The 72,089-nt window shown below is 33.8% G+C and overlaps 4 protein-coding genes across 4 annotated transcripts; 1 reads left to right on the top strand and 3 right to left on the bottom strand.

Moving 5' to 3' along the window:
- Positions 1 to 4,583: 4,583 nt before the first annotated feature.
- On the bottom strand, positions 4,584 to 5,522 carry LOC124909695. Its single transcript, XM_047450348.1, has 2 exons — positions 5,003 to 5,522; positions 4,584 to 4,660 (listed from the first exon to the last, which is right to left on the bottom strand). The coding sequence occupies exons 1-2, from the start codon at positions 5,520 to 5,522 to the stop codon at positions 4,584 to 4,586; spliced, it is 597 nt and encodes a 198-aa protein (XP_047306304.1).
- Positions 5,523 to 5,844: 322 nt separating this feature from the next.
- On the top strand, positions 5,845 to 8,814 carry LOC124945662 (probable aminotransferase ACS12). The gene is made up of 4 exons (XM_047486132.1): positions 5,845 to 6,462; positions 6,557 to 6,694; positions 6,843 to 7,009; positions 7,875 to 8,814. The coding sequence occupies exons 1-4, from the start codon at positions 6,040 to 6,042 to the stop codon at positions 8,716 to 8,718; spliced, it is 1,572 nt and encodes a 523-aa protein (XP_047342088.1). The 5' UTR covers positions 5,845 to 6,039; the 3' UTR covers positions 8,719 to 8,814.
- A 2,209-nt stretch (positions 8,815 to 11,023) lies between these two features.
- On the bottom strand, positions 11,024 to 14,461 carry LOC124910751 (F-box protein At4g00755-like). Its single transcript, XM_047451429.1, has 6 exons — positions 14,325 to 14,461; positions 13,870 to 14,008; positions 13,354 to 13,767; positions 13,077 to 13,252; positions 12,753 to 12,871; positions 11,024 to 11,561 (listed from the first exon to the last, which is right to left on the bottom strand). Exons 2-6 carry the CDS (start codon positions 13,994 to 13,996, stop codon positions 11,231 to 11,233), a joined length of 1,167 nt encoding a protein of 388 aa, XP_047307385.1. The 5' UTR covers positions 13,997 to 14,008; positions 14,325 to 14,461; the 3' UTR covers positions 11,024 to 11,230.
- Positions 14,462 to 52,311: 37,850 nt separating this feature from the next.
- LOC124945941 (F-box protein At4g00755-like) lies at positions 52,312 to 55,364 on the bottom strand. The gene is made up of 6 exons (XM_047486478.1): positions 55,259 to 55,364; positions 54,803 to 54,941; positions 54,286 to 54,699; positions 54,009 to 54,184; positions 53,685 to 53,803; positions 52,312 to 52,490 (listed from the first exon to the last, which is right to left on the bottom strand). Exons 2-6 carry the CDS (start codon positions 54,927 to 54,929, stop codon positions 52,319 to 52,321), a joined length of 1,008 nt encoding a protein of 335 aa, XP_047342434.1. The 5' UTR covers positions 54,930 to 54,941; positions 55,259 to 55,364; the 3' UTR covers positions 52,312 to 52,318.
- Positions 55,365 to 72,089: the final 16,725 nt, after the last annotated feature.

Here is a 72,089-nt window from a genome sequence, read left to right on the forward strand (position 1 = left end):
TTCATTCTTCCTTCTAATCTTCTTCATCTAATCGCCTCTTCTTTCGTTCTTCCTTCATTTTCTCTTCCATCTTCACCATTTCTTTCTCTCACTCTTCACCGTTCTTTCACTCTTAATCTTTCTTCATCCATTTTTCACCATTTCTTTAGCTCTTAATCTCTTATTCTTTAGTCTTCACGTATTTTCACTCTTCATCTATTTATTTTCTCATTCAGAAGAGGGAAGAGGCTACAGATAATTAAATTTATTTTCACTTTTATGATAACTATTATTTTTGCTTTTTATTTAACTTTGATTTTTTTTTTTTATCTTAAGTAAATCTAGCAACAAAGAAGGGAAAATATTATTTTATTGGTGAACTCTAAGGTAAGTCTTATTCATCTTTTTTTTTTTCATGTATTAAAAGAAATTTATGTTATATATCCTGTTTTTCCATGTATATAGAATAACACTAATTTTTTATAAAAAAAATACTGGTTATAAAAAAAGATGGAAATAAAAAATTAATAAATTATATATAATAAAAGTATATTATATATAATATTGAAAAAGATAAAAAAAGAGTTAATATATTATATATAATAAAAATAATATTAAGATATAATAATTAGTTTAGTATAAAAAAAATAAAAATGGTTAATATTTTATTTATAATAAAAGTATATTATACTTTATATTTTATATTGAAAAGAGATTAAAAAAAGGGTTAATATATTATATATAATAAAAATAAATATTATGGATATAATAATTATTATACTATAATATATAATTATTTACGAATAAAAATAGTCCATATATATTTATGCTTATATATCCTTTTATCACTTATTTAATTAATTTTTCATTTTGTCAGAGAAGACATATCAAGAAATTTTGTTGTCGGTATCTACCTCTTAAACTAAGTTAAATTTTAGTTATTTGTTTTAACATTTATTTTTTATATTAATTAATTTTAAGATTAAACATTTCATATTATTGAATGCAGGTAGTTGTATGTGTGCTATGATTGAAGAACATGAGTTAAAAAAATTAATATATTGAATGTTCAAACAATTTTTATAATTTTGTACTTTAATTTTTGAATTTTATGTTTTAGAATTTTGATTAATAATGGTGATTTAATGTTTTGGATTATTATATTTTAGAATTTTCAATAATTATGATTGTTTCATATTTTAATTTTGAAATATCATGTTTTAAATTATTAATATGTATGAAAGTTTAGTATTTTAATTTTATAAATAAATTTGGTTCGAGCTCGAATCGAGTTCGAATCGAGTTCGAGCTCAAGTATGAGTTTGAAAATTAAATTTTTGTTCAAGCTTTTGAGTCGAGCCGAGCTTGTATGTAATATAGTCGAGTCGAACTCGAGCTCAAATTTATAAGCTCGTTCGAGCTCGAGTTCGAGTCGAGCTAATAAATACTTAATCGAGTCGAGCTCGAGCTTCAGCAAGCTTGAGCTCGACTCGGCTCATTTGCAGCCCTAGGAAGAACGTCAGCTCACCCATCATACTCATCTCAAACTTATCCTACATCAGTTTAGAAAACTTTTCATATAATTTGGGGTTAGTTAACCCAAATATGATATCATCAACATAAATATGTACACGTAACATTTTTGAATCTTAAACAAATCTGAAAAATGTTTTATCTACTGTGCTGATAATAAAATCATGTTCAAATAAGAATTTATTCAAAGTGTCATACCAATCTCTAGGAGTTTGCTTAAGACTATAAAAAACTTTATCTAACTTGAAAACATGATTAGGCAGAGAGTGATTTTGAAAACCAAGAGGTTGTTCAACAAAAACATTCTCATTAAGTATACCGTTTACAAAAGCACTTTTTACATCCATTTCATATACTTTAAAGTTTTTTGAAAACAGCATAAGCTAAGAAAATTCTAATAGCTTCAAGTCTAGCTATAGGGGCGGAAGACTCCTCAAAGTCAATTCATTCTTCATGTCGGTATCCTTGAGCTACTAGCCTAACTTTGTTTATCATAACTAAATAATCTTTATTAAGTTTGTTTCTAAAAATCCATCTAGTTCCAATAACAGATTGATCATCTGGTCTTGGAATTAGATGTCAAACTTTGTTTTCTTTCAAATTGATTTAGTTCTTCTTGCATTGCATTGATCCAGTCTGGATCAAGCAATGCTTTATCTACTTTCTTAGGTTCAATTTGAGAAATAAAAGTAGAGTTTTCAAAAGAGATATAACAGGGTTACCTATAATTAATTCAGGTGGATGGTTTATGTTCTAATTAAAATTCGGTCCCAGAGGATCAGTTGTCTCAGAAACATCCAAACTGTCTACCGTCTGCTGACTTTCAGTCTGACTGTCTAGTTGAGCATCAATCGGGTCAGCTGGATGATCAGATGAGTTGTTTCTATTGACCTAAACTTCAATATCACTATCATATTGGAGATTAACAACTTCTAATCTGTTAGAGACTTCAATAATTTCATTAGAATTATTTTCACCAGATTCATCAAATACAACATGAGTAGATTCTTCAACAGTTAAAGTTTGTTTATTAAAAACTCTACAAGCTTTGATAACTAAAGAATAACCTAACATTATGTCAACATCTTCCTTGACATCAAAAGCAGTCAAATGAGTTTATTAATCATTGATCTATTTTGAGTATAGCATGTTATATTAATGGCTTTTGTCCAAAGTTTTTGAGATACACCGGAATCAGCTATCATTGACCTAGCTACTTCTTTTAGTGTTTTGTTCCTCCTTTCAGCAACACCGTTCTGCTGTGGAGTTCTAACACTAGACAACTCGTGTCTAATCTCAGATTCCTCAATGAAAGAAGACATATTTCTGTTTGTAAATTAAGTTTCTCTATCACTTTTAATCTTTTTAACACTTAGGGATTTTTCATTTTGTACTCTTCTAAAGATTTTAATTAAATTTTTAACAGTTTGATCTTTAGATACCAAAAATATTACCCAAATAAATCTAGAATAATCATCAATTATAACTAGGGTATATCTCATTACCCCTAAATTAGTTACTGGAATTGAATCAAACAGATACATGTGTAATAATCCAGACACCCATCGGGTTGGATATTCCCTTTATTTTTAAAAGTTGATCTCACATGTTTGCCTTTTGACAAGTAGGACAAACCTTATCTTTAGAAAATTTCAGTTTATATATTCTAGTTATAAGATCTTTTGAACTGATGTTGTTAATGGTTTTAAATTTAGATGATTGAGTCTTTTATGCCATAGCTAGTTTTGATCATTTTTAACAATCATGCATACATGGTCAGACGTTTTATTCTTCAAGTTCATCTTATAAGAATTTCATACTCTACTTCATGTCGACAGGGTGTTTCCCTGCTGATCTTTTACAAGACATGCATATTTTTGAAAATTTAATGTGTATCCGTTATAACACATCTAACTTATACTAATCAAGTTATAGCATAAATTTTCTACAAACAACACGTTATTAATAGTAAGGTTACCATGGATAATCTTACATTTACCTACAATTTTATCTTTATTATTATCACCGAAGGTGATCTTTGATCCTGTGCATTTTGTTATTTCAGTCAGTAATTGGTTATTGCATATCATGTGTTTGGAGCACCCACTGTCCAGATACCAAACAGAGTCTTCCAAGCAATTGTCCTAATTTATCTTTCTCTCTCTCTCTCTATATATATATATATACAACTTTGGTATCCATATTCATTTGGGTCAATGGTTAATCAGTCCCTTGGGGATCCATATTTGAGTTATCTTTATGGATCTCCCATTTTGTGTTGTTGATAGAGCGTACGTTTTAGACTCGGCAGACGTCTTCCTGCCTGTTGATGATCCCTTAACTTTAGGTGATGAGTTTTGATGAAAACTTCTTGACTTTCTGTCAAGTTTTTGCTTACCAGACCAACTGGATACCCGCTTCTTGGGCTTAAGCTAGCTTGACTTTTGGTCAATTGGCTAAAATATTTAAGTTTATATTTTAAAGTCAAGTCATCACATCTTTGGTTAGTTTCACCGTCAGTTAAATTTCTCTTAACAAAGCTTATGGGTTTAAGCTCGCTTTTTACTAGGTTTAACGTTTTGTTGGACTTATTTGGGTTGCCATTAACAAATCCTAGACCGAATTTGTATTCCACAGGCCTTTGCTGCATAATCAGCTGTTTGACGGTGTCTCCAGATTTCATCAAAGAACTAACCACATATTTTAATCTTTGGTTTTTATCAGAAAGTGTTTGAATTGTTTCTTTGAACTTTTCATTCTCAAAAGAGATCTCAATTATTTTGTTTTTCAAACTTCTGGTTTAGTATTTTGATTTGAAAAACATCTACTATCAGATTTATTTTTCAAATTTATTTCATTAAAAGAGTATGACAGTTTCTTGTACTTAATGACAATGTCATTGAGTGCAGTAGTTATACATCTCTTGTGAACTCGTTAGAGGTGAAGTCAAATACCTCATTGTCGTCTGCTATGAAGCATTTAACATTTTCGTCCTCACTTTCGCTTGATGAGTTGTCATCAGAGTCACTATCAGCCCACTTGCTCTTGCTTTCCTCAGTCAGCAGAGATTTTTAATCCTTCTTGTTCTTTCTATCAAACGACTTCTTGTAATCCCTCTTGGACTTTCTGTAATCAGCCTTGAAGTGACCTGATTTGTCACAATTAAAACATTTTAAGTTAGCATTGTAATCATTATTATAATTGTTTCTGTTTTAATTAGAGTTACAATGATTCTTCCTCATGAATTTGTCAAACTTTTTGACAAAGAGTGACATTGCATCGTTGCTGATCTATTCAGCTATCTTCACAGCATTCGAAGTATGTGGCTCATTAGTAGTCACTAGTGCTTTCGTTGAGACGGATGTGGATGGCTCCTCTTCATTCTTTTAGTTTATTTCAAACTCATAGGTTTTCAGATCGACGAACAGATCGTGCAACTCCATCTTGTTGAGGTCTTTTAATTCACTCATGGCCATCGTCTATATGTCACATTCTCTGGACAAAGCTCTCATCAATTTGATTGCAACCTCTCTGTTGCTATATGTCTTTCCTAGAGTGGAGAGTTCAATGACAATGCTGCTGAATCTTTCATCGAATTTAATCAATGTCTCTCTATGACGCATCTTGATGCTGTCAAACTTCTGTGTGACAACCATCAACTTGTTTTCTTTGGTTTGGTCGTTGCCTTCACAGAGTTGAGTCAGCTTGTTCCAAATCTCTTTGGCAGTAGAACATGACTTGATCTTACTGAACATGTTTTTGTCAAGAGTTTTGTAGAGAATGTCTTTGGTCACATTGTCGAGGTTGGCCTTCCTCTTGTCTTCAACAGTCCACTCATATATGGGCTTCTCCTTCATCTCAAGAGCACCCTCAGTTGTAGTTGTGGTTGTGCTGACCTTCAAAATCTTTATTGGACCGTCAGTGATGACACACCACATATCATCATTATGAGCCGCCAAATGAGCTTGCATTCTGATCTTCCAGTCATCATAATCTTCATTTGAGAACATTGTGATTTTGTTTATGAGAGACGTGATTAAGATATATGTAGATGCATGAGAATAGAAAATCTCGCTCTGATACCACTTATTAGTATTAGTGACAACAATAGAATGAGGTTGAATATTGTTGTATTATTTTTTATTTTCAATGCGATTTTAATCCTGCTAAAGACTTAAAATTATTCTTCAATAAATCGTAAGAAACTCTTGAACGGATTCAAGTGCGAAAAATGCGTGCGGGATTTGAAGCGGTAGATATAAGACGGTAAGAAACCGTAAAAAAAATAACACCAAATTTTATGAAAGTTCTCAGTTTGTATGTTAAAGGGCATTTTGGGGAAGTAAAATTATGAGGGAGGGAATCGAAAACAGATGATGCCAAGCCAATCTGACAAAGCAATCGCCTCAATACTCACGACAATCCGATGATGCAATTCTCTCACTACCTCCTTCCATTACCACTTTCCACTCCCCCTGCACAAGAACCTCTCCCGCCATTCTCCGCCGGCATTCTCCGGCGCCTCCTATGACCCAGAATCGCTCGTCGCAATCTCGAACCCGGAATCCGAACACCAACGGAGGTGCAGACATGAGGCTTGTAGTGCCCTTACAAGGCGTAGTTCAGGGGCGTGGCGGCCTCATACTCGGTTCCCTAATACCCTGTGCCTTATTCTACTTCCTTCAGTTCTACCTTAAACGACATCGTTCACCTCCTTCTCCGCCATCCTCCGACGCCGCTCCCGAGGCGGGGATTCCAAGAACTACTTCTCGCTCTAATCTGTCGTCCCGCGGATCCATTGGTCGCCCTTACATCTCTTCTAGAGCTGACCCGGTTGCGAAGCCAACAGATTCACCTTATTATATTGGATTGGAAAGGACTTCTGAAGATGCTTACGATGATGTTGAGAACCCAGATGGAATCATTCAGCTGGGATTGTCTGAGAATAGAGTGAGCCTTCATTGTTTTCGTCTTCATTTAGGGTTTTCAGTTTCATTCTCTCGATTCCTTTAGAATATTTATTTCTCTGCTATGAATTTGGTAGTTGTCGTTAGATTTGATCGAGAATTGGGTTTCGATGAATTGGAATGATTATGTCTCTGGTGAAGTGAGTGACGATGGCTTTATCATTAATGGGATAGCGACCTATCATCCATTTGATGGGTTATGGGAGCTCAAAGTGGTACGATTCCAATCTAATACATTCCAGTTCAGTTTTTCAATAACTTTTTAAGTGAAGTGTGTACTAATAATAGTGTGCCAAATTGAATTCATTGTGTATTTCGCAATTTGCTGTTGGTTTGATTATTATGAAGAACAATTCTTTGCAGGCCATAGCAGGTTTTATGTCAAAGGTCATGGGAGTATCATCATCAGTCAATTTTGACCCATCAAGAATAGTATTAACTGCTGGTGCAACTCCTGCTCTTGAGATTCTTTGCTTTTGCTTGGCTGACCATGGAAATGCTTTTCTTGTTCCAACACCTTACTACCCTGGGTAATTTTTCTTCTTAAAATAAAAACAGAAACTAGTGCTTGATACACCTTGTTATATAGAATTGGATTATAATTGTCGATTGAGCATACATATTTGATAGAAAAGAGATCTTGATAGAATTATATTGATAGATGAGGTGGGAAGAATTGCACTTAAGTGATAGGAGAGCAAACTTTAGGAGGGAATAGAACTTCAACTAATTTCATCATATCGATTAAAAAATTCATTATATATTTACATTACTCTTCCGCCAACCGCCCTTCCTCATAACTACTCAACGCCAACCGCTACCTGACCCTTCCTCTCGTATCGATACATGGGTCGTAGTTGTTGATTTCATTTGAGCCTTGTTTAATGAAGTGTTATTTCGTGCTTGTTGGATCATCTTAGGTTATTTGGATAATCAATAGTTTATTTCAAAAGAACATTGTTCGGTGTAGGTTTTTGTAAATAGGGTGATTTGTGTAAAAATACTTAGGGTATTTTTGTTGATGATTTAAATTATGGGATTCATGATGGGATGTTTATGTGATATATTGGGTTATTTTGTTGATAATTTGAATTATGTGATCAATGTTTAGATATTGGGTTATTGAGAATAATCTCAAATAACCTAGATCCTTGGATTTAATCTCATTTCCCATCATATTCAAATTATCAACTATAATACCCATATTTTTATCTTTTATAACATTTTATAATATTTAAATACAAAAGATATGTTGTCATTTAACCTAAATAATAACTCCTATTAATCTATTTATTTATGAAACAATATTATTTTTTTCAAATAATTCATATATTATTTTCAAATAACTCTGCATCAAACTAGCTCTTGAACTTACCAACAAATCCATGACTTAAGGTTTGACCGGGATATGAAATGGCGAACTGGGGTGGATTTAATACCTGTTCACTGTCGAAGCTCAGAAAACTTTGCCTTAAGCATAACAGCCCTTGATCAAGCATTCCATCAAGCAAGGAAAAGAGGCCAAAGAGTTCGAGGAATCCTCATCTCAAACCCATCTAACCCTGTTGGCACTGTCCTTTCCCGGGAAATGCTTTGCTGTTTGCTTGACTTTGCCCGCGAGAAGAATATTCATATCATATCTGACGAGATTTTCGCAGGCTCAATGCACGGAAGTGAAGAAGAGTTCACGAGCATGGCTGAAATCCTCGAATCTGATGAATTCGATAAGGACCGCGTTCACATAATATATGGTTTGTCAAAAGACCTATGCCTTCCCGGGTTCAGAACAGGTGTGATCTATTCATGGAATGAGAATGTCACGATTGCTTCAAAACGTCTGGCTAGATTTTGTTCGATTTCAGTTCCGACTCAAAAACTTTTGGTTGCAATTCTCTCGGACGTGGATTTCATGCAAACTTATATTGCCACCAACAGAAAAAGGATTCGGTCCATGTATGAATTGTTTGTGGCTGGTTTGAAAAAATTGGGGATTCCATGTGTAAAGAGTTGCGGGGGTTTGTATTGCTGGGCTGATATGAGTAGTTTCATTCGTTCTCATAATGAGAAAGGTGAGCTTGAATTATGGGAGAAGCTTTTAAATATTGGGAAAGTTAATGTAACTCCTGGTTCGTCTTGTCACTGTATCGAACCGGGGTGGTTTAGGTGCTGTTTTACTACTTTATCCGAGAAGGATAATCACATAGTCTTGGAGCGAATAAGGAAAGTAATTGAACTTTGAAAATGTTGGTTTGTGATTCAAGTTTTATTAGGAAAGCTGTATTTTTGTGAAAAGAATTTCAGAGAAATAGAAAATTCAATAGCCCATTTGTGCAAATTGGTCATTCTTTAGTTGTTTCAGGTTGTAGTAAACCTAGTTTTCTAATTGAATAAGCCGAGATCTTTTCTTTTTAGATGAGGAAATCTGTCTATTAATTCAAAAAATTGAGTACAATTGCAAAGATCCCTAATACTACCAAATACATCTCACTCATAGTCATTATTACTTAGTAGAAATCAATAAATATGTTACAATGTCCTGTATGTTGTCACTCAAACCATGCATTTTCAATTAAAAAATTTTAAGGATATTTTGATTTTTTTTTCTTACTTTATCTTTAACTAATACTCTTTAGGGCAATATAAAATTATTGTCCTTGTTCATCGAATCTGAATTATAAATAAAAATACATCTAAAAAGGAAATCCATAACCATATTATTATCATCCATTTTCTCTAAATTATTTTTCAAAACAAAAGTTTCAACTAAAAAAAAATAAAATATAGGGATTTATTCTTAATTTTGAGTACAACTTTTTTAGACAAATATCATAGAAAATAAAAAACAAAAATTACTTGGTTTCGAAATGATCAACTATTAAGATTAACTTATTTAGAAAATATTTGGTTAACTTTATCACATAACCATCCCTTAGAAAGCTAATGAGGAATCAATATCCTGATGCGAACCGGTAAAATAATTATTGTGATTTACCATAGTTTACGAGTCGTAAATCTGCAATTTAGGAAATCACATCACTCTAAAGTCTTAGCTTAATTTGATTTTTGTTTTATATTGCATTTATAAGAGCTTGATGAATCTGGAACTTAGAAAAGAAGAAAATATTATCTATTGTGTTTTTACATCGAGAAATAATAGATGAGTGAAAAATATTTGCAGAAAAATGTAGGGAAATGATGTCATTTTTTGAATGTATTGAAAATCTGAAAATTCTCTCGTATTAAATTTTCAATCCACTCAAGGATGATACATTATTTTCTTACATATTTTTTCCTATCCATATTTCTCGTTGTAAAAAATGTAGAAAAAATGGTCAGTGACTTGATTAACCTCTTACATCGACTATTAAGATTAACTTCTATTTAGAAAAGATTTTGTACAACTTTATCACATAACCATATCTAAAAAAAACAACGATGAATATTCTCATGCGAAACTAGTACTAGTAGTATAATTGTTCTGCTTTACCTTTGCACGTTATAAATTTGTGACAGAAAATCACATCACTATAAAGTTTTGAGTCGAGATCCTCTCGAATCGGATAGATTTCATAGCACAAGTAGGGACTTTCGGATAGATTCCATAGCACAAGTATGGACGAATCTATGTTATGGTTGTGGTTGGCTAAAACATATCCTTAAAAAATTTAATAAATAAGGTCAAATTTCTTTTTAATTTCTTAATTTATATCAAAATTTTAAACTTACCTCAAATATTTTCAAACACAGAAGTTTTAAATTCTGAATTTAGGACTAGAAACATATACAAATATACTCGAACAAATATTTTGATTAGTTGTACACTAGTAGTATTGTTTGTAATGATTGCGTAACTAATCAAACTTCAAGACAAACTCAAAAAGTGTTAAAAACAACTCAAAATATATAAGAAAAAACAAATGACCAAATGCATATGTGATTTATAAAAAAAATACAAAACTAATTCAAGCACAATAATATATCATTCCGATCAAATAATGGGAGAACAGGATAATTGAGGGATATTTCATCGACTTTTTAAAAGACCATCTTTCTGATTCTTTCCCGGCATATTTTATGTCGTTCGGATTTTATTGTTTTCTTTATCTGCACATGTTTTTCTAGTCCTCTTTGCGTTTTTTTTACATTCAATTCAATTGGGAAGCCACATTGGAAAACAACATATTAAATTATGCTAGAGGTCGGACAAATTACAATATTGAGAAGAGCGGTTACATTATTCAAATGGAGTGTTTCTGAAAACTAAGTTCATAATTACCTTCAATTCAATTGGGAAGCCACATTGGAAAACAACATATTTATATTTTAAATGCTTTCAAGCAAATTGGTGTGCAAACTACATCATTAGAAGAATTTTGTTGTCATAAGAAAGAACAGTAAACATGTCAATGAGGATGAATCGCACAATGCCGATCTCTACCTCTAACCTTCCTTTTTGAATTATTTAAACTCTGGTACTCTGCCAGTATGCTCTTAAGGTTCATATGTCATAAAGTTTGCATAATGAAATCATGCAATTTAAAATAAGGAAAGGGGCCTTTAGTAACAGGCTCACAAAAATTCACTCGGTGAAACAACCATGCAATCATTCAATTCATTCATTGTCTATCTACACATGTTGGAAGCAACTCACCACGAAAGAAAAAAGAAGAAAAACAAGAAAAATAACGAAAAAATAAATAGATTGATCCTTTGCTGATTTGTGTTCTCCATTTCCTGCTGAAGAACTATAACTAGTTTCCTGAGTCTCCATCCTCCACCTCTCCATCTTGGTGCTCCTCTTCTTCTTCCTCTTCTTCTTCTTCTTCAACCACCACAGCTCCAGCCCCGAGTAGAGTATTCCGTATCATTTCCTCCCAACCCCTTATTCTTGTTCGCATTAGTCGCATAGAAAGTGCGCTGAAATTGCTTGGCTCACTTGAATCAGCATCTTTAAACTGGGATTCGGACGAATTCTGATCTAGTGGTGGACAGTACTCCAATGTACATCGCCCAGATAGATCCATTACATTAACCTCAAAAGAGGGGGAGAGCATCCTCCCAACAGCTTTAACATGAGAAATGCTGAAAGACAACACAAATTCACTAAATCAAAATTGTCTCCAAGCTTAGTTAAATAAATGTACATAAAATAAGTTTATAACAAGGAAATAGGTACAAACAAAGCTTAAGAAGGGGACATCTGTATCTGTTGTATTGGGTTAACAAAAGAAAGAAAATGAGGGCAAAAAGAAATCAAATTCTAAACTAAAAAATGTTTTACATAAACTCCTATGTTACAATGAGGATGCATTTGTTTTTGTGGAGGGCAATCATGAAAAGAAGACTTTGTTTTAGTTATGCGTTCATGTTCATGTTCATGTTCATGTTTTTAGTGATAATAAATCTCTATCTCTAAGGGTTATTTTGCACGATGTCCAAGCCTTTCCCGTTCTCCTTTTCCCCCTTCCTTTTTTCTTGAATTAGTGTTAATATTGCAAGATCGCTTTCATAGCTTTAACTTAAAAAAAACTAGGTGCTTACCTTTTCTTATAGACCATGGTATTTTCTCTCAAGCAGACTAGCACAACATCCAGTCACTTCACTTCAATGAAAGTGTTTTCAGTGGGAATCAAACCTCTTAGTTCAACACTCATTTCACTTGAACAACGTGAGTGGGTAAAAACTAGTAAATGCACTTCTTTTTTTCTATAGATAGAGGTATCGATGGGCCTTGTGTAATGTAGCTGTAGTTAAGTCTGCATTGAAGTAGCTCTTTTTCTATTTGAAGATCTACCTATACTATAGATAACCCATCTTAGCCCTATTAGAGTTGAATTTTGTCAATCAAGGCCCCCTCAAAAAAATTCTAACTTTAGAGCTATCCATAAATCTTAATATAGTCATAGAAGGTCATAATTAAGCCTATTAACATATTCATGTTCATATTTTTACTAATTTTCAGCAATCTAACTCTATTATTTTCAAGTTCTTTCCACATAACCATCACAAAACATTATGCCTACCATTCTATGGATCTATTTTTATAACTAATAATGATTAGAGTGCCACTATAGATTTTCAAAGTACAGTTATAAGATTTTGGAGTGCAACAATCGTGAAGCTTTTATCACACATGTTGCCAACTAACATTTGCAAATATTCTAAATATATTTTTCTAACAAATCTTGAAATGGCATGGACCAAAGAGATGCGTCCAAATAAATGAGAAGTGTATAAGAACTAAATAGGAAATTAAGGATAGCAAAAGCCTACCATATGTAGTATAAACCATCCATCTCCTGTCTCTGAACTCTACCCAAAAGCTCGATTTGCAAAACTCCACCAATACAGAGAACAGGCTCGGGTAGACTGAATTTTTGAAGACTATTCTCCTACAATTTCACCATAATGCAGAAAATGAGAGATCTACTTACCAATTATGGCACCCAAATAGGAAAAAAAATAGAAATAGATCAAAATTTTAGTATTAAAACCCAATTTACATGACAGACAGAAATCACCCTCAAATTTGTTCCACATTTCTATCTGAAACTCAAATCTGTTTTAAAATTAAGTCAGTAATATTACTCAAATGACCTGCATCATTGGAAATTCAGGCGAAGTGTAAGTCCACACAAAGTTATCGTTTGTATAGTTCCCAACCCTATATTCTCCTCTCATCAGAACATCCATTTCCATGGAGCTCTTTGGATGTCCCATCTTAAACCGAACTGATTTTGCCGAATATACAGGGAAGCCATACTGAAAATATGCTGAAACATGAACAGATTTCTTTAATCGAGAAGAAAAAAAGGTATTGCAATGAAATATCTAAACTAGAAAAAGAAAAAAACAAATAAATTCCAAAACTGACCTTGAAATGGTTGGACATAGATTTCAGAGATAATACACAAATTTGCAGCCAACTTATAAACCAATGCCTCAGGAACAGTAGGATCATCTTCACCTTCACTCGACCAATACGATGCTCTACGGTCAACCCTATCGCTCGGCTCCAAAGTATTCTCAATGGTTTCGTCTGGGTAATTATCAGTGCTGGAAGCAACAATTGCTTGTGAGATACAACTTTTATCTGAGGATCGTTCAAGACCATGAGCCATACAAGCATAGACTCTGTGATTTCGATTCAGATATTCCCAACCCAGAGTATTACACAGCATCTCTTCAACTGGTTCTATAATATTCTTAACTTGGATTGACTTGATAAAACTCGATAAGTCGGGAAATAGTGTAACACAAAGATTCTTTGCCAAACCATTTTCAACAACTGCAGAGAGGATCATGTCACATAAAAAAACAAAAAACAAAAAATTAGCATGTGTTCATATGTCAAATGATAGCAAAGTCAAATTTGAGGCTTTTAGGTTACCGAATCTTTGCCAGGATCTTGAAACTGCAGTAGCACGAACAAGATCAGATGGGTCATCCAAACACATGAGTATCTTGCTGGATATGTCAGGTCCAAGAAATTCGATGAAGTCTCCAATTTTCTCCATCAAAACTAAACTCTATGTGTCCAAGCGGCAAGGAATTCATCGAGAAAACAAAAAATATAAAGAGTATAATGAGTTGGTATTTCAAAAAAGAAGAAAATTCCTATCGTACAAAACCTAATTCACAAGATTACGTAAAGGGTATGCAAAAGGGTAAACCACTGTAACATTTGATTCTACAAAATAAACCAAATTTTGCGAATTTCCAACCATAAGTCTGATTTCTATTTTCGAAAAAGTCATATTTTTAATCTGGTAACTGAAGATTAAGAAAAGGGATCTCAGCGTAAGGATACAACAGAAAAGTGGTATAAACGAAAAGACAAAGTACCTCGTCGGAGAGAACAACAGAGATCTATTGCAACTACAAGCACCACAGAGAGAGAGAGAAGGTTGAAGATTGAGGTGAATCAGTTTTCGGACAACCTACGCTTCTGGTGGGTTTGGCGTTCGGGTCGAGATAACGGGTCTGTTTTTATATATATATATATATATATATATATAATGTATAGTATATAATATATAATATATATATATATATATATATATATATATATATATATATAGTATATAATATATATTGTATATATTTATAGAGATGTATTGTCCTTTGACTTTCATTCTTAAATCCTCATTCTTTTATGTATTTTTTTCATTGCAAAATATTTTTCGGTTTTATATAAATTAGTAATCTCAATTTATTTGTGTAAGTTTTATAAGTTAACATTATTAAAATAACTCCATGTAATCAAGGTAAAGATATAAAAAAATATTATTTATATATAAATATCATAAATAAAAATAATATTATTCAAATCTTTAAATTGGTTTTAGTTGTTAAAATTAAATGTAATTTAAATGTAATTTATCGAGTATATATAGTTTGAAAAATATTTAAAAAAAAGATGTAATTAGGGGTGGAGAAAATTACCGATATTAAAGGTATATCGAATATACCGTACTGTAATATATCGAAAATATCGATTTTTAAGTTATACCGAAAAAAGGTAAGGTATGATACCGATACCGAAATTATTGGTAAGGTAAAGGTATGAGATTTTTAAAATTTTGATATATCGTGATATACCGAAATAGTATTTATTGGTTAAAATATATATAAATATAAATATATATAATACTTATAAGGAAATATTTAAATAGATTGGATGCTAATTTAATTATAGATGAATAATATCAAAATATAATTATACTGAAATATTATTCATTATATGCAATCTCTACCTTACCGATGAGATTGTTTTTTTTAAGTTAATATGTTTTTTAGGTATAAAAGGTATAATACCGATACCGTACCGAAATCAAGGTAAGGTAAATGTATGAATTTTTAGTATATCGAAATTAAGGTATATCGAAATCAAGATATACCGAAATTAAGGTAAGGTAAATGTATGCATTTTTTGTATACCGAAAGTTTAGGTAAGGTATAAGGTATGGATAAAACATTAAGATATATCGTACCGACCCACCCTAGATGTAATGCATGATCAATCATATAAATTGAAATATCCATTAGGAAGAAAAATAATTTAAAAAATAAAAATATTATCAAACATTTAATTTCAAATCAAATTATATAAAATTCTATTAAGTTTAATATTACTTATTATTATATATTTATTTAAAAATAAAAATATTAGAAAATTATTTAACTAATTCATTTAAAAATTTTAAATTTTTTATATTTATAATAATTTTGATTATTTAATAACTAAATTTAGTAAGATGTTAAAAAATAAGAAAATAAATAAATGATTGATAATAAAAGTGTTGCCAAGGAAAGATGCAAAATTTTGAGTTCCCTTTACCTTCAACCTTGTTTCTATAGGATGAAGAAGCTGCATTACTTACGGATAAAGAAGGAAAAAGTGATGTTGTCAACAAAAATAAAGAGGGAAATGAGCCATTTTCTTTATATCATATGTTTTAGGCATGTTATGTGAAGATTAAATTCCTTCAAAACTTGAATACATTCCGACTGAAAGTTGGCTCCTTAACCCATTCTTTCCATTTAAAAGTATTCGGACCGGATCAGACCAATTCTCGGCGTGTCCCTAGCTAGTAGATATGTGAAAGTACTCTACAGTGTCTTAATTTATTTTTTAAAATATTATAATAAAAAATTAAAAAATACTAAAACATAATTAAATTAAAATTTTTGTACTAATAAAAAAAAATTTGTCATACAAGGTCATAATTTTTTTTATAATAATAAATTATTAAAAGTTAATATTGTAACCCTGGGAATCCCGCAACAGCTGTCACGACCCACTTGTCTTCCTAACCCAAGAGGCTTAATCAATCATGAAGGCCCAACACAAGGAACCTTCTAGAAGCCTTGTAAGAAAGTATGTCATGCTCTACATTAATGAGCCATTTAATGTAGTGGTTGGTTAGTAACTATTAAGGTGGTAGTTGGGTAGTAAACTATCAATGTGGTAGTTGGATAGCACACAATTAATGGGGTAGTTAAGTGTTATGTAATTAATGAAGTAGTTGGGGATAGCCCTATAAATACCTTAGAGATTCCTTTGTAAAGTACCAAGTATTCAAGTGATATAATATTATTATTCTTTGTAAGAGTTTACTCTCTCTCTAGAATTCTTGTGTCAATTCTATTAAATGTCGAGTGTTGCGTCGAGAAAGGCTGACTAGTTACTCGTTCTTGCGAAGATCATAACTAGTGCCGCACAGATCGTCAGTGGAAAGACTGAGCCCGTGACACAGCGCATGTGATCGACACGTGGCATGCGGGCCCAAAATAGCTCGAGATTCGATGGTTTCAAATTTAGTTTGAATATTATTTTTTAAGAGATTGTGATAGTACTAACAACTTTTTAAAATTAATTAGATATAAATAATTAATTTTATTCAAATTTTAATAATATGGGGATTTGTTGTAATCAAATAACGATTTGATTTTTTTATGAAATTCGATTTAAATTAATTAAACATAATAAATTTAAGAAAAGATGTGTACAAACATATTTTGCACTAGAGTTTCGTTTGGTTCGAAATTTTGTGATACTCGAGAAATGACTTTCGCGTTATGTCCTATATACTAGTTAAAAACGTTCTTTACTTATAAAGTTGACTTTTTTGAAAATCAGTTGTATAACGTTTGTGTTTTAACCAATTATTCTTCTGGTCCTAGTCATGATTCTAGGTTTTAGCGTTATTTAAAATATTGAAACAATAATATTTAAATGTTGGTACCTGTTGCAGATGATAACTATGGTGGAAATACCTGAAGAATATCAATCATTTTTAAAGGCATTAGGGTTTAGAAATAAACATCAAACGAGCATTTGTTGAAATATTTTTTGTGGAAATATCCCCAAAATATTTAAAATGCATTTTCTAATTTTTCTAATTTTTAGAAAATAATTTGAAGTCCAAAAATTATAAAAATAATTTTTGATTTTGAAAAGTGGAATTAAATAGTTCTTAGGACCGGAGTCCTAAGGCTAGGGTTCGTTTTTTCTGATCGGGGTCTAGAAACCCTTAGTCTAGGTTCGGGAGCTCTCAGTCTGAGTACAGGAGTTCTTCGATCGATGCGCTAATGACTCTCGGTCCTTGGCTTATCTTACCGGTCTAGGTGTGAAAACATATCGATCCAAAACTAGCCTAAGGCTAGGTTTCTCGGTTGAGGTGTATAAACCTCTCGGTCCGAGACTAGCTCTAGGCTAAGTTCCTTAGTCAGGGGCTCGAGAGCTCTCGATCTCAAGCTTGGGATGCTCGATCCCAAGGTTAGGCCTCTCGGTCATGGGTCTTGGGAAACTCGGTCATGGACTTAGGCCTCTCGGTTCAAGGTGAGAATCCTCGGTTGGATTTCTCGATCCTAGTTCAAGAACGTCGGTCATAGGTCTCGTCCTAACTTATTTTATTAGTCCTTGGTCTCGGTCCTAGGCTTACAAGCCTCGGACCTCAAGAACACAAGGATCCAATTTTCAAAATTCTTGTTTTTAGCTCTAATTCTTTGATCCAAGAGCTTGGGTAGCTTCACAAAGCTCCTAGAACATGTTGATCATCATCTCAATGTATCATCGACCTAGATGATAATTAATTTGTTCAAAACTGTTTTTTATCAAAATTTAAAATTTTGATTTAAAAGGTGTTTTAAAGTGAAAGAAGTTATTCAATAGTTTCCTTATATCACATATACTTGATTAGTAGCAAAACAAGAACAATGGTTGTTCATTTTGACCAATTCAAGAACTCAAAATTTTCATTTTATTTTAATCAAACATGATCCAAATAGTTGCTCAACATGTTTACAATCATGTTGGGAAGCTTTTGGGTTATGATTCAACCGAATTAACCCAAGAACAACAAACCTGTTTTTTTTTTTGAAATTCAAATTTGAGTTTTTGTTATTTAGATCGATTGATTGGTTCTATCGTATCTAGATAGTCTATAATTCATCTAGGGATGAATTTTCAATCATAAAACAACATAAAATAGCATGCATACAAGCTTATGTAATTTTTAATAAAAAAATTAAATTCAAACTGTAAATATGAATTATAGATAATTGGAACCTTACCAAGGATTGGAGAGCACTCCTTGATTATTATAGAAGTTTTCTGGATGCTTAGATCCAAACTTTAAGGCTTTAAACTAGAAAATTCAAAAAAATCTGAAAGTTTCAAGCTTTAATGGCAAATTTTTGATTTTCTTCGATTTGAAGGTATGAGTTGGTTGCTTAACTTTGAAATTACTTATGGGGTATTTATCCTCGTCCTAAGTCGGTTGGGGCGTATAGTGGCCTGAATTGTCAAAAGCCATTAATAGCTTTTGGTTGTGCTTGGCTGAAGTCGCCGGAATAATGATGATTCATCATTATTTTGATAGGTAGAAATGATCATCTTCGTAGGGTGATCATTTTAGGCTTTAAATGAGCCAAAATGGTGGACTAACGAGGGAGTTTCAAAAAAGTAAAATCAAAGACGAATCTTTGATGCTTATCACTTTGGCATCACGTTTGAGACGAAGGTGGCGCTCAAAACGATGCTGTTTTGAGCGCTTTCCAACATTTCGTCTAGCGATGTTGGTGTTTGGGTGGTCTATTAGTGATTCCACTAATGGACGTTTGTTGATCCGTTGTGATCCAGGCGCGCGCTGCTCTAGCTACAACCGGCTATGCGAGCGCTCTGAGGCATTGGATGAGGAGCCAACATCCACCCAATGTATGTGGTTCCTGTTGCAGCGTTTTCTTTTATTTCGGCTACACTTGATTACATATTTATATTTTTTTTAAGTCCTTAAAGGGTTATTTGAAATTAATTTTTCTTTCAACCTTTTCACTTTAGTTTTGATCTTTTCAAATACACAAAATATTAAAATAAGTATGACATATATTTTACCAATTTATTTTTTATTGTATAATTGTAGGATTTAAATAAATAATTTTATTTGATACAACAATTCATCAAAATTATTTATTTTTGTCCTTTTTTTTAAATTATTTTGAGATAATATGAGTACAACATTTATCAAAATAATTTTATTTTCTATTTTGGCCATAACTCTTAATTAATTTGATTAATTAGCACGATAATTAATCATAATTAATTGTTTTAAATAGGTTTTGCCGTGAGTTAATTATTTTGATCTTACTTATTTAAAAACAATTAAAAATAATGATTTTAATATTATAAATTAGAGCGTAAATTTTTAGTGCTTACAAATATATATAAATAATTAATTAAATAATAAAAAATGTGATAATAATAAAATTATTTTTTCAAGTCTTTTAATTTGTTTTTTAAAATAATAAATAAGTCTCAAATATATTTTTCAAAAAATTAAATAACATATTTTTAATATATTTTTAATTTAAATATTTTATTATTTTATTTTACAGTTTTATTTTATTTTTAAAAAACATTTTTATTTCTTTTATTTAAGTCTTTTTTTAATTAATAATATATTAAATATATATTAATATTATTTTTTTAAACTATTTCGTCAATTCTAAAAATATTATTTCAAGTATATAATGTCTTATTTTTATTTTGTCTTTTTTTTTGGAAAAACGACTTAACGTCATTTTATTAAAAATTCCCAAAAACTGGAAAAAAACCACAAGTTTAAGAGATCATTCTAGACAGGTCTAGAATGATTTTGAAGTCGTAACATTTTGAATAAAAGCTAAAAAGCTAAAAACGTAAATGAATTATCTATTTACAATGCTTTCAATTCTAGTGAGTTTAAAAAACGGTAAACTCTAGTTTCTGCAGATATTCCAGTTCTGCTCCGTGCTTGAAATTCCTCTCCACGTTCTCGCGAGGGCGCTGCAATCCGATACAATATCTTTCCATAACTCATCAACGCTTCTACAAATTTTTCCATATACCCTTGCATTCCGTTCTTGCCAAATGTTATACACCACTACTCCAAAACCGCACATGAACACGCTTGTTGCAAATCTATTTCCCTTAGCTTTGAGTAGTGCAACTTCTTTGATTTCATTCCATTCGCTCGGGAAACTTATCAGCTCCAAGCTTTTATAGAATCTTTCACAAAGCTCCGAAGCAATACAACAGCTCCCGAATAGGTGATCTATGGTTTCTTCATTTCCTATGCATAGAAGACAGCTCACGTCCGGGATGCTCATATACTTGCTGATACGATCACGGGTGCTGAGTCTTTCCCAGAAGGCGAGCCATAGGATGAACTGGTGTCGAAGGATAATCTTCGTTGACCATACAAGAGGAGTCCATTCTACTTTCTACGCTTTTTCCCGGATTACCTCCTATATTTTCTTCAATACCAGCTTCTCATTGTCCTCAGCTTTCCATTCATGAATATCCGGTCTGTTGTGTAGTTGTATGTTACTTATATGATCAAGTATCATATTTCCTTCTGGAATTCTTCTCAAGAGCAAGTTCCAATTCCCGTCTTTGATGTCTCTGATTTTCGCTTTTGCGTAGTCCCTTCTGATACATGTATTTTGAAACTCCTCATTGTCAATGATAGGCTGGTTTTCGAACCAGGGGTCGTGCCAGAATAGAGTGTCTTTCCCGTCCCCTAGTCGGATGTCATAAAGATCTACAATATCGCTTCTTAGTTTAAGAATCTTTTTCAAAGACCAGTTCATACCTTCATGAATTTTGCAGGTCCAGATACTGGTTTCGTGTTTCATAAACCTCGTATGCACCCATTTGATCCATAGTGACTCTTGATTGCGCTCCAAAGTCCACCGATGCTTGAAGGTTAGAGCCTTGTTCCACTCGATACAGTTCTTCAAGTCGATGACTCCCTCGTCTTTCGGTTTGCAGAGAGCGGTCAATTTGACTTTCTTTCCTCCTCTTCCACTACTACCCCAAATAAAGTTTCTCATCAGCGTGTCGAGTTCCTTCATTACCTTCTTCGGAATGACCATTTGCTGCGCCCAATAGTCAACTATGCCCATAACCACGGTTTTAATAAGTTCGATCCTCCCTGCATAAGAAAGTTTTTTCGCTGCCCAGCTAGATATCGTGTTTTTTACCTTTTTAATCAGCGGCTTGCAGTATGAGATCTTGATCTGCTTCGCAATTGACGGAATTCCTAAGTACCTTATGGGAAAGTTGCCTTCCTTGATGCCCATGATGTTGAATATGTCCTGCTTTGTTTCGTCCTTCACGCCTCCATAAAATGCCACACTTTTTCTTTCATTAATAGTTAAACCTGTTACATTAGAAAAGAACGTTAGTGCAGCCCTTATAGTTTTAATGGAATCAACGTCTGCGTGCGCTTGAATGAACAAATCGTCAACAAGCATAAATTTGTTACCTTCTCTACCTCACAGAATGGGTGAAAGATGTATGGACGATTCTTTCGGAACATCGCGAAGATGCTCTCAAAGATCACCATGATAGTTACGAAAAGGTAAGAAGAGAGGGAGTCCCCTTGCCTTACCCCGTTTTCACCCTTGAAATAGCTTCCGTGCACTCCATTGACGCTAACAACAAAGCAGGATGATGAAACGCATTGCATAATCCAATCGATAAAAATCATAGGAAAAACATAAACAATCAGAAAGTCTCGAATGGTTTCCCATCTAACAGAGTCGAAATCTTTCTTGATATCTATTTTGAAAGCCACTCTCGGGGATATTTTCTTTTTCCTGTAGCCTTTTAATAGGCTCTGCATGAAAAAAATATTATGAGAGATTGTCCTACCGGGGATGAATGCAGATTGATTAAGATTTATTATTTTTCCTATTACATTTTTTAAACGTTTAGAAATGATTTTTGAAATTATTTTATAAATCACATTACAGCAGGAAATTGGTCTGAAATCTTGTACTTTCTCAGGTACCGCAGTTTTCGGGATCAAGGTTAGAACCGCTATATTCCATTGCTTTAACATCTTCTTGTTTTTGAAAAACTCCAGAACCCCATCAGTAACATCTTTACCCACAACCGACCAATTGTCTTTGAAGAATTGCGCATTAAACCCATCAGGACCCAAACTTTTATTCCCATCAATACTAAACAGATCTTCTTTAACCTCAACCTTCGTGACCACCCTTATCAACTCGCGACTATCTTCTGCAGAGATTTTCCTATCAATAATCTGATACAAGGTATTCAGGTGACTTTGATGCTGTTTTCTTGTACCCATAAGCTGCTTATAGAAATCGATAGCCAGATCTTGTACACCCTTTTGACCCTAAACATATTCACCATCATTATTCTTCAGCATATACACATTGTTTCTCATGTTTCTAGCCTTGCATTTTTTGTAGAAGAAAGTTGTGTTTTTGTCACCCAACGAGAGCCAGCTCTGTCTTAATTTCTGTCTAACAAAATTTTCTTCAAGCAGACTCAACTTCCTGAAGTTTTCAAGCGCATACCTTTCTGTTTCATTGAGTTGTTCATTACTATCATCCCTTAATAACTTTTTCTGAACCTCTTCCAGTTCTTCTCTAGCAGCTAGAACTCTATTGGAGATATTGCTGAACTTCTTCTTGTCAAAGTTTTGGAGATGATTCTTCAAGAGCTTAAGCTTCTTAGAAACCCTGTACATGTTGGAACCTCTAACATCTGTAGACCATACGCTTTCGAGAATACCCTTGAATTTATCATTATCCATCCAGAAATTGAAAAATGTAAAGGGTCTTCTGAACCTTTCTTCCTTTTCCCAGAACAATTTAATCGGACAGTGATTATATATACCCGGATTCAGAACATGAAGTTGACTTCTTGAAAATTGGTTAATCCAGTTCTCATTTACCAGACATCTGTCAATTCTACTTTTTCTAATTTGCTCATTCCCTCTCGTAGAAGACCAAGTGAAGAAGTTTCCAGAATTGGTAGGCTCGATACAACCCATATCTCTGATGCAGTCATTAAAGTCAATCATATCCCGAGTTATTTCAGATTCTAGGCTACGATCAGATTCGTTTCTAGTTACGTTGTAATCATCGAGGACAGCCCAAGATTTATCAATACCAATCCAGTTTTTGAGACAATTCTAGAGGAGTCTTCTGTCAGTGCTTGAGTTGCTACCATAGACAATATCAAGATTAAACACGATTCTTGTGATTCTCTCTTTGACCTCCACCAGGATTGCTTGATCATTCGAAAAGAGAGCCCTAACCTCAATAACTTTGTTATCCCAAATAACCCAGATTCTGCCTGTTTTTTCATTTGAGTTGTGAATGATTTCCCAGCTACTATCAATACACAGTTTGCTAACCTTCTCAACGTTCTGACTTTTGACTTTTGTCTCAAGAATACCCATAATAGTGATCTTTTGATTCTCAATGATCCTCCTGATTTCTTTGCATTTTAGAGGGTCATTGAGTCCCTTATGTTCCATGTCACTATATTCATGAATGAATATAAGTGTTGGGTTCCTAACTTTCCAGACTGTCCTGAACCTCTTCATCAGAGAAATCATAAGAATCACTTGTCTCGCTATCCTCAATGGCTACAGTTTGATTACATGGAATACTATTGACATTGAGTGAGGGTTGTCTCATGTAGATCTCATCTTCTCCCGTGATAGAATTAATGGCTTTTAGATCCAGGATCTTTCTACTTTGTCTTCGATTTTCATCTTGTTCTTCTTTAGTAGGTCTTTTCTGACTTTGAACCTCTTCACTAATGGATTCATGTTTGTTATCGATTTTAATTTGCCCTACTTCAGAACTAAGGCTCACTGCCTTATTCAAGACCAAATTATCTTCTTCTGCACTTGATCTTTTGATTTCAAAAAACCCAAGATTTCCCAATCCATTCTCAAGAGCTTCTTTATTACTTGTTCCAAGTTTCTCTTGTTCATCATCTCGAAAGGTGGCTCTGAGCACAAGGATCAGGTCATTTCGAATTTTGATGACATTGTTTTTTCGGTTCCTGTTTGCATTCCTAGAACTATCAAGAGTGGACTCACGACCTATTGGAGTGACTTCAGACCCAATTTTGCTTATTTCATATGGGACAAGTATTCCTCGTCCCATAGATCTTTGAATTCCAGAAACTTTAGAACCAGGACATGTAGTTACATCAAGACCAGTTCTTTGATCAGTATTGGGACCGGTGGAGTTAGGACTAACAATAGTATCATCCACAATAATAGGACTTGTTCCAGTATCAGGACCAATATAGTCGGGATCAGCAATATTTACACATTTTTAATTAGGACCGGTAGTAGTAAGTTCGGTAACTTGAGTAGTTTCATGATCATCAAGTCCAGGACCAGGCTTAATATGGTCAATATGGCTAGGAACAGTAGCTTTATGAGAAGCTTTAGGACCGGTGTGTCTATATTCAGCTTTATTAGAACCGATACCCTAACCAGGACCGACGTTTTGAACAGGACCTATTCTCGAGAAAATATAATCCCTAAGACCGGTGCCCTGAACATGACCAATATGATCAACGTTAGTAGGGCCAGCTTGTACCCTTACCCACTTCATTCTTTTTCCTATCTTCTTCTTACCCTTATCTGTTCTTTCTTTTGGTTGCCCATCTTATCATCTTCAGTGCGTTCATTGCTGTTAAGTTCAGACTTGTTCACATTTCTCTCAACCTGGGCCTGGTTAGTGTCATTCATATCACCTACTTGAGTGTTGTCATTGGCCTTCGATTTTAGATTATTATTGACTGGACATTTATTCGTAGCGTGTGTGAAAGTGCTACACCATATACATCGATTTGATTTCCATTCGTATTGTACTCCAATGTCAAATAAATTTCCCAGTCTATCTTTAAGTTCAAGCTTGATTGGAAGAGAGCTACTTGGATAGATTTCGACACTAACTCTGGCCACAGATGCACGCTCATAGCCTTCCATTGCTGGGTCAAACATAAGTGGTTTGTTTGCCTATAATGCTTAAAATATAGGCCAGGCCCATTGGCTTGCACATATGTGGTGGAACATTCTTGAGATTGAACCAGATTTGTTCAAGTTCAGGCGGTCTATGATTAGTATTAAGTTCCTCGCTCCACTTGTACAACTTGAATCTTTTTCCCCTGATAAAAGTATACTCGCTCTCTATGATCAACTTTATTTTGCTTCCATTCCTGAAGGATAGAAAGTAGAATCCGTGATCATTGATTGTGATTCTCTACAGACCAGAGGATTCCCACTGACCCATCAACGTTCTTTTAACCTCAGCAAATGGTGCCTTCATGTTGCCCACAATATGACGAACTATGACAAACTCCCATGCCTTTACGCATTTTTCTTCAATTTCTGATGTGAGCTCAAACCGGTGCGGATGATCAAGTGTAATTACCTTTGAGAATAAGGTGTTTATCTGGAATTTTCCCTTTTCTGGATCGCTCATGGCATTTCCATTCCACACCTTTCCTTCTTGCCAGGTTTTGTTTGGGTTACTCCTTATTGTGTACACCTTTGTTTTATTATATTTCGAAATTTCCTTCATGGCGTCAACCGTCCACTTGATCACTTCATCATATTGGTCTTTGTTGAAGAGATTCCAATTCTTTAGATAGTGACTATTGAACTGAGCATTCAACTGATCATTTCTTTCCTGGGGCATCGTAATTTCTTGTTTATTAATTTGGAAAAATAGCTTCTTCATCTGTTTCTCAGTCCTACCAAATTTGCTATTTCGTTTTTCCTCATTAACCATGTTGGACCAGTAGTAGGATCCTTGTTATCAGCCTGAGTATTTTCTTTGCCGAGAATTGCAGCAGTAGGAGGAGCTGAGGAGATGACCGTTTCAGGGATGCTATCTTTCCTAATTTGTTTGTTCTTTTCGGCCCATCTAACCCTTGTATTTCCCACAAAACCGTTGCCTTCAATTGTTCCGATCTTCTTTAGAATATCCCCTTCAGTTCTCTTCTCTTGTGTATCAGTTTTCCTCTTTTGAATGTTGTCAATTAGCATTTCAGGATCCAGATTAACGAGCGGAGAAAACGCACCTAGGTTCAATAACTTAGGGTTAGCCTCGGGTGTCACGGTTTCCTTGGGATTTACTTCAGTATTCTTCTTAGAACTTGAGTTATTTGCCTTCATTTTTTTCATTTCTTTGATTTTCGATCCATTCTTACCCTTCTTAGCTGTTTTAGAATTATTCGATCCTGTTTCTTGATCGATCTTTTCAATTTCAGCACTTGTTTTGGAAGAATTATGCCTCTTTGCTTTTGGTTTGATCTTTGTTGCCGACGTCTTCTTCATTGACTTATGATATTCGAGGTCGCATATTATTGTTTCATCATAGTCAGTGCTATCGTCTAATTCCAAATCAACATCTATGCTTTGGTTCTTTTGATTCGACCGATGGCTCATAGCTTTGATAGTAGATTTATTATCTTGGTGATTAAGACCGGTAGAAGGTGGATATGTGATGTCAGGACCGGCATTTAAAGAGATAGGACCGACATTAGAAGATCTAGGACCGACATTAGAAGAGTTATGACCAACATTTGAAGAGCTATGACCGGCGTTTGAAGAGCTAGGACCGACATTTGAAGATATTTTTATTTTGTCTTATACAATAATAAATGGAAAAAATGTAGATTTTATTTATAAAGTTGGATGGAGGTGTTAAATTTGTTTATTAAGTTGTAAAATTCTATCTATGTATACAAACTTGTCAAAAAATATCAAATTTATTAAACTTAACAGATTTCTCTAACGACGTTAACTTGTAGTCTTGTTCTCATTGACATGTCATATCCACGTATTATTTTTATATATATAATATTTATAATCAAATTTTCCAATTCAATAAGATCTTATCATTAAAAATATAAAATTAAAAATAACTTCAATCTCTCTTCAACATGTTATGTTACGCTCTCTCAACGATCTACATCTAACACTGCTAATACAACTCCGACAACCAACAACTTTAAAACAATGTATCTACACATCATAAAAAATGGCGATAAAAATCGCAAAAAGGATGATTATTATTGAAGTTGTATTCTTCCTATAAATAAATGCATAACCCTTAATTAATCTCTTTCGTTCTCTTCTATGGCGGATTTTTCATCATTATGAGACTGTGATGAGAAGAGATCCTCGGCCAAGAAATGGACAATTGCATCCTTGAACAGGTGGCTGCCGTCAACTGTGTCGGCTTCGATCCCGACTCCATTCTCCCAACTCACCTGAGACTCGCTTCCACAAACTCAAATCGTTCCCGACCCCTTCTTTCGGTTCAAATCTATGGGAAGATCCACTCATCAGTCAAATGATGATGATGAAGAGAACAAGAAACCAGAGCTGGAAAATTGGTATGTTTCTTCACCATCTAATTCATTGAATTCGTTGGCGGTAAAGGAAAATCTCTCGCCAATGAAGGAAATCTGAGCAGCGCAAAATATAGATCAATAATTTTACTTCGGATTCGTCGAATCTGTATTAGTCTTTCCCGTCTCCTTCACCACCAAAGAAAACGGGTTGCTTCTAGTTCTCCCCGAAGAAGGATTCGTCGTCGAAGAAGAGCAAGCATAGGGGAAAGATGATTCCAGCGACATTTGTGTCGGAATGGGGGAAGCGACGGTGAGGAGGAGTTGTTCTCGGACTTGAATATGTTTTCGAAGGAACGGGAGAAAGTGTTGAAGGTTACGAAGTAGGAAGAGAAAATTAATCAATCTATTGCAGATGAGGGTTGCGGGGTTGATGGTGTTGGTTGTCGGAGGAGTTGTTGCCGGAATTGTATTAATGGTGATAAATGCAGTAGTGAGAGAGATGAAGTTATTTTTAATTTTATTTAGTGTATTTTAGTGATAAGGTTAATTTGAATTGGAAGATTTGATTATAAAAATAATATATAAAAAAATAATACGTGGATATGACATGTCATTGATAGAAGGACCACATTTTAACGTCGTTAGAAAATTTAGTTAAGTTAAATAAATTTCACTTTTTTACAAGTTTATATATATAAATAAAATTTTACAACTTAATAAACAAATTTAACAGATTCATCCAACTTTATAAATAAAATTGACATTCTTCCCAATAATAAATAAATCAAAAATAATTTATCAATCGTTTTAAAACTTAACATATTTACTTAAATAAAATTTTAAATTAGTTTTCTAATTTATATATTTTTTAATATATATATAAATAGAAACATTATAAATTTAATAACAAATATTTATTTTATTTATATATATATATATATATAATTAATAATTTTAATACTAAAAAGGAAAAAAATAAACACATCATTAAAATCTCTTTCCCCATATATATCATTTAAATTATCTTTTAATGATGTATTATTAATCTTAATCATTCCCAGTTTTCACCAAACTTAAACATTCACTAGTCTTTTGGCATGATCTTTGGCCCTGAATCACTTTCTATGGACAAACCCTTTATTGGAATTTTTAGGGTCACTAGTATAATAAATAATTGTGCAAATATCATATTTAATATAAGTCAAAATAATGTGATCTAATGTGATTAAGTTTATGGATTATGAGTGTATTTGTCATGAATATAAAGTTAGGATATCTAAGTGGCATTTCTAATTTTTTTGTGAATTAAAAATAACCTAAATATAATAACTAACTTAATGTTAATTATATGTAACGGTAATGGTCTATATTTGAAGTATGGACAATTCTCCTTTAAGTCCCTATCAATAGAAGAGAGAGAAACTGTACTCATCAAATCAAATGGAAGAACCATTCCATATATCATATAAGGAAAGTTTAAAGAAAGAGTCATCTATGCAAAGTCTAATAAAGAGAAGATTAATGATTAATCAAATTAAGGTACTCATGCCACATTTAAATTTTAATTTCTCACACATTAAATTATTAAATTAAGATCTTAGAGGATAATTCTAACCGCCCTAATTTATTATTGTGAGAATATATATATAGGAAGATATATATTTATATATATCTTTCAAGATTCATATATATATATTTTGAATTAATATTAAATTCTATGATGTTATCTATCATGAAGATGGACGATAGATTAAGATATATTTGAATTATAAATATTTTTTTCAATTATAAAATATAAGAATCCTAGATTTATGGATATTTCAGAATATATATGCATGAATTTATTTATAGATTATTTAAAATAAATGTATGGATATTTAGATTTTGTATATAAGTCTCATTATAGAGAAACCGTTAAATAATTATTTAATAATATTTTCAAGATTTATGAATATTTAGATTCTCTTATATTTAGTAATTAGATTATGTCAATTAAGTTTCAAGATTTATGGAAATTCATATTCTTTCATTAAGTTATTAAGATTTATGGATGTTTAGATTTAATTTATACTCTCGTTAAAAGAGGAATATTAAGTTTTGTTAAAGAGGAAGGTTAAGTCTTGTTAATGTTAAAGAGGAAGGGTTAAGTCTTGTTAAAGATGAAAGATGAAGGTTAAGTCTTGTTAAAGAGGAATGGTTAAAGATTATTGCTGATTCCTAAATATAATATATTTTTTTGATTGATATAATATGTAATATATTAAAGAGAGAATTAAGGAAGAATGTTTATATATATATATATATATATTTTTTTGATTTTTTTTTGGTTTTACCCATGAAAATTTATAAGTTTCAAGATTTATGGAAATTTAGATTCTCTCATTCTTCTCATTAAGTATATAGATTTATGTTCATAGATTTATGGATTCATTCTCATTGAGTTCATATATTTATATTATAGATTTATGATATTTATATTCGTTAAAATTTATAAATTTTTGAATATTTAGATTTTATAGTTAAATAATTATTAATAATGTTTCCTAGATTTATGCATATTAATTCTCGTTAAATTTCTAGATTTAAGGTATATTTTTTCAATTGATATAATATATAATATAATATTATATATATATATATATATATATATATATATATATATATATAACATTCATTCTTAATTCTCTCTTTATTTTTTATAATATATATATATATATATATATATATATATATATATATATATATATATATATATATATATATATATATTGATTTTTTTGGTTAAATATCCAATTATTATTATGGAATAATTTATCCTATTTATGGATATTTATATTATGTCAGTTAAGTTTTTAAAATTTATGAAAATTCAGATTCTCTCATGAATATTTAGATTCGTTAAAAGTTATAGATTTTTGGATATTTAGATTCAGGAATAATTATTTAATAATGTTTCTCATATTTATGTTTATTTAGATTATCGTTATATTTAGATTTTAAGAATAATATTAAGGGATTGATATAATATATAATATATAATATATAATATATATTATAAATTAAAAGGGAATTAAGGAATAATGTTTATTTTTAGGTATATATAAAAATCAATATATATTTATATAAATTTTAGATGAATACAAAATTTCTTCTATTATTTATTTTAAGATTAATAGATAAGGTTAATGATCATTAATAAATTAATGAATAATTTGATTATATTATACATTTTTATTTAAAAATTAGAGTGGAATTAAGGTGAACATAAAAGTGAAACTTAAGTGAACAAGTTTAGGTCATAAGAATTTTTGAAATTTGATTTTTTATTTAATTTATTTAATATAAGACATTACAAGTTTATAATTTTATTAAAGTATAATTTTATTTTTTATAACAAAATAAAAAAAGATTTGATTAAAGTATAATTTTATTTTTTATAATAAAATAAATTACATTTCTTGATAAATTATATATTATTGATTTAAGTTATATATATATATAATAATATGACATTTAAATTCAAAATGATGATATCATTGTTCATTATTTGGATTGTATTAATTGATACAAATAATCACCAAAGTGATAATATTTGTTGAAATTAATTCAAGAAAATTTTGAATGGTAGTGTAATTTTTGTACTTATACTATTTGGCCAAAAAGGATAATTAAGTGACCAGGATTACATAAATATTTGTGATAGTAAACATGTAATAATTATAAAGTCTTATTTATAATTAATCCATCCAAAGATAGATTGATTATTTGACATGTCTTATTACATCAAAATACTATTAACAATTAATATTACTATCTAAAGACTTGATATTAATATTGCATTAAATATATTAATAATATTTAAAATTTGGTCAAATAAATCTTGAAGATTTATTATTTAATTTAATTTAATTAATATAAGACATTACAAATTTCAAATTTAAGAAGAAAGATTTGACTACAGTATAATTTTATTTTTTATAATAAAATATGTTGGGAAAAAGTAAAAACAAAGTAAAGAAAAAAGTTAATTAAGTGAGAAATAATTAACTTATAAAATGAAACATTAAACAACAGAATTCTGATGTTTAGAACGGAATTTTGATAATGTATAGTTGTGAATAAAGCTAAGTTGTCTATTTGGTTTTGTGCAGGTGTATTAGACTATGTTAACTTACACGTGATCTAAGCAGACTAATTAGACGAAGTTAGACGTGGTAGTCTAACTCCATTAGACTTGGTCTAATGGGAAACGTAGTTAGACGTGGTAGTCTAACTCCATTAGACTTGGTCTAATAGGAAACATAGTTAGAGGAGGTCGTCTAACTCCATTAGACTTTATCTAATGGGACGCGTAGTTAGAAGAGGACGTATAACTCCATTAGACTTGGTCGAATGTGACGCGTAGTTAGACGAGGACGTCTAACTCCATTAGACTTGGTTTAATGGGACGCGTAGTTAGATGAGGACGTCTAACTCCATTAGACTTGGTCTAATGTGATGCGTAGTTAGACGAGTACGTCTAACTCTATTAGACTTGGTCTAATGGGATACGTAGTTAGACGAGGACGTCTAACTCCATTAGACTTGGTCTGTTGGGACGCGCAGTTAGACAACGACGTCTAACTCCCTTAGACTTGGTCTAATGGAGCACGTCTAATACCTTGCTTTAACAGCTGTTTGAAGAAAGCATACGTCTAACCATGATCAACTAGTTGTCTGCTACTCCTTCTCCACTCACTCTTGTGCAGTCTGACAAGCCAACTAATTGTATCAAATGAACAAACGCCACATACACAAATGTCCTTCCAACGGTTTGTCTAGTACAAGACAATATCAGGAGGATATTCGGCGCACTACCAGTTCGGTACGACCACGATCCATTTGCTTAGAGTCTGCTGATTTTTGGTACTATGGGAGGCCTTCCAATGGACACTTGCCACGTGTCCATGTAGAAGATTCAACCATTGGTGTCCTCCTACTACAAATAGATGCTCAAGGACAATGGACGAATCACCAAGTTACGTACCGATTTATTGAATCACTGACTTGCCTACTCACTTGCACTTGTTCATACTGATTTCTATTATCACTCAAGTTCAAGAGAGAAAGAATCAATTACTATCTAGTTGTGAGAATATTGTTAAGAATATTATAAGTTGAACAATGGTTGTTCTGTTCAACAGAGTGATAGGATCGGTGTAATCAATAGAGACAGGGGTCTGATTATTGATAGCAACTTTGGATACACGGATTGATAGAAATCTTGTTAGTGATTAATATCACTTTCTATTTTTCGCAAACCTTTATAAACACTTGAAACGATTCATGTGCGGAATTGTTTATTTAGATTTGAAGCGTTGAACCAATGAATAATGAAAGATAGAGGGAAAGAACACAACAATATGTTTATGGATGTTCAGAGTTAACTCTCCTACGTCACTCCTTCTTCCAACAACCAGAAGGATTTCACTAAACTTCTTGAATCAAATACAGTTCACTGAATAACTAACACTCTGTTGAACAGAACAGACTCTGTTCAACTTACAATATGATTAAGAATATCTCTCAGCTAAAACATTGTTTTTGATTCTCTTTCTTGAACTTGAATATGATGTACAATTAGTAAGTGCAAGAGTGATTTTCTAATTCGTAATGTGAATAGAGTAATTTGTAATTCTTCTGGCATATTTGTTTGTTGTCCTTGAGCAGCTAAATATAGTGGAAGGACACCAATGGTCAAATCTTCTATCAAATCTTATATATGGACACGTGGCATGCGTCCATAGGATGGCCGCCTAAAGGACAGAGTACAACAGGCTCTGTGCTTCTGGAACGTGGCCGTACTGAATGGTAGTGCAGAATATCCTTTTGCAACTGTCCTGTACTGAACAAGTAGTGGGAGGAATATTTGCGTACGTGGCATTCATTCATTTGATACAAGTAGCTGGCGTACTAAACTACAAGATAAAGTGGAGTAAGAGTAGCGTACAGCTAGTTGATCGTGAGTAGACGTATGCTAACTTCAGACGGCTGCTGAAGCGAGGCATTAGATGTGCTCCATTAGACTACCAAGTCTAATAGAGTTAGACGCCAATGTCTATCAGAGAGATCCATTAGACTACCACGTCTAATGGAGTTAGACTGTAACGTCTAACTACGCATCCCATTAGACTACCACGTCTAATGGAGTTAGACTGCAACGTCTAACCTTACATCAATTCAGACTAATCTGAAGGAGTTAGACTAACACGTCTAACTACGTATATGTTAGACTGCACGTCTAACTACGTATCTGTTAGACTGACACATCTAACTACGTATCTGTTAGACTTGCACATCTAACTACGTATTTGTTAGATTTGCACGTCTAACTACGTATTTGTTAGACTGACACGTCTAACTACGTATCTGTTAGACTGACACGTCTAACTACATATCTGTTAGACTGGCACGTCTAACTACGTATCTGTTAGACTTGCATGTCAAACTACGTATTTGTTAGACGGACATGTCTAACTACATATCTGTTAGAATGGCATGTCTAACTACGTATCTGTTAGACTGGCACGTCTAACTACGTATCTGTTAGACTGACACGTTTAACTACGTATCTGTTAGACCAACACATCTAACTACGTATCTGTTTGGCTTGCACATCTAACTACGTAACTCGTCTAATTAGCCTACTTAAACCACGTCTAAATTAGCCAAATCTGATGCACCTGCATAGAAACAATTAGACGACTTAACTTCATTCATATATAAACATCATGAAAACTTAATTGATTAATATTTAGCACTTTTCTGTTAATTAACTTTTTACTTAGTTTTCCAAACAATTTCTTCTAAGTTAATTAAATCTTAATATTTCCCAACAATTTCTCCCTTTTTTGATGATTTAAGCTAAATGATCAAAATCAGTTGAGTTAATTTAATCCTGAAAAATTTCCCTTTTTTATGATGTTAAAACCATGCAATCTTAAATAAACCATTGCAAATATCCATCAAATAAGATCAAAATGATTCACAAAAATATCCCAACATAAGTTAAAAATCAACAAAAATTTTAAATCATATGTTTTAAAATGAAAATGAGATAAGCAAGGAATGAAATTTACTGTCCTTCCCTTTTCACGTTTGCATCTTCATCTTCTGCATCCAAAGAGTTGCAAGTTAAGAGGTTGAGATAACGAGTGGCAGCACCTCAGCCGCCTCCACTTCCACCACCTTTGTCGCTTCCACGACTTGAGCTTTTCTTTCGAGGTCTTAGACTTTCTTCATCCTCTTTAGCAGCTTTTCGCTTGGATCAGGTTCCTTTAGCAGCTCCACCTTTAGAGCTGCCTCCTCTTGAGCTACCTTCCCCCCTTTTAACATTATCAACTGCAGCAGCAACAAGGAGTTCAACACGGGATCTTTTTTTAATGGCGTTGGCTTCGGCCACTTGAATCGTTTGAATGGACCTAACAAGAGAATCAGCTTGCTTTATTCTTTCTGATTCGGCTCTACCCATTGATTTGGTAACTTCCACCAATTGAGCTTGAAGGAGATCTATTGAATTTAAGATGACCTGATGAAGTTCCAAGTTGAAGGCCTTTATCTCGGCATGTTGTTATGTTTGAGTATTAACGACACTTTTCTCAAACTTGTTGTGCTTGAAATTTGCAATGTTGAGTTCATATGTGTTTTGGTGCATTGTCTTCTCTAATTCTTTCTGAATAGCGAGGAAGGAAGACGTCTCTTTCTAACTTATCACCGAGCCCTTTTCAAGATTGACCAACCTGGACTGCATATTTAGATTGATGGAACTTATTGCATCCATAATTGTACAAAATTTTGCATCTCCGTGAAACGTCTCTTTGGGAGAGTGAGAAGTTGAGGACACAACTTGAGAATGAGTCGGAGCAGTCCGAATTGAACTTATATGCGTGTTAACTTGTAAAGAACACTCAGGTTCTTTATCCTTAGAATGTGAAGAGGGGGCCTTAGACGCATCCTTAGATTTGTCTTCTTCATTTACAATATCAGCACAAACTTAAAGCTCGCTGTTAAACTTTTTAACAAACTTGCTGAATTCCGTATGAAATGTTGTCAAAATGTAGAGGAAGTTCATTAACAAACTCATCAATGTTTGCAGCCGTCCTGATAGGAGATGATTGAGGAACATGAGAGGTTGGAATGAAGCATTCTTCCAAAGGAATACCCTCTGAAGAATCTTCTTTAGCATCTTGTTCCCCCTCAGCAGAAGAGGCAATTTCCTCGAGATCAGTTTCCTTCAAAGGTTCCCCTTTAATTCTGAATTCGGAGACTTATCAACAATCTTTGTTGATTCATCTTCTTCCACCAAAGGCTCTTCTTCAACAATAACAATGGGATCCACTTCAAGTGTCTCCTTCGGTTGAGAATCAGATAGAAGAGCTTCAACAACAACCTCTTCTTTGTCTTTTACCACTGTTTCAGTTTGACCCAAAGCAAGGGTCTGATCAGCAGTCTGTAGGGTAGATAAACGTGTCTCTTCAAAAGAAGTATTTGCCAATTCAACCAGATGGGCAGCAGCCTGCTCATCTTCTTCTACCACGAACTAATCAACATCAAAAATCTCCATAGGCTCGTCTTCATCGAAAGAATCATGAAATAGAGTTAATCTAAACAATTCTGTTCCGCGAGCCTTTTGGAGAACGGTTGTGCAATAACTATGCATAATGAGATCCAGCCTCTTCAAAGCATTCTGCTCCGTACGAGCATCTCTGTCCATAGGGTTAAAGTTGGATTTTCTCTTTTCTATCATGGGAAGAAGGGTATGTCCCATAATGTTTGCCACCACCAGTTCCTTTTGATTAAGGGCTTCAGAAACCACGTCTATCATAGACCATCTTTAGATTCTTTTTTCGTTCTTTATTACGTTATTTCATTCTTTAACGATCTCCTTTTCTGAGAACATCTCATCGAATTGAGTTTCTATTATGTAATTCACCAAAGTGTCAAAGATGTTGATTTTCTCAGTAGCCCTCTGTTCAACCTGCTCCATCACAAGGTTGACAATGCAACCAGATTCACATACCTTCTCAAGAGATTCAATGACAGTCTCCTTTTCTTTTCCAGGAACCTCATCAGGTTTAGGTTTAGGAAAGTACATAGGTTCGCGAATAGTGATTCCAGGGGCTCCTTTTTTTGATCTCATAATTTCAAAAGGGGTCTTAGGCTTCGGAAACACCCCTTCTAGAAGAACGAACAAAACGCTCTTCCCTATAAAATTAGATTGTATTTCAGCAATCTTGGCCACAAGAGGCTCGATAATAGGCAAAGTACGACCCTGCTCAGAATATCCAACAGCAACAGCAGATGTTGGAACAATGGTCTGTTCTTCTTTTAAGGGGATAATGCTTGTAGTCTCAACAACTGTTGGCATTTCAATAACACTTGCAACGACAACAGCCGCTGGCACTTCGGGACGGACATGCGACGGGATTGTTAGGATCGGGATCGCCGATAGGGGACCGGGGTCCGACTAAAGGAGACCTCTTAAAACACACACACCAGTTGGCGCTAATTCGGTTAAAAATTAACACCAGTTTTAACATTACACAGGCTGTCACAAACTCTTGAATCGGGTTCAAGGGTGGAAATGTTTGTTTCAGCCTGAAGCAACACACACGGATCGGTTAAAAAGGAGAGTAGAGAAAGTTCAGTTAGAATGAAGGGAAACTGTTTCGGTTGGTTTAATATTAATTTGGTTCGGTTGATAAGGTAAAGGAAACATGGAAATAACACAAGACAACGATTTTATGGATGTTCGGAGATAAAGCTCTTACGTCACCCCTTCTTCTCAAATAGTGAGAAGGATATTCACTAAGGAATATTCAAGAACACAACAACACACGATCGAGTCTTATTTACTGCTCGATGTACACTTTACAATACTCACACAGTATTGTAATACACTTTTACAATTTATGTAGACACATAACTTAACAGTTTATTCTTGTCACTCAATAACCTAGTAAATCTCTCAATAATATTCGTAGGATTCAAAGTTCAAAGCTTAGATAATGAGCATAAGAGAACAGGTCGCGGAAGAGAGTGACCGAACCAGAGAGCTTTTCTTCAGCTTTTGTGTTTCCTTTTATAGTGGAAATATGACAACAGTCATATTTCTCTCTCTTCAAGGTGATTGGTCAAAAGGAGCCGTGCCGGTCCAAATTAGGTGACTTGCACGCTTATGTTTTTGTACACTTGGCAGTTGTGCAGTGGGCGTCCACCTGCTTTTGGAGGTTGCTTGTGGACTTAAGCAAAGTCAGGTAATCATTATCCTACGTTATGCCTTGTTTCAGAACCTTCTTCTACATATTCCCAAGGGATATTTTGTTTATCTTAACACGTTAACTTCAAAGTATTCATATCGTTGAATAATCTGCCCGTTGGAGATATATGATAACTTTACGACTTTCAAAAGGTTGAACCAGCCGAATATTACCATCCGGATATTTTCGGTTTACAGTTCAATCGGTCCTGGAGTTGAGCCGTTCTGGATTTCTGAGAGGATTAGGATTTTGGTTTGAGCTTCTTCAGGTAAATCGGTTTGACTAGTCTGGTTGACAATATGTACTTAGCAATGGTTTGATCGGTCTGGTTAATGATATGTACCTGTACATAAAGTTGAATTTGATTAAGTTTTTTTAGATAGTTAATTACTTATTAATTAACTCTCTAGTTTTTCTAACAATTTCTCCCTTTTTGATTATTTAGAATAAATATACAAAATTTGTAATCGTTGCCTGGTTTGAAGAAGAACTTAATTGAGTTTGGCCGGTTTGTAAAAACGGTTTGATAAGAAAATTTTGCGAAAATTTTTGTATGTCTATCAATTTCTCCCTTTTTGATACTCTTAATATAAGAGTGTCAAAATCAGTAAGTAGAAAATTGAAACCGAAAATTCTGTATTTTCCAAAATATAATTAATTTCCCAAAATAGACTTTAAGTCATATTATATATAAGTTTGAACCGAAATATTATAGATATTATAAGTCATAATTATAAGATATATATAAATATTTGAAATGGAAAGCTTTAACGGTTGAGAATTTATTCACTCCTTTGTTCTCTTGCTCGTCTATCTATGTCTTCAAGACATCCGACTAAGAAGCTTATTATACCCTGAGTGAAGTTCCCACTTGAGAATCCAGCCAACTGTTGGTGTCGTATTGGTTGGGCTTGAAGTGGTGAGGATCAGTTACTTTGCATGAATTGTTCAACCGCGTCTGCTCTAGTTCCTTGATCTGACCGGTCAATGGAGCGGACATATTGAATCGGAACTGGTGAAATCGGTGTGTCAGAAATTGCTGACTTGCGCTTTATAGGATTTAGGGGTGCAACATCTTCCTCTTCTTCTTTGGTTGGGTATATGAAAGGATTTGCACCCGTCTGAGTACCAAGACCTACGATATTTGTTGTTTGTGCTCTTTTTCGTTTCTTTGCCTAACCCCCTGTGTTTTTGGCAATCGGGGAGGATGTCCCGACTAGGATTTGCTGAGGATTTTTAGCTGCATCGGCGTTTTCTTGTACAACCGCTTCGGGATTATCTTCCTCGTCTTGAATTTTCTAGGCAAGTTGTGCATCAGTTAGTACGGTTTCCTTTGCTATTCGAACCGTTTCCTCTTCATCAACCAGAATCTTTCTGGCCATTTCTTCATCCTTCCGAATCTGTTCTTCGTTGGTAGCGGCTTTAACTCCTATCAATTCGGCAATCTGAGCCGACAAGGCTTGCACTGTTTCTAGAATTTGGGAAGTGGCATGTTCGACATTTTCAATTTTGGACTCAATGGAGGAAGCCCGAGCTTCGAAAGATGCTTGCCACAATGCAGCCTTAGCGTTCAGGGATTCCTGCCATTTGTTCATCCCCTGCCGGTATGGATGATTTCTTCTCGATATTCTCCTCAGTTTCTTCCTCCATCCTTTTTATATCGGCTTGAAGTTTGTGTACAACCGAATTCAGTGCTTCCAACACGCCTTTATCTACCCCAGTTACTCCTCCATTAACCATGTGATTTTTATAGGCAGTTTCCATTGTCGAGATGAGTACCTTTAGTTTTGTATTTGTTTCTACCAACTTTTTCCTTGACATGGCCAATGGTACTGATGATGTTTCGGCCAGCTCGGTCACCTTTCTCTCCAAGTTTATTAAGTTGGACCACCTGTCGGTTTCTGGACAATCTAGGAGCATGTTCTTAAATAGTGTTTCATTCCTTAGTATCGACCATTCATAGAACGAGTTTGATATAATAGGAGCTTGTTTCGTAACTATTCTAAGAACGCCATTAAAAAGTTCATCGGCCGTTTCGTCGGTCATTCTAAAGTTCGGAATCTCAGATTCCAGAATGACTGTATTGTCACTAGCCTCCTCATGAGTAAGATTTTGATCAAGTTCGGTTGAGAGGTTTTCTTCAACTAGACCGGTTGAATTTCTACCGGTATGGACTTTCTCATGTGCCGGAGAGTGTTCACTTAACCTTTCTTATTCATTTTCTTTAGCTGTCTCGTCGACTTGTTCATTGTTACTGTCAATCGTTTCATCGGCTTTCTCAATATTGTCTTCCCGGTCATTTTAAGATTTCTAACCGGTCTCATCTTGGTTACTTGTCACCTGGGTTTCAGCCAACCGATTGACATCGTGCACTGTATCAATAATCATATCTGAGGTTCTCTATTGAGCCTCTACAGCCGCAGGCCCAACATGTTGAATGTTAGAATTTTTAGGTTTAGAGGTAGTAGCTGGATTAGGAATACTTACCTCATGAGCAGATGATTCTTTAAATTAAGATCGGCCGGTTGCACTGGCCGACGACTCTTCACGAGTAAGGCTTTCCGGATTATGAGTATTTTCTGGTTCTTGAGCATGTTCGCCTTGATTCTGAACTTCATCAGCCGGTTTGGAAATAGGAACCTCCTCATCCGGATTGGGGTTAGGAGAGGCCTCACGGTTTGCCGACCCGGAGGGTATCACAATGGGTGTTCTTTCAGTGTCGGTTGACTGACTAACCGATTTTTCAGCCACTTGCTTCTTTTCTTTCTTTGCCTTTCCCTTGGTTTCTTTAACTTTAGGCTTCTTAGCCTTCGGTTCGGTTTCTTTTGGTGCCCTCTCTCTTAGTGCCTACTCATGATTGAACAAGAATTTTGTCAAAGTATCATACCATGCTCTAGGAGCTTGTTTTAAACTATAAAGGGCTTTATCCAGTCGATACACATGACTTATTAATTTTGGATTTTTAAAATCGGGAGGTTGTTCAACATAAATCTCTTCACTCAATTCACCGTTTAAAAATGCACTTTTAACACCCATTTGAAATACTTTGAAATTTTTGAAAGTCGTAAACGCAAGAAAAATTCTTATGACTTCAAGTCTAGCCACATGAGCAAATGATTCTTCAAAATCAACGCTTTCTTCCTATTTATATCATTGGGCCACTAATCTGGCCTTGTTCCTCGTAACCAAACCGTTTTTATTGAGTTTATTTCTGAACACTCATTTTGTTCCTATAACCGATTGATGTTTTGGTCTTGGAACTAGATGCCAAACTTTATTTCTCTCAAACTGGTTCAGCTCCTCTTGCATTGCTAAGATCCAATCGGGATCTAACAATGCTTCATCCACCTTTTCCGGCTCAATTTGTGATATGAAAGTCGAGTTTTCATATTCTTCCAAAAGTTAATGCCTAGTTTGGGTGGGTGATGAGGGGTTACCTATTATAAGCTTAGGAGGATGATCTCTATTCCTTTTAAGGTTCAGTCCGGTTATGTCTCCCAAGTGACTGCTTATCTGATCAAGGTTAGACATACCAGGATGCTGAACATAGTCAAGCCAACCAGTTTCCTCAGTAAACTCTGAGTTGTCAACTTCCTGCTGTGGGGCATCTTGATCCGGCTGAGTTTCAGCATTAACCGCCTGATCTTAGACAAATCTTCTAAAAACAGGAACCTCATCTTTATCATCAGATTGGATATTAAAATTTTCCAACCGATTATGTAGATCAAAGGGTGAAGAGATATTACTTTCAATCGATTAATCAAAAACAACATGCGAAGATTCTTCAACAGTTAAGGTCCTAGTATTGTATACTCTATATGCCTAACTAATTGCTGAATAACCCAACATTATACCTATATCGAACTTTGCATCAAAAGCGGTCAAATAATGTTTGTCGTTGATGTGAATGTAACATTTACAACTAAAGATCCTAAGATACCGGATGTTAAGAACTCTGTCATAGTATACTTCAAACAGTGTTTTATTTAGCCGTTTGTTGATCATAGATCGGTTTTATGTATGACATGCAGTGTTGATAGCTTCGGCCTAGAATCTTTGAGCAACACCCGAATCGACTATCATGGACCTTGCGGCTTCCTTGAGAGTTTGGCTTCTTCTCTTGGCCAGTCCGTTTTGTTGATGGGTTCTAGCACTAGACAACTCGTGTCTAATACCGGAATTCTCAAGAAATGCAGTTAGAGTACTATTTGTAAACTCGGTTCCTCTATCGCTTCTAATCTTATTTATACATATTGATATCTCATTTTGTAGTCTTTTAAGCAGTTTAATCAAGTTTGGAGTAGCTTCACTTTTAGAAACCAAAAATATCACCCAAGTAAATCTAGAGTAATAATCAATAACAACCATAATATAATGCATTCCGCCTAGGCTTGTGACCCTAACCGGTCCAAATAAGTCCATATAAAGTAGTTCTAAGCATCGGTTTGATTGGAAGTTCCCTTTACTTTTAAAAGTTGCCTTTATTAGTTTCCCTATTTGGCATGCAGAACATACTTTATCTTTTGCAAATTTCATGTTAGGCATTCCTTGAACTAATTCTTTAGTACAAATAACGTTAATATTTTTGAAGTTTAAATGGTTTATCCGTTTGTGTCAGAGCCAGTTTAAATCATTCTTAGCTATCATGCAAACCGGTTTTTTAGTTTTCATTTTCTAGTCCACTTTGTAAATATTTCCTAACCTATTTCCAGTTAATAAAACGCTACCCTGAGTGTTCTTAACAAAGCATGCATGTTTGTGAAATTCAACCGTGTATCCTACATCACACATTTGACTAATACTTTGCAAGTTAAAATGCAGGTTTTCAACAAGAAGTACATTGCTTATAGTTAAATTGTCATGAACAATCTTACCCTTGCCCACGGCTCTACCTTTAGATTTATCACTGAAAGTGATCATTGCGTCGGCTTCCTGAATAATATCGGTTAGTAATCCACTGTTCTCGGTCATGTGTCTGGAGCAACCGCTGTCTAGATATCATTCCGAGTTCCCTAACCATTTGTTCTTCTTAATCTGCAAAAAATAAATATTTAACCCGCATTTACTTGGGTCCGTGTTTTATTAGTCCCTTAGGAATCCAGACTTTAATTATTCAGATGATTTTCCCATTGTTAGTTTTAATGATTTCACTATTACCTGGCTTGACATCTCTCTATCTTCTAGTAGGTATTTTATTGTATCATGGTGGTGAGTGTTGATTTGTTCTGTATGAACGTCTGTCGGTTTCTTTTCTTATCGGTCGGTTGGTTTTCCTTCTCTTAGAATGAAGTCATATAGTCGTGTCGGTTGGACTTACATAATTAATTTCCTTAGTTAGTGGTAGGCCATGATCTGCCTCAATATCGATTGAGCTACTTTTAACAAAGCTTATGAACGGAAGTTTGTTCTTGTTGAGATTCAACTCTTTGGAATGTTTCTGGTTATCCGATTTACCACCTTTGTATCCAATGCCAAACTTGCATTTGGGATGTCTTTGGTAGGTAGACATTTGGCTTACGGCTTCACTGGATTTCTTCCAAGCAGCCATGACATACTTAGATCTTTCATTTTCTTCGGTCAGCGATTGAACTATCTCCTTGAGCTTCTCATTCTCATAGGATAGTTCAGTCGATTCATCGGTCTTAGTTTCACTTGATTCGCCGGTTTGGAAGTTACTCAGTTCATTAGTGTGAACACTTAGCCGGGTCGGTACAATGGCAGATAGGTTCTTGAACTCAATGACCATGTCATTGAGAGCAGTGACCAAATCTTCCTTGGTAAACTCTTTAGAGGAAAAATCAAATACCTCTTCCTCCTTAGCCATGAGGCAGGAAAATCCGTCGTCATCGATCTATGTGTCAGAATAAGCCCACAAGCTCCCACCATCGTCGGCTATCAATGCTTTCTGAACTTCTTTGCCTTCACCGGATTGCTGATATTCACCTCTTTGGTTGTTATCAACTGGTCTTTGGTCTTCCGGTCTTCGGTCATCCCTCCTTGGTCTTCTGCACTCCGACCTGTAGTGACCTAAAGCATTACAATTATAACATCTAACGTTAGATTTATTACCGTAGTTGTAGTTGTTTGATGGTTGACTCTTCTTTATGAATCTTTCGAATTTTATTGCAAGCATTGCCATCGCATCCTCGGTACACTGTTCAGTAGTTTTGATTGGTGCCGGAACGGTTGGCTCCACGGATGTCACCAAAGCTTTGGTTGCCGTTGACGTTAAAGATTCATCTTCGATCCGAGATCTCATCTCAAAGTCATATGCCTTCAAGTCCTCAAACACATCATGCAGTTTCATTGCCCGAAACTATTAGATTCTCGCATCACCATTGTTTTTATGTTCCAAGTACTAGGAAGAGACCTCAATGCTTTGACAATGGTTTCTCTGTTTTCATATTTCTTTCCAAGGGCAGACAACTCATTCACCACATTTATAAACAAATCGCTGAACTCCTTCATGGTTTCACCCGATTTCATCTTAATGTTCTCAAACTTATGAGTTACCACCAGTATCTTGTTTTCCTTTGTTCTTTCATTTCCCTCATGAAACTGAATCACCGTTTCCCAGGCTTTCTTTGTAGTAGCGCAATCTCTGACTTTTCCGAATGTGTTTCTGTCTAGAGATTTGAAAATATGTCTCTTGCAATGGTTGTCTAGGTTGTTTCTTCTCATATCTTCAGCTGTCCATTCACCTTTCTCGTTCTCAATCTTTATCGGACCTTCGTTAAGGATGACCGCAATTTCATCAACCATTGTAATCATATGTAGATACATCTGAACCTTCCAATCGACAAACGCCTCACTTTCTAGCATCGGGGGCTTCTCATTGTGAGTCATGTTTACCAGCTTTGTGTTACTTGAGTGTTAAAACTAGCTGCTATGATACCACTTGTTAGGATCGGGATCGCCGATTGGGGACCGGGGTTCGGCTAAAGGAGACCTCTTAAAACACACACAGTGGTTGGCGCTAATTCGGTTAATAATAAACACCGATTTTAACACTACACAGACTGTCACAAACTCTTGAACCGGGTTCAAGGACGGAAATGTTTGTTTCAGCCTGAAGCAACACACACGGATCAGTTAAAGTGGAAAGTAGAGAAAGATCGGTTAGAATGAAGGGAAACCGGTTCGGTTGGTTTAAAATTAATTTGGTTCGGTTGATAAGGTAAAGGAAATATGGAAATAATGCAAGACAGAGGCTTTATGGATGTTTGGAGATAAATCTCCTACGTCACTCCTTCTTCTAAAACAGAGAGAAGGATATTCATTAAAGAATATTCAACAACACAACAACACACGATCGAGTCTTATTACTACTCGATGTACACTTTACAATAGTCACACAATATTGTAATACACTTTTACAATTTATGTATACACAGAACTTAACAGTTTCTTCTTGTCACTCAATGAATAACCTGGTAAATCTCTCAATAATATTCGCAGGATTCAAAGTTCAAAGCTTAGATAATGAGCATAAGAGATCAGGTCGCGGAAGAGAGTGACTGAACTAGAGAGCTTTTCTTCAGCTTTTGTGTTTCATTTTCTAGTGGAAATATGACAATGGTCATATTTCTCTCTCTTCAAGGTGATTGGTCAGAAGGAGCTGTGTCAGTCCGGATTAGGTGACTTGCACGCTTATGTGTTTGTACACTTGGCAGCTGTGCAGTGGGCGACCGCCTGCTTTTGGAGGTTGCTTGTGGACTTAGGCAAAGTCAAATAATCATTATCCTGCATTATGCCTTATCGCAGAGCCATCGTTGGAAAAGACGGTTTTCATCTCCGTAATAGTTTCCGTTGGTAAAGCCAGATTAAACTTGTGACCCTCCGATGGAAGTTCAAAGAACTCCACATAGGCCGATTCGTTGAAAGAAATAGGAGATTCATTCACAGTCGCCTCGATGGATTCTCCGACCAAGACCGTCGTCTTGAAAAACTCGCGAACTTCCTTCTCATAAAATATGAATGGACCGCCGAAATATTTTCTGAGACCGGAATACTCTAATGATCGGAACATATCAACCACATCCTGTTGATTGAAAGAATAAACCGATGAGAAATCCACATGTAGAGTGCAGTGACCAAGAGTAATCTTCTTGTTAGCCATTTGAGAAAAGATGAAGAAGATGAGACGATTTCTTAGAGAGAAGTTAGAGAAAACCAGGGTTCTTTAGAAAATATTGATCGAAAAAGTTTTAAAAGTATGCACGATATCCTTATATAGACTTCTAACAGTCACATGGCCTAACCGCCATTTTTTACATAAGGCAGGCCCACTAATTAATGTAAGACACCTTTTTCCACAAGTAGTCATCATTAATTTAGGGGTTATGTCAGTCATTTTCTTTAACCGTGAGAGACACGCGTCTTCAAGTTTCTAGGAATGACTGTTAAAAATTTTGAGCAGAAAAATTAGATGACAGCGCATAAAGGACAGTTGTCCTTAATCAATTTGAAGATGAAGCGTCTAATAGCACATGTTGTTAGACGTTTCATTTACTTCTACAATCTGTGTGAATTGAGCTTCTATTAGACGCATGAGTCTATTAGACGCAGGCGTCTAATCACGTATTTTATAGATGTCTAGCCGTCTATTAGACGTAGACGTCTGATTATGCATGAACAACACGTATTAGACAGGTGTTTGGTTAGAAATAAATAATTTGTAGGGTCACTGTATAATAAATAATTGTGCAAATATCATATTTAATATAAACCAAAATAACGTGATCTAATGTGATTAAGTTTATGACTTATGAGTGTATTTGTCATTAATATAAAGTGAGGATACATAAGTGACTTTTCTAATTTTATGAAGGGGCTGAATTAGAAATAGTATAACTATAATAACTAACTTAATGTTAGTTATATGTAATGGTAATGGTCCCCATTTGAAGTACGAACAATTCTCCTTTGCGTCTCCATCAATAGAGAGAGAAACTTATTGACGTACTCATCAAATGGAAGAACCATTCCATATAAGGAAAGTTTATGGAAATAGATTAAAGAATCATCTCATCCGTGCAAAGTCTAAGAAAGAGAAGATTCATGATTAATCAAATTAAGGTACGCTTCCGCCGCATTCAGATTTTAACTTATCACACATTAAATTAGGATCTAATTAGGATAATTCTAACACCCTTAAGTTTTTCACTAATGTTTGTTTTGCTTGAGTTTAAGCGGGGGACCATAGTTGTTGGGTGTCATGTTATTTCTTCTTTAATTCCAAAATGTTTGTTTTACAAAAGACGACATTCTCAACATTCGATTACACATTTTGACATGATCTTAGGGCCTAAATCACTCTCCTTGAACGAATATTTAGGTTTCTCAACAATATTTGCTTAACTCAAGTCAACATTCTCTCCGTGTACGAACCCTTAAGTTTTTATCACTAATGTTTGCGTTATTCAAATTAACATTCCCTTCTTCAACGAACCTTCAAGTTTTTCAACAATATTTGTGTTACATTCTCCTTGTTTTTATATATAAAAGGTTAACACTTTAAACTAGTTATACCACTTAGATTTTTAAAATAATATATATATATATATATATATATTTAAGTTACATTATAAATAACTATATAATATATATATATATATATATATATTATACTTATATAAATCAAAATTAAATAAAAATAATTATGTCTCTTATCTTAATATTAAATAAAAATATTTAGTTAATTATGATATAATTAATTATAATTATAATTAAAATATAAGCTCAAAATCAGCAAGACATGTAATTTCACTTTCTTAATTTTTCTTTATTATTTCTTTTTATAAATATTTATAATATACATAATAATAATAATAATAATAATAATAATAATAATAATAATAATAATACTCAATTTCTCCCTTATAATAATCACTCATTTATCACTCTTTTTATAATTATTAATTTATTTTTCCTAATTAATATATATATTATTTTATCTTATATATATATATATATAAATTTATTAATAATTTTTATATTTACATGCATTTCTCACTGTATATTTAATAATTAATTAATTTATTATTTTCTCTCTTTTTTATATTGTCTTATACATCATTTTTATTATTTTTTAATAAAATAAAAGATTATACATATTTAATTTACTTAAAAATTAATATTTTTAAAATTAATATTAAACGTTTCTCTCTTCTAAAATTTATATATAATAACTTTTTCTTCCTAATTAATTTATTTATTTATTTTCTCTCTTATCTTATCTTATCTTTTTATATATATATATATATATATATATATATATATATATATATATATATATATATATATATATATATTATATTTTATCATTAATTTTATATAAATATAAATATTTTTTCATATTTTCTCACAAATCTTTTTTTACTTTTTTAATAAAATAAAATATTTTTTATATTTTAAATTATTTAAAAAACCAATATTTTGAAAATCAATCTTAAACATTTCTCTCACCTAAAATTTATATATATTAATTTTCCTTCCTAATTAATATTTTATTTTATTTTCTCTCATTTTATTTATAAATATATATACATATTATATAAAAAAATATCTCTCATTATTAATTTGTGAATTTTATCTCATCATATATATTTAATACATTTTAAAATTAATTTTATATAAATATATATTTATTTGATATTGTCGCATTATTATATATATTTATATATATTTTTTCTCTCTTTATATATTAATTCATATATATATATATATATATATATTTAATATATATATATATTTTTAATTCTTTTCATATTTATTAGATTGTTTATTATTATTAATAATATTTAATTATATATTTTTATTTATTATTTTATAATCTATATAATTATATATTAATAAATAATTAAATATATACATATTGATTATATTTATACTAATTATTTTATAACTTATATAATTATATATTAATAAATAATTAAATATATACATATTAATTATATTTATATTAATTATTTTATAATATATATAATAATATATATAACAAAATTTTAAATTAAAATCAATAATAATAGGTGGTTTCTAAAATGGGTTCGAATAAAATATGTTGGTAAAAGACTAAAATGACAATGATTATTAGGGTGATATATATATTTGGGGATGAAGAAATGGAAGGAGAAGATATGATGATATATGACTAAAATGAGTATAACAATGGTGGTGATATGTATAAGTTAAAGATATGTTATTTCTTACCTAAAATATATACATGCATACACAAAATTTTAAATTAAAATTAATAATCATGAGTGGTTTAGCGGTCAAAGTGTTTACATTTCATATATGAGACAATGGGTTTGAATTTGAAAATTGATGCTGCCTACCTAGGGCTATGCAAAAAAACCGATAAAACCAACCGAAAACTTAATGATTTCAGTTTATTGGTAAACCGATTCTAACGGTTCCGATTAAACGCTTCGTTTTTCGATTAAACTATTTTTCTAGCGGTTTAACCGGTAAACCGATAATAATTTAATCATATATATTTATATTAGTTATTTTTGTAAATATTAGATATATTATAAATAATATTTAATAATTTATATATATTATTTATTTTTAAATTTAAAATTATAATTTGTATATAATTGTTTTAAAAAATCTAATTTATATGGTTATTAGTTTAAAAATGGAAACTTTTAAAATATATTATATTGTTACAATAATATAATATATTATAAGAAATTTATAAATATATTGAAATATTATTATATTAATATAATATATTATAAGATAAAAAAATTGAAGAATAACATAATAGTATGGTACAAACAAGGATTTTGAAAATAAAATTATTTCATAAGTTTAATACTTAATTTGAAAAATTGAATTATCGGTTCACGGTTAACCGACCGAAACCAATAGAACCAATAGAACCAATAGAACCAATAGAACCAACCAAAACCAAAACCGGTAAAACCGATACTAATACTGGTTGGTTAACCGATTTGTAAAATAAGAGATAAAACCAAACTTAATTAGAACCGTTTAACTAATTAACCGGTTAACCGACCGATTGAACACCCCTATGCCTACCAAAGAAGGGAATCCATCAATGTTGTCGACGCATTCGACTAAGAAAAAGCGAGGAGCTACCGATAAAAACCAAGGCAGCGTCTCATTCTGCTTCAGAGAACGACCAAAGGCTATCCAAACGTTTTTCTAGCACATCCAACTACGCTTCTTTTTCTTCCCCCAACTGCACATGCCAGCGATTGAGAGTTCCTTGCACAAGCGATCGAGAGCCTAACCAACGTTTCCTCCCACTCTCGATGCTCGAACGCTACTACTTACTATTGTTCACCATCCGCCGAGAATTGCTTCACATGCGATCATGTTTTCTAACTAGCAGTCGAGAGCTACTTCACATTCGATCGAACTTTCTCGGTTGCGACCTTTATTTTTTTAGCTTTGTATAATTTGCTTCATTTTTCTTCGGTCATGTCTAGGTTTTTTTAAGTTTATTTTTGTTTCTTATTTTTATTGGTTTGCTTGTTGTAAGCTTGAGTTTTGCTTGATCATAGGTTAGTCTCTAAATTAAAACACCATTTATAACTCTAACAAAACTAAAATATAAAAATATAAAAGTATAAAAACTTAAAAATAAAAATCTAAATCTAAAAAATCTAAACACTTTATTTTGTATAAACACTCACTTAAAATTCTAAAATTAGTATACTTATGCTTCATGCTTGTCTATATTATTATTCACAAAACACAAAATCCACTCAAAAGTGGACAAATTACTCTTAGACTTAGAATAAATAAATATGGAAAAAAACTAAAATTTAAAGTCATAAACTATCTTGGGTCGTTGTGGGACATAGTAGCATTTGACCATTTTCCACACGTAACCAAGCGTCGAACTCACATGAATATCTAATTGTAGCATGCATACGCCTAAATTATTTTATTAGTTTTAAAAATTAGATGGCGAATCTTTAGTCGTAAAGTTGTAAATCGAAAAGCTCTAAATAGACCTATCACAATTTCCCATTAAAAATTTTAATCTCTCCCAGATTCGACGTGAATGTAAGTTATGAAGTTTCCTATAAAGTCTATTTTGATACTTAAATTTTCGATATCACGTAAAAATTGATTCCCCTCACAAAATTAAAACAAGAAGCATATAAAAAATAAAGATGACAATTTTTTTATCGCGCACAATTTGTTTGAAAATAAAGAATTACATCAAAATGAAAACATAAAAGGAAAAAGTAAAACAAGTCTACAATAGAAGCTCATTTCTCCTTTTGACTTCCCTCTTTTGTCATTGCTCAATATTTAGGTGCACCCTCTTTTGATCTCTATCATTTTCACATTCTAAATTCTTCATATTTTGATATACCTGTCTTTCATTTGGAGGTCTTTCATTTGGAGCCACTTTATTTTTCAAAGCTGCTAACATTCTTAGATATTTGTGGTTGAGTACCCAATTAACGATGTTGCTGAAGAGACATGTCTTAATCAATGTCTTTGACATCTTCCTACATAGAAATTGAGTCTTCCTACATAGAAATTGAGTTGGAATTTCATTGGAGTAATTCGTTATACGTCCCAATTAAGATTACAATTGGAATTACCTCATTTGAATATATCAACTCTTTGATTGGATATCATGACAATATATTGGTAATTGATACATCATCTTATATCACATCAATTTAACTTCGTTTTTTTAATGCCTCCAAACTCTTTTGTAAGAACAAGACTAAAGGTCAATTGGGAGGTGGTTGCACAAGTTTGAGTATACTGGGAAGTAGAGCACAATGAGCTTCCTTGCTTTAGATTTTTCAATTAATGTCTCAACTGGAATCATTTATAATGATCTTGGTGTCAGTGCATTGAAGTTTGACAATAAAATGCTCTTAATGGAAGGCATGTCATCATTTATGACAAAAACAATTAATGGACAATAATAAGATGATAATCATGAATCGGGATTCATCGTCTCACTAGTAAAAGATGTGTTATTAGCGGCGGCGATATTTAACGATGGTATATATAAAACCGTAGTTAATACCTTACATATTAATGTGGTATATAAAACAATAATTAATACATTTTAACCGTGATATATAAAACCGTAGTTAATAGTCTAATTTTTAACTGTGGTGCATATAAAAACACAGTTAAAAGTCATACTTTTAACTACGGTATATAAAAACTATAGTTAAAAATTTTACATTTAACTGCGATATATAAAATCGTAGTTAAACATCTTACCTTTAACTATGGTATATAAAACCGCAGTTAAAAGTCATACATTTAACTGCGGTATATAAAACTCTGCAGTTAAAAATCTTACTTTAAATAAAATTACAGTTAAATTAACCTCTGAAATTGCTTGGCTCACTTGAATCAGCATCTTTAAACTGGGATTCAGACAAATTCTGATCTAGTGGTGGGCAGTACTCCAATGTACACCGCCCAGATAGATCCATTACATTAACCTCAAAAGAGGGGGAGAGCATCCTCCCAACAGCTTTAACATGAGAAATGCTGAAAGACAACACAAATTCACTAAATCAAAATTGTCTCCAAGCTTAGTTAAATAAATGTACATAAAATAAGTTTATAACAAGGAAATAGGTACAAACAAAGCTTAAGAAGGGGACATTTGTATCTGTTGTATTGGGTTAACAAAAGAAAGAAAATGAGGGCAAAAAGAAATCAAATTCTAAACTAAAAAATATTTTACATAAACTCCTACGTTACAAAGAGGATGCATTTGTTTTTGTGGAGGGCAATCATGAAAAGAGGACTTTGTTTTAGTTATGCGTTCATGTTCATGTTTTTAGTGATAATAAATCTCTATCTCTAAGGGTTATTTCGCACGATGTCCAAGCCTTTCCCGTTCTCCTTTTCCCCCCTTTCTTTTTTCTTGAATTAGTGTTAATATTGCAAGATCGCTTTCATCACACTACTAAGACAAGCTTTAACTTAAAAAAAACTAGGTGTTTACCTTTTCTTATAGACCATGGTATTTTCTCTCAAGCAGACTAGCACAACATCCAGTCACTTCACTTCAATGAAAGTGTTTTCAGTGGGAATCAAACCTCTTAGTTCAACACTCATATCGCTTGAACTACGTGAGTGGGTAAAATCTAGTAAATGCACTTCTTTTTTTCTATAGATAAAGGTATCGATGGGCCTTGTGTAATGTAGCTGTAGTTAAGTCTGCATTGAAGTAGCTCTTTTTCTATTTGAAGATCTACCTATACTATAGATAACCCATCTTAGCCCTATTAGAGTTGAATTTTGTCAATCAAGGCCCCCTCAAAAAATTCTAACTTTACAGCTATCCATAAATCTTAATATAGTCATAGAAGGTCATAATTAAGCCTATTAACATATTCATGTTCATATTTTTACTAATTTTCAACAATCTAACTCTATTATTTTCAAGTTCTTTCCACATAACCATCACAAAACATTATGCCTACCATTCTATGGATCTATTTTTATAACTAATAATGATTAGAGTGCCACTATAGACTTTCAAAGTACAGTTATAAGATTTTGGAGTGCAACAATCGTGAAGCTTTTATCACACATGTTGCCAACTAACATTTGCAAATATTCTAAATATATTTTTCTAACAAATCTTGAAATGGCATGGACCAATGAGATGCGTCCAAATAAATGAGAAGTGTATAAGAACTAAATAGGAAATTAAGGATAGCAAAAGCCTACCATATGTAGTATAAACCATCCATCTCCTGTCTCTGAACTCTACCCAAAAGCTCGATTTGCAAAACTCCACCAATACAGAGAACAGGCTCGGGTAGACTGAATTTTTGAAGACTATTCTCCTACAATTTCACCATAATGCAGAAAATGAGAGATCTACTTACCAATTATGGCACCCAAATAGGAAAAAAAATAGAAATAGATCAAAATTTTAGTATTAAAACCCAATTTACATGACAGAAAGAAATCACCCTCAAATTTATTCCACATTTCTATCTGAAACTCAAATCTGTTTTAAAATTAAGTCAGTAATATTACTCAAATGACCTGCATCATTGGAAATTCTGGCGAAGTGTAAGTCCACACAAAGTTATCGTTTGTATAGTTCCCAACCCAATATTCTCCTCTCATCAGAACATCCATTTCCTTGGAGCTCTTTGGATGTCCCATCTTAAACCGAACTGATTTTGCCGAATATACAGGGAAGCCATACTGAAAATATGCTGAAACATGAACAGATTTCTTTAATCGAGAAGAAAAAAAGGTATTGCAATGAAATATCTACACTAGAAAAAGAAAAAAACAAATAAATTCCAAAACTGACCTTGAAATGGTTGGACATAGATTTCAGAGATAATACACAAATTTGCAGCCAAATTATAAACCAATGCCTCAGGAACAGTAGGATCATCTTCACCTTCACTCGACCAATACGATGCTCTACGGTCAACCCTATCGCTCGGCTCCAATGTATTCTCAATGGTTTCGTCTGGGTAATTATCAGTGCTGGAAGCAACAATTGCTTGTGAGATACAACTTTTATCTGAGGATCGTTCAAGACCATGAGCCATACAAGCATAGACTCTGTGATTTCGATTCAGATATTCCCAACCCAGAGTATTACACAGCATCTCTTCAACTGGTTCTATAATATTCTTAACTTGGATTGACTTGATAAAACTCGATAAGTCGGGAAATAGTGTAACACAAAGATTCTTTGCCAAACCATTTTCAACAACTGCAGAGAGGATCATGTCACATAAAAAAACAAAAAACAAAAAAATAGCATGTGTTGCATATGTCAAATGATAGCAAAGTCAAATTTGAGGCTTCTAGGTTACCAAATCTTTGCCAGGATCTTGAAACTGCAGTAGCACGAACAAGATCAGATGGGTCATCCAAACACATGAGTATCTTGCTGGATATGTCAGGTCCAAGAAATTCGATGAAGTCTCCAATTTTCTCCATCAAAACTAAACTCTATGTGGCCAAGCGGCAAGGAATTCATCGAGAAAACAAAAAAATATAAAGAGTATAATGAGTTGGTATTTCAAAAAAGAAGAAAATTCCTATCGTACCAAACCTAATTCACAAGATTACGTAAAGGGTATGCAAAAGGGTCAACTACTGTAACATTTGATTCTACGAAATAAACCAAATTTTGCGAATTCCCAACCATAAGTCTGATTTCTATAGTCGAAAAAGACATATTTTTAATCTGGTAACTGGAGATTAAGAAAAGGGATCTCAGCGTAAGGGTATAACAGAAAAGTGGTATAAACGAAAAGACAAAGTACCTCGTCGGTGAGAACAACAGAGATCTATTGCAACTACAAGCACCACAGAGAGAGAAGGTTGAAGATTGAGGTGAATCAGTTTTCGGACAACCTACGCTTCTGGTGGGTTTGGCGTTCGGGTCGAGATAACGGGTCTGTTTATATATATATATATATATATATATATATATATATATATATATATATATATATATATATATATATATATATAATGTATAGTATATAATATATATATATAATATATAGTATATAATATATATATATAATATATATTGTATATATATATATATAATATATATTGTATATATATATATATAATATATATTGTATATATATATATAATATATATTGTATATATATATATATAATATATTGTATATATTTATTGAGATGGTATTGTATATATCATACATCTATCGGCCTATGACTTCATTCGAATCCTTTGACTTTCATTCTTAAATCCTCATTCTTTTATGTATTTTTTTCATTGCAAAATGTTTTTCGGTTTTATATAAATTAGTAATCTCAATTTATTTGTGTAAGTTTTATAAGTTAAAATTATTAAAATAATTAGTATGGATCCTCGTAATCAAGATAAAGATATAAAAAAATATTATTTATATATAAATATAATAAATAAAAATAATATTATTCAAATCTTTAAATTGGTTTTAATTGTTAAATTTAAATGTAATTTAAATGTAATTTATCGAGTATATATAGTTTGAAAAATATTTAAAAGAAAGATGTAATTAGGGGTGGAGAAAATTACCGATATTAAAGGTATATCGAATAAACCGTACTGCAATATATCGAAAATATCGATTTTTAAGTTATACCGAAAAAAGGTAAGGTATGATACCGATACCGAAATTATTGGTAAGGTAAAGGTATGAGATTTTTAAAATTTTGATATATCGTGATATACCGAAATAGTATTTATAGGTTAAAGTATATATAAATATAAATATATATAATACTTATAAGGAAATATTTAAATAGATTGGATGCTAATTTAATTATAGATGAATAATATCAAAATATAATTATACTGAAATATTATTCATTATATGCAATCTCTACCTTACCGATGAGATTGTTTTTTTAAGTTAATATGTTTTTTAGGTATAAAAGGTATAATACCGATACCGTACCGAAATCAAGGTAAGGTAAATGTATGATTTTTTAGTATATCGAAATTAAGGTATATCGAAATCAAGATATACCGAAATTAAGGTAAGGTAAATGTATGCATTTTTTGCATACCGAAAGTTTAGGTAAGGTATAAGGTATGGATAAAACATTAAGATATATCGTACCGACCCATCCTAGATGTAATGCATGATCAATCATATAAATTGAAATATCCATTATCTGGGAAGAAAAATAATTTAAAAAATAAAAATATTATCAAACATTTAATTTCGAATCAAATTATATAAAATTCTACTAAGTTTAATATTACTTATTATTATATATTTATTTAAAAATAAAAATATTAGAAAATTATTTAACTAATTCATTTAAAAATTTTACATTTTTTATATTTATAATAATTTTGATTATTTAATAACTAAATTTAGTAAGATTTTAAAAAATAGGAAAATAAATAAATGATTGATAATAAAAGTGTTGCCCAGGAAAGATGCAAAATTTTGGGTTCCCTTTACCTTCAACCTTATTTCTATAGGATGAAGAAGCTGCATTACTTGCAGATAAAGAAGGAAAAAGTGATGTTGTCAAGAAAAATAAAGAGGGAAATGAGCCATTTTCTTTATATCATATGTTTTAGGCATGTTATGTGAAGATTAAATTCCTTCAAAACTTGAATACATTCCGATTGAAAGTTGACTCCTTAACCCATTCTTTCCATTTAAAAGTATTCGGACCGGATCAAACCAATTCTCGGCGTGTGTCCCTAGCTAGTAGATATGTGAAAGTACTCTACAGTGTCTTAATTTATTTTTTAAAATATTATAATAAAAAATTAAAAAATACTAAAAAATAATTAAATTAAAATTTTTGTACTAATAAAAATTTTTTTGTCATACAAGGTCATAATTTTTTTTATAATAATAAATTATTAAAAACTATTAAAAATTAATATAGTAACCCTGGAAATCCTGCAACAGCTGTCACGGCCCACTTGTATTCCTAACCCAAGAGGCTTAATCATTCATGAAGGCCTAACACAAGGAACCTTCTAGAAGCCTTGTAAGAAAGCATGTCATGCTCTACATTAATGAGCCATTTAATGTAGTGGTTAGTTAGTAACTATTAAGGTGGTAGTTGGGTAGTAAACCATCAATGTGGTAGTTGGATAGCACACAATTAATGGGGTAGTTGAGTGTTATGTAATTAATGTAGTAGTTGGGGATAGCCCTATAAATACCTTAGAGGTATTCCTTTGTAAAGTACCAAGTATTCAAGTGATATAATATTATTATTCTTTGTAAAAGTTTACTCTCTCTCTAGAATTCTTGTGTCAATTCCATTAAACGTCGAGTGTTGCGTCGAGAAAGGCTGACTAGTTACTCGTTCTTGCGAAGATCATAACTAGTGTCGCACGGATCGTCAGTGGAAAGACTAAGCCCGTGACAATTGGTATCAGAGCCAAAATGACGAAGAGATCGGATGAAAGTTCAAAGGTCGTGGATGAAGTAGAGAATCTTTCCCAACGGGACCGGAGAAGATGGTAGGATCTCTCGCAAAGTTCAAACGGGAGGATCCAAAGCTACCAAAGAAAAAGAGAGATCAAGGGACGCTATCGTTGACATTATCGCCAGGTTAGAGAAGGTAGAACTCACAATGGCGTACGGACAAGATAATGTTGGGGACCTAGAGGAACGCATTGCCGAGTTTGAGAAGGAGAGAGACGAGCTCCGGGAAGGAATGCAAAGTGCCTTAAACGAGGGCTTGTCAAAATGTCAAGAGCAAGCTCAGATCGTGGAGCAAACCCTCATTGGTGAAATCAATACCTTGACCGAGAAACTCGAGGTAATGTCATCTAAACTACAAGCCACCGAAGAGGATGTGGTGTTACTCAAGAAGGCGGTTGCGCAAGAGTGCGGACGTGCGCCTGTTGGAGTCCCCAATCCGACAAGGATAGATGTTCCAAGGCCTAAAGCGTATTTAGGCGAGAGGAATGCAAAGGAGATTGATAACTTCTTATGGGGTCTGGAGCAGTACTTCAAAGCACTCGGCCTGGTAAAAGAGGCGAGGAGGATAGATACTGCCACGACATACCTGGAAGACACCGCAATGTTGTGGTGGAGGCGAAGGAGTAGCGACATAGAAAGAGGTACGTGTTTTATTAATACTTGGGGAGAGTTTAAGGAAGAACTCAAGAGGCAGTTCTATCCTGAAAATGTCATTCGAGAAGCGAGAGCTAAGTTGCGGCGACTCTCACAAAGGGGGAGTATCAAGGAGTATGTCAAGGAGTTCATCGCTACTCTCCTTGAGATCCCTAACTACTCAGACGACGAGGCCTTGTTTGCCTTCACAGATGGTCTACAAATGTGGGCGAAGCTGGAGTTGGAACGACGTGGTGTCCAAGATCTAAACACCGCGATTGTTGTTGTTGAATCTCTTGTCGAAATGAGAAGGCAAGAGAAACCAAAGTCGACTTATGAGAGGAATGACGAGGGGGAAAATGGTGGAGACCATTTCTACATCAATGAAGACCCAGTTAGGAGTACGAAGCCCAATGGTAGAGGAGATCGGGACGAGAAACGTGGAGAGAGACCCCGGATAAAGTGTTTCTTTTGTGAAGGGCCGCATAAAGCAAGAGAGTGCCCTATGAAGAACAAACTATTCGCTTTAATGGAGGAGCAAGAACGCCTTCACGATGAAGCTCGATTAGGGTCGTTAAATCTCCTTAGTGCCGTTAAAGCAAAGTTTTAAGAGCCAAAGACCGCGAAGAAAGGACGATTATTCGTGGAAACAAAAGTAAAAAAGCCATGTGATTAAATCCTTGTTGGATACGGGAGCCAACAACAACTTTCTAGAGGTAAAAGAGGCGGGAAGACTAGGGATCAGGTACACCAAAGAAAAGGGGTGGCTTAAAGCAGTCAATTCGGCACCAAGTGCAACTTATGAAGTTGCTCGTAATGTAAATGTGAACTTGGGGGAGTGGACTGGCCTTATGAATTTCTCCATTATTGATATGGACGACTACAAAATGGTTCTTGGCATAGAGTTCCTAGACAAGGTAAATGCATTTATACTCCCTTCTGCTAATACTATGTACATTCTAGAGCAATGCAATACTTACACAATACATTTAACACGAGAAGGCAAGAGAGAAACTAGGCACCTCTCTGCCATGCAACTCTCAAAAGGTGTGAAGGAGGCTTACCCATCATCTTTTGTTACTTTGAAAGAAGATGAGAAAACTGTGGTCCAAGAGAAGACACCTCCGAGAGTTACAACTGTCCTAGAGAAAGTTCAGGATGTAATGCCCGCTAAATTTTCAAAGAAACTCCACCATGAGAGAGAGGTGGACCATAGAGAATAGTTAGTCAATGATACTAAACCATCAACGACAATCCTTTATCGCATGGAATCTCCCAAATTGGAGGGATTGAAGAGACAACCGGAGGAGTTGCTCTTCAAGAAAGGACAACCGGAGGAGTTGCTCTTCAAGAAAGGGAAGTACAAAATTGACAAGACCGCCAAGAGAATGAAGAAATGGGAGGACAAGAAGAGAAGACACTTGGAGTTCGGAGGAAATCGAGTGGTAGTAAAACTTCTCATCTATCAAAAGTGACGATTTTTCAAAGTTCATTATGGGTCTGTGAGGCGATACGAAGGCCCTTTCTTAGAGAAGAAACGGGTTGGAAAGCTAGGATATCACTCAAAACTTCTGTCGCATTTGGAGACATCATTCAGACCTACAAAGAGGATGCGACGCAAGACGTCGCCGGAATGAGTGGGGGAGAATGTCACGGCCCACTTGTCTTCCTAACCCAAGAGGCTTAATCATTCATGAAGTCCCAACACAAGGAACCTTCTAGAAGCCTTGTAAGAAAGCATGTCATGCTCTACATTAATGAGCCATTTAATGTAGTGGTTAGTTAGTAACTATTAAGGTGGTAGTTGGGTAGTAAACCATCAATGTGGTAGTTGGATAGCACACAATTAATGGGGTAGTTAAGTGTTATGTAATTAATGTAGTAGTTGGGGATAGCCCTATAAATACCTTAGAGGTATTCCTTTTTAAAGTACCAAGTATTCAAGTGATATAATATTATTATTCTTTGTAAGAGTTTACTCTCTCTCTAGAGTTCTTATGTCAATTCCATTAAACGTCGAGTGTTGCGTCGAGAAAGGCTGACTAGTTACTCGTTCTTGCGAAGATCATAACTAGTGCCGCACGGATCGTCAGTGGAAAGACTGAGCCCGTGACACAGCGCATGTGATCGACACGTGCCATGTGGGCCCAAAATAGCTCGAGATTCGATGGTTTCAAATTTAGTTTGAATATTATTTTTTAAGAGATTGTGATAGTACTAACAACTTTTTAAAATTAATTAGATATAAATAATTAATTTTATTCAAATTTTAATAATATGGAGATTTGTTGTAATCAAATAACGATTTGATTTTTTTTATGAAATTCGATTTAAATTAATTAAACATAATAAATTTAAGAAAAGATGTGTACAAACATATTTTGCACTAGAGTTTCGTTTGGTTCGAAATTTTGTGATACTCGAGAAATGACTTTCGCGTTATGTCCTATATACTAGTTAAAAACGTTCTTTACTTATAAAGTTGACTTTTTTGAAAATCGGTTGTATAACGTTTGTGTTTTAACCAATTATTCTTCTGGTCCTAGTCATGCTTCTAGGTTTTAGCGTTATTTAAAATATTGAAACAATAATATTTAAATGTTGGTACCTGTTGCAGATGATAACTATGGTGGAAATACCTGAAGAATATCAATCATTTTTAAAGGCATTAGGGTTTAGAAATAAACATCAAACGAGCATTTGTTGAAATATTTTTGTGGAAATATCCCCAAAATATTTAAAATGCATTTTCTAATTTTTCTAATTTTTAGAAAATAATTTGAAGTCCAAAAATTATAAAAATAATTTTTGATTTTGAAAAGTGGAATTAAATAGTTCTTAGGACCGGAGTCCTAAGGCTGGGGTTCGTTTTTTCCGATCGGGGTCTAGAAACCCTTAGTCTAGGTTCGGGAGCTCTCAGTCTGAGTATAGGAGTTCCTCGTTCGATGTGCTAATGACTCTCGGTCCTTGGCTTATCTTACCGGTCTAGGTGTGAAAACATATCGGTCCAAAACTAGCCTAAGGCTAGGTTTCTCGGTTGAGGTGTATAAACCTCTCGGTTCGAGACTAGCTCTAGGCTAAGTTCCTTAGTCAGGGGCTCGAGAGCTCTCGATCTCAAGCTTGGGATGCTCGATCCCAAGGTTAGGCCTCTCGGTCATGGGTCTTGGGAAACTCGGTCATGGACTTAGGCCTCTCGGTTCAAGGTGAGAATCCTCGGTTGGATTTCTCGGTCCTAGTTCAAGAACGTCGGTCATAGGTCTCGTCCTAGCTTATTTTATTAGTCCTTGGTCTCGGTCCTAGGCTTACAAGCCTCGGACCTCAAGAACACAAGGATCCAATTTTCAAAATTCTTGTTTTTAACTCTAATTCTTTGATCCAAGAGCTTGGGTAGCTTCACAAAGCTCCTAGAACATGTTGATCATCATCTCAATGTATCATCGACCTAGATGATAATTAATTTGTTCAAAACTGTTTTTTATCAAAATTTAAAATTTTGATTTAAAAGGTGTTTTAAAGTGAAAGAAGTTATTCAATAGTTTCCTTATATCACATATACTTGATTAGAGTAAAACAAGAACAATGGTTGTTCATTTTGACCAATTCAAGAACTCAAAATTTTCATTTTATTTTAATCAAACATGATCCAAACAGTTGCTCAACATGTTTACAATCATGTTGGGAAGCTTTTGGGTTATGATTCAACCGAATTAACCCAAGAACAACAAACCTATTTTTTTTTTGAAATTCAAATTTGAGTTTTTGTTATTTAGATCGATTGATTGGTTCTATCGTATCTAGATAGTCTATAATTCATCTAGGGATGAATTTTCAATCATAAAACAACATAAAATAGCAAGCATACAAGCTTATGTAATTTGAAATAAAAAAATTAAATTTAAACTGTAAATATGAATTATAGATAATTGGAACCTTACCAAGGATTGGAGAGCACTCCTTGATTATTATAGAAGTTTTCTGGATGCTTAGATCCAAACTTTAAGGCTTTAAACTAGAAAATTCAAAAAAATCTGAAAGTTTCAAGGTTTAATGGCAAATTTTTGATTTTCTTCGATTTGAAGGTATGAGTTGGTTCCTTAACTTCGAAATTACTTATGGGGTATTTATCCTCGTCCTAAGTCGGTTGGGGCGTATAGTGGCCTGAATTGGCCAAAAGCCATTAATAGCTTTTGGTTGTGCTTGGCTGAAGTCGCCGGAATAATGATGATTCATCCTTATTTTGATAGGTAGAAATGATCATCATCGTAGGGTGATCATTTTAGGCTTTAAATGAGCCAAAATGGTGGACTAACGAGGGAGTTTCAAAAAAGTAAAATCAAAGACGAATCTTTGATGCTTATCACTTTGGCATCACGTTTGAGACGAAGGTGGCGCTCAAAACGATGCTGTTTTGAGCGCTTTCCAACATTTCGTCAACATTTCGTCTAGCGATGTTGGTGTTTGGGTGGTCTATTAGTGATTCCACTAATGGACGTTTGTTGATCCGTTGTGATCCAGGCACGCGCTGCTCTAGCTACAACCGGCTATGCAGAGCGCTCTGAGGCATTGGATGAGGAGCCAACATCCACCCAATGTATGTGGTTCCTGTTGCAGCGTTTTCTTTTATTTCGGCTACACTTGATTACATATTTATATTTTTTTTAAGTCCTTAAAGGGTTATTTGAAATTAATTTTTCTTTCAACCTTTTCACTTTAGTTTTGATCTTTTCAAATACACAAAATATTAAAATAAGTATGACATATATTTTACCAATTTATTTTTTTATTGTATAATTGTAGGATTTAAATAAATAATTTTATTGGATACAACAATTCATCAAAATTATTTATTTTTGTCCCTTTTTAAATTATTTTGAGATAATATGAGTACAACATTTATCAAAATAATTTTATTTTCTATTTTGGCCATAACTCTTAATTAATTTGATTAATTAGCACGATAATTAATCATAATTAATTGTTTTAAATAGGTTTTGCCGTGAGTTAATTATTTTGATCTTACTTATTTAAAAACAATTAAAAATAATGATTTTAATATTATAAATTAGAGCGTAAATTTTTAGTGCTTACAAATATATATATAAATAATTAATTAAATAATAAAAAATGTGATAATAATAAAATTATTTTTTCAAGTCTTTTAATTTGTTTTTTAAAATAATAAATAAGTCTCAAATATATTTTTCAAAAAATTAAATAACATATTTTAAATATATTTTTAATTTAAATATTTTATTATTTTATTTTACAGTTTTATTTTATTTTTAAAAAACATTTTTATTTCTTTTATTTAAGTCTTTTTTTAATTAATAATATATTAAATATATATTAATATTATTTTTTTAAAGTTTTTCGTCAATTCTAATAATATTATTTCAAGTATGTAATGTCTTATTTTTATTTTGTCTTTTTTTTTGGAAAAACGACTTAGCGTCATTTTATTAAAAATTCCCAAAAACGGGAAAAAAACCACGAGTTTAAGAGATCATTCTAGACAGGCCTAGAATGATTTTGAAGTCGTAACATTTTGAATAAAAGCTAAAAAGCTAAAAACGTAAATGAATTATCTATTTACAATGCTTTCAATTCTAGTGAGTTTAAAAAATGATAAACTCTAGTTTCTGCAGATATTCCAGTTCTGCTCCGTGCTTGGAATTCCTCTCCACGTTCTCGCGAGGGCGCTACAATCCGATACAATATCTTTCCATAACTCGTCAACGCTTCTACGGGTTTTGCCATATACTCTTGCATTTCGTTCTTGCCAAATGTTATACACCACTACTCCAAAACCGCACTTGAACACGCTTGTTGCAAATCTATTTCCCTTAGCTTTGAGTAGTGCTGCTTCTTTGATTTCATTCCATTCGCTCGGGAAACTTATCAGCTCCAGGCTTTTATAGAATCTGTCACAAAACTCCGAAGCAATACAACAACTCCCGAATAGGTGATCTATGGTTTCTTCATTTCCTATGCATAGAAGACAACTCACGTCCGGGATGCTCATATACTTGCTGATACGATCACGAGTGCTGAGTCTTTCCCAGAAGGCGAGCCATATGATGAACTGGTGTTGAAGGATAATCTTCGTTGACCATACAAGAGGAGTCCATTCTACTTTCTACGCTTTTTCCCGGATTACCTCCAATATTTTCTTCAATACCAGCTTCTCATTGTCCTCAGCTTTCCATTCATGAATATCTGGTCTGTCGTGTAGTTGTATGTTACTTATATGATCAAGTATCATATTTCCTTCTGGAATTCTTCTCAAGAGCAAGTTCCAATTCCCGTCTTTGATGTCTTTGATTTTCGCTTTTGCGTAGTCCCTTCTGATACATGTATTTTGAAACTCCTCATTGTCGATGATAGGCTGGTTTTCGAATCAGGGGTCGTGCCAGAATAGAGTGCATGTCCCGTCCCCTAGTCGGATGTCATAAAGATCTAAAATATCGCTTCTTAGTTTAAGAATCTTTTTCAAAGACCAGCTCATACCTTCATGAATTTTGCAGGTCCAGATACTGGTTTCGTGTTTCATAAACCTCGTATGCACCCATTTGATCCATAATGACTCTTGATTGCGCTCCAAAGCCCACAGATGCTTGAAGGTTAGAGCCTTGTTCCACTCGATACAGTTCTTCAAGTCGATGACTCCCTCGTCCTTCGGTTTGTAGAGAGCGGTCAATTTGACCTTTCCTCCTCTTTCCTCCCTCGTCCTTTCTTTCTTTCGGTTTGCAGATAAAGTTTCTCATCAGCGTGTCGAGTTCCTTCATTACCTTCTTCGGAATGACCATTTGCTGCGCCCAATAGTCAACTATGCCCATAACCACAGTTTTAATAAGTTCGATCCTCCCTGCATAAGAAAGTTTTTCGCTGCCCAGCTAGATATCGTGTTTTTTACCTTTTTAATCAGCGGCTTGTAGTATGAGATCTTGATCTGCTTCGCAGTTGACGGAATTCATAAGTACCTTATGGGAAAGTTGCCTTCCTTGATGCCCATGATGTTGAATATGTCCTGCTTTGTTTCGTCCTTCACGCCTCCATAAAATGCCACACTTTTGCTTTCATTAATAGTTAAACCTGTTACATTAGAAAAGAACGTTAGTGCAACCCTAATAGTTTTAATGGAATCAACGTCTGCGTGCGCTTGAATGAACAAATCGTCAACAAAGCATAAATTTGTTACCTCCTCTACCTCACAAAATGGGTGAAAGATGTATGGACGATTCTTTCGGAACATCGCGAAGATGCTCTCAAAGATCACCATGATAGTTACGAAAAGGTAAGAAGAGAGGGATTCCCCTTGCCTTACCCCGTTTTCACCCTTGAAATAGCTTCCGTGCACTCCATTGACGCTAACAACAAAGCAGGATGATGAAACGCATTGCATAATCCAATCGATAAAAATCATAGGAAAAACAGAAACAACCAGAAAGTCTCGAATGGTTTCCCATCTAACAAAGTCTAAAGCTTTCTTGATATCTATTTTGAAAGCCACTCTCGGGGATATTTTCTTTTTCCTGTAGCCTTTTAATAGGCTCTACATGAGAAAAATATTATGAGAGATTGTCCTACCGGGGATGAATGCAGATTGATTAAGATTTATTATTTTTCCTATTACATTTTTGAAACGTTTAGAAATGATTTTTGAAATGATTTTATAAATCACATTACAGTAGGAAATTGGTCTGAAATCTTGTACTTTCTCAGGTACCGCAGTTTTCGGGATCAAGGTTAGAACCGCTGTATTCCATTGCTTTAACATCTTCTTATTTTTGAAAAACTCCAGAACCCCATCAGTAACATCTTTACCCACAACCGACCAATTGTCTTTGAAGAACTACGCATTAAACCCATCAGGACCCGAACTTTTATTCCCATCAATACTAAATAGAGCTTCTTTAACCTCAACCTACGTGACCACCCTTATCAACTCGCGACTATCTTCTGCAGAGATTTTCCTATCAATAATCTGATACAAGGTATTCAGGTAATTTTGATGCTGCTTTCTTGTACCTATAAGCTGCTTATAGAAATTGATAGCCAGATCTTGTACACCCTTTTGACCCTAAACATATTCACCATCATTATTCTTCAGCCTATACACATTTTTTCTCATGTTTCTAGCCTTGCATTTTTTGTAGAAGAAAGTTGTGTTTTTGTTACCCAACGAGAGCCAGCTTTGTCTAACAAAATTCTCTTCAAGCAGACTCAACTTCCTGAAGTTTTCAAGCGCATACCTTTCTGTTTCATTGAGTTGTTCATTACTATCATCCCTTAATAACTTTTTCTGAACCTCTTCCAGTTCTTCTCTAGCAGCTAGAACTCTATTGGAGATATTACTGAACTTCTTCTTGTCAAAGTTTTGGAGATGATTCTTCAAGAGCTTAAGCTTCTGAGAAACCTTGTACATGTTGGAACCTCTAACATCTGTAGACCATACGCTTTCGAGAATACCCTTGAATTTATCATTATCCATCCAGAAATTGAAAAATGTAAAGGGTCTTTTGAACATTTCTTCCTTTTCCCAGAACAATTTAATCGGACAGTGATTATATATACCCGGATTCAGAACATGAAGTTGACTTCTCGAAAATTGGTTAATCCAGTTCTCATTTACCAGACATCTGTCAATTCTACTTTTTCTAATTTACTCATTCCCTCTCGTAGAAGACCAAGTGAAGAAGTTCCCAGAATTGGTAGGCTCGATACAACCCATATCTCTGATGCAGTCATTAAAGTCAATCATATCCCGAGTTATTTCAGATTCTAGGCTACGATCATATTCGTTTCTAGTTACGTTGTAATCACCGAGGACAGCCCAAGATTTATCAATACCAATCCAGTTTTTGAGACAATTCTAGAGGAGTCTTCTGTCAGTGCTTGAGTTGCTACCATAGACAATATCAAGATTAAACACGATTCTTGTGATTCTCTCTTTGACCTCCACCAGGATTGCTTGATCATTCGAAAAGAGAGCCCTAACCTCAATAACTTTGTTATCTCAAATAACCCAGATTCTGCCTGTTTTTTCATTTGAGTTGTGAATGATTTCCCAGCTACTATCAATACACAGTTTGCTAACCTTCTCAACGTTCTGACTTTTGACTTTTGTCTCAAGAATACCCATAATAGTGATATTTTGATTCTCAATGATCCTCCTGATTTCTTTGCATTTTAGAGGGTCATTGAGTCCCCTTATGTTCCATGTCACTATATTCATGAATGAATATAAGTGTTGGGTTCCTGACTTTCCAGACTGTCCTGAACCTCTTCATCAGAGAAATCATAAGCATCACTTGCCTCGCTATCCTCAATGGCTACAGTTTGATTACATGGAATACTATTGACATTGAGTGAGGGTTGTCTCATGTAGATCTCATCTTCTCCCGTGATAGAGTTAATGGCTTTTGGATCCAGGATCTTTCTGCTTTGTCTTCGATTTTCATCTTGTTCTGCTTTAGTAGGTCTTTTCTGACTTTGAACCTCTTCACTAATGGATTCATGTTTGTTATCGATTTTAATTCGCCCTACTTCAGAACTAAGGCCAAATTATCTTCTTCTGCACTTGATCTTTTGATTTTAAAAAACCCAAGATTTCTCAATCCATTCTCAAGAGCTTCTTTATTACTTGTTCCAAGATTTTCCCGTTCATCATCTCGAAAGGTGGCTCTGAGCACAAGGATCAGGTCATTTCGAATTTTGATGACATTGTTTTTTCGGTTCCTGTTTGCATTCCTAGAACTATCAAGAGTGGACTCACGACCTATTGGAGTGACTTCAGACCCAATTTTTCTTATTTCATATGGGCCAAGTATTCCCCGTCCCATAGATCTTTGAATTCCAGAAACTTTGGAACCAGGACATGTAGTTACATCAAGACCAGTTCTTTGATCAGTATTGGGACCGGTGGAGTTATGACCAACAATAGTATCATCCACAATAATATGACTTGTGCCAGTATCAGGACCAATATAGTCGGGATCAGCAATATTTGCACATTTTTAATCAGGACCGGTAGTAGCAAGTTCGGTAGCTTGAGTAGTTTCATGATCATCAAGTCCAGGACCAGGCTTAATATGGTCAATATGGCTAGGAACAGTAGCTTTATGAGAAGCTCTAGGACCGGTGTGTCTATATTCAGCTTTATTAGAACCGATACCCTAACCAAGACCGACGTTTTGAACAGGACCTATTCTCAAGAAAATATAATCCCTAGGACCGGTGCCCTGAACATGACCAACATGATCAACGTTAGTAGGGCCAGCTTGTACCCGTACCCACTTCATTCTTTTTCCTATCTTCTTCCTTACCCTTATCTGTTCTTTCTTTTGGTTGCCCATCTTATCATCCTCAGTGCGTTCATTGCTGTTAAGTTCAGACTTGTTCACATTTCTCTCAACCTGGGCCTGGTTAGTGTCATTGATATCACCTACTTGAGTGTTGTTATTGGCCTTCGATTTTAGATTAATATTGACTGGACATTTATTCGTAGCGTGTGTGAAAGTACTACACCATATACATCGATTTGATTTCCATTCGTATTGTACTCCAGTGTCAAATAAATTTCCCAGTCTATCTTTAAGTTCAAGCTTGATTGGAAGAGAACTACTTGGATGGATTTCGACACTAACTCTGGCCACAGATGCACGCTCGTAGCCTTCCATTGCTGGGTCAAACATAAGTGGTTTGTTTGCCTATAATGCTTAAAATATAGGCCAGGCCCATTGGCTTGCACATATGTGGTGGAACATTCTTGAGATTCAACCAGATTTGTTCAAGTTCAGGCGGTCTATGATTAGTATTAAGTTCCTCGCTCCACTTGCACAACTTGAATCTTTTTCCCTTGATAAAAGTATACTCGCTCTCTATGATCAACTTTATTTTGCTTCCATTCCTGAAGGATAGAAAGTAGAATCCGTGATCATTGATTGTGATTCTCTACAGACCAGAGGATTCCCACTGACCCATCAACGTTCTTTTAACCTCAGCAAATGGTGCCTTCATGTTGCCCATAATATGACGAACTATGACAAACTCCCATGCCTTTACACATTTTTCTTCAATTTCTGATGTGAGCTCAAACCGGTGCGGATGATCAAGTGTAATTACCTTTGAGAATAAGGTGTTTATCTGGAATTTTCCCTTTTCTGGATCGCTCATGGCATTTCCATTCCACACCTTTCCTTCTTGCCAGGTTTTGTTTGGGTTACTCCTGATTGTGTACACCTTTGTTTTATTATATTTCAAAATTTCCTTCATGGTGTCAACCGTCCACTTGATCACTTCATCATATTGGTCTTTGTTGAAGAGATTCCAATTCTTTAGATAGTGACTATTGAACTGAGCATTCAACTGATCATTTCTTTCCTGGGGCATCGTAATCTCTTGTTTATTAATTTGGAAAAATAGCTTCTTCATCTGGTTTCTCAGTCCTACCAAATTTGCTATTTCGTTTTTCCTCATTGACCATGTTGGACCAGCAGTAGGATCCTTGTTATCAGCCTGAGTATTTTCTTTTCCGAGAATTGCAGCAGTAGGAGGAGCTGAGGAGATGACTGTTTCAGGGATGCTATCTTTCCTAATTTGTTTGTTCTTTTCGGCCCATCTAACCCTTGTATTTACCACAAAACCGTTGCCTTCAATTGTTCCGATCTTCTTTAGAATATCCCCTTCAGTTCTCTTCTCTTGTGTATCCGTTTTCCTCTTTTGAATGTTGTCAATTAGCATTTCAGGATCCAGATTAACGAGCGGAGAAAACGCACACAGGTTCAATAACTTAGGGTTAGCCTCGGGTGTCACGGTTTCCTTGGGATTTACTTCAGTATTCTTCTTAGAACTTGAGTTATTTGCCTTCATTTTTTTCATTTCTTTAATTTTCGATCCATTCTTACCCTTCTTAGCTGTTTTAGAATTATTCGATCCTGTTTCTTGATCGATCTATTCAATTTCAGCACTTGTTTTGGAAGAATTATGCCTCTTTGCTTTTGGTTTGATTTTTGTTGCCGACGTCTTCTTCATTGACTTATGATATTCGAGGTCGCATATTATTGTTTCATCATAGTCAGTGCTATCGTCTAATTCCAAATCAACATCTATGCTTTGGTTCTTTTGATTCGACCGATGGCTCATAGCTTTGATAGTAGATTTATTATCTTGGCGATTAAGACCGGTAGAAGGTGGATATGTGATGTCAGGACCGACATTTAAAGAGATAGGACCGGCATTATAAGATCTAGGACCGACATTAGAAGAGTTAGGACCAGCATTTGAAGAGCTATGACCGGCGTTTGAAGAGCTAGGACCGACATTTGAAGATATTTTTATTTTGTCTTATACAATAATAAATGGGAAAAATGTAAATTTTATTTATAAAGTTGGATGGAGGTGTTAAATTTGTTTATTAAGTTGTAAAATTCTATCTATGTATACAAACTTGTCAAAAAATATCAAATTTATTAAACTTAACAGATTTCTCTAACGACGTTAACTTGTAGTCTTGTTCTCATTGACATGTCATATCCACGTATTATTTTTATATATATAATATTTATAATCAAATTTTCCAATTCAATAGGATCTTATCATTAAAAATATAAAATTAAAAATAACTTCAATCTCTCTTCAACATGTTATGTTACGCTCTCTCAACGATCTACATCTAACACTGCTAATACAACTCCGGCAGCCAACACCTTTAAAACAATGTATCTACACATCATAAAAAATGGCGATAAAAATCGCAAAAAGGATGATTATTATTGAAGTTGTCTTCTTCCTATAAATAAATGCATAACCCATAATTAATCTCTTTCGTTCTCTTCTATGGCGGATTTTTCATCATTATGAGACTATGATGAGAAGAGATCCTCGGCCAAGAAATTGACAACTGCATCCTCGAACAGGTGGCTGCCGTCAACTGTGTCGGCTTCGATCCCGACTCCGTTTTCCCAACTCACCTAAGACTCGCTTCCGCAAACTCAAATCGTTCCCGGCCCCTTCTTCCGGTTCAAATCTATGGGAAGATCGACTCATCAGTCAAATGATGATGAAGAAGAGAACAAGAAACCAGAGCTGTAAATTGGTATGTTTCTTCACCATCTAATTCATTGAATTCGTTGGAGGTAAAGGAAAATCTCTCGCCAATGAAGGAAATCTGAGCAACGCAAAATATAGATCAATAATTTTACTTCGGATTCGTCGAATCTGTATTAGTCTTTCCCATCTCCTTCACCGCCTAAGAAAACGGGTTGCTTCTAATTCTCCCCGAAGAAGGATTCGTCGTCGAAGAAGAGCAAGCATAGGGGAAAGATGATTCCAGCGACATTTGTGTCGAAATGGGGGAAGCGACAGTGAGGAGGAGTTGTTCTCGGACTTGAATATGTTTTCGAAGGAACGGGAGAAAGTGTTGAAGAAGGTTACGAAGTAGGAAGAGAAAATTAATCAATCTATTGCAGATGAGGGTTGCGGGGTTGATGGTGTTGGTTGTCGGAGGAGTTGTTGCCGGAATTGTATTAATGGTGATA

Source organism: Impatiens glandulifera, chromosome 7 (assembly GCF_907164915.1).
Source record: "Impatiens glandulifera chromosome 7, dImpGla2.1, whole genome shotgun sequence".
NCBI classification, from domain to species: Eukaryota; Viridiplantae; Streptophyta; class Magnoliopsida; order Ericales; family Balsaminaceae; genus Impatiens; species Impatiens glandulifera.

Coding starts and splice junctions, on each gene's coding strand:
- LOC124945662 (XM_047486132.1), top strand. CDS start 6,040: ATGACCCAGAATCGCTCGTCGCAATCTCGAACCCGGAATCCGAACACC. Junction 6,695..6,842: donor GGTTATGGGAGCTCAAAGTG/GTACGATTCCAA, acceptor AATTCTTTGCAG/GCCATAGCAGGTTTTATGTC. Junction 7,010..7,874: donor CCAACACCTTACTACCCTGG/GTAATTTTTCTT, acceptor CCATGACTTAAG/GTTTGACCGGGATATGAAAT.
- LOC124945941 (XM_047486478.1), bottom strand. CDS start 54,929: ATGGAGAAAATTGGAGACTTCATCGAATTTCTTGGACCTGACATATCC. Junction 54,700..54,802: donor AAGATCCTGGCAAAGATTTG/GTAACCTAGAAG, acceptor TCCTCTCTGCAG/TTGTTGAAAATGGTTTGGCA. Junction 53,804..54,008: donor CAGAATTTCCAATGATGCAG/GTCATTTGAGTA, acceptor GTGAAATTGTAG/GAGAATAGTCTTCAAAAATT.
- LOC124909695 (XM_047450348.1), bottom strand. CDS start 5,522: ATGTTCTCAAATGAAGATTATGATGACTGGAAGATCAGAATGCAAGCT. Junction 4,661..5,002: donor GAGAGCTTTGTCCAGAGAAT/GTGACATATAGA, acceptor GTGACAAATCAG/GTCACTTCAAGGCTGATTAC.
- LOC124910751 (XM_047451429.1), bottom strand. CDS start 13,996: ATGGAGAAAATTGGAGACTTCATCGAATTTCTTGGACCTGACATATCC. Junction 13,768..13,869: donor AAGATCCTGGCAAAGATTCG/GTAACCTAAAAG, acceptor TCCTCTCTGCAG/TTGTTGAAAATGGTTTGGCA. Junction 12,872..13,076: donor CTGAATTTCCAATGATGCAG/GTCATTTGAGTA, acceptor GTGAAATTGTAG/GAGAATAGTCTTCAAAAATT.